Here is a 72,089-nt window from a genome sequence, read left to right on the forward strand (position 1 = left end):
GGCCTTGGAAAAAAGGCTGCATCCTCCAACATTAAAACCAGGATTCATTTTGGCTTTATTTGGAGCCAATCAGAAGTTTACTGACCACACACTTATCCAGTGTTACATATGAACTAATTTGTAAGAAGATACTCAGTTTAGGAAATCAGACACCTACAGTTTCTTGAAATTTTTCTTGTAACCTGCCACATATACACATTTACTAGAGTGGGGCTGTGAACTCAGAAAAATTGGATAGACTAAACCCCTCTGAATAGCAGTCAGCCTGTGAAAGAGGAGGTAGCATTGTGAATCAACTTCCAAAAAATACTGTTTTCCTGCAAGAAGACAGTGTGAAACAACCATTTCAAGAGAGTATCAAGTAATCTCTCTGAGGGACTATTAAGACAATCATAAGTAGGTTTTAAAGTTGAGTGTCAGCTCCAGTGTACCTTCCTGCTAATATACCAGAAGAAAATAAATAATAGTTTAAATAATAGTCCATAAATGTAACTAAAACCAATTGATCTCAGAAGATAGATGCAAGAAGCGTGCATGGCAGGACAATTCACAACTGGCAGCCAACAAATCAGTTCCTGCCTAACGCAACTTTTCTGTTCAACCTGACTTAAAAAAAAACCCAACAAACCCGAAACCCAAATACCAAACCCCAAGAAACCCAAACACCACCTCCCCCACCCCCCACTCCCTCCCCCGGACGCTTATGTCCAGATTACCACCTTCTTGGGTTGTCCTTCCCTCCTGTTCTGATGCTCTGCACCCTCTACAGTACACACAGTTCACTCCTATCATTATTTTACTCTTTACACCTCTTCAGTACACTTTTCTCCTTCCCCTCTTGTGATGTTTTAGGGAAAAAAGGGAAGCAGCCACACACCTTTTGTGGCACCAGAGCACTGCCAGCTCTTAGGCTATCTCCTGTCTCCTCTCATCGGTTCACAAAAAATGGCTTCTACAGATTGGGAAGGCCTTGCTAAACAAAACCACATAAACCCCTAAAACTTAAAACAATATTGTATGCTAACAAAAGGTACTACCATGGTCCAACCGCACACCTTAAATCTGTGATGGGGAAAGCTGAGTAAACAAACTATTTTTGAATGTTCATTAATCCACGTTAGCATGCTTTCAAGGGGGCCATTTTTGTAATGAGGGCATGCCACACAGCTGAAGTCCAGAGCATTCACAAATGTACATATCCCAGCAATAGGACGCTTCTTTTTTCCTTCCTGAAGCTCTTGGGTTATTTGTTTTTAAGTTCTACAGCCTCAGGAGAAGTATATGCAGACAGAGGCAGTACCTCAGACTTCTCCCCAACACTACTTCCTACATAGGAAGTATGTCCAGTACATTAAAAAGAAAGAAAGAAAAAAAAAAATTGCTAGATGCCAGGTTGCTTTGCCTGTCTAGGCACTGCTCTGGCAGTCCTACAGGGCTGTTGCTACAAAATCCTGAGGCCTGCTAAGGTAGCTCCAGGAGACACCAAAGCATCAGAAAGCAACTGGGAAAGTGCAAAACTGCCTTTCCCCACAGTCTTGGTCTCAGATCTCTTCACTCTTACCTTTGGAAGCAGCATCCCAAAGTCTAGCTACTTTTCTGTTAGGCCCCAGAATATGTCAGCACAGAAAAGAAGAGGAAAAACCCCTCAGCAGAGCCAGAACCCCTCAGGCTCAACAGAGCCTTTTCCTTTCTGCCCTCTTGCCTCCCATCACACATGCATGGGCTCAGAAAGCTATACAAAACTTGACTATGCACTAGCAAACAGAAGCACAAGCCTTAGTGACACTTAACTTTAAGAACGTACACCATAAATCAAGAAACATAGAAAAGCAGGATAAAAAAATGAGGTCAGAAGTTTGTTTGGTTTGGGTTTTTTGGGTTTGGTGGGGGTTTTTTTTGGTGGTGTTTTTTTTTTTTTTTTTTTTTTAAAGGAAACCATGTTTTATCCTATTAAGTCTACCTCACTTATGAGGTAGACTATGAGAATGCTCCCTGGAAAGAAAGCCATTTTGTCATAGACTGCTCTTTAACCCACTCTGCTGGATCAGATCTGCTCAGTCTTTATTTTCAGGATGAGGAAAACCAGCATCATTTCATATGACAGACTTAGCAGCAACAGAAACTTCTGGCAACACAATAAAGTAACTGCTAGCAAATGGCTACAGGTAATTTCCTAGGAAAGCATGCAAAAACTCAGTAAGCCCCCTGCTAACTCTCTGGGAACAATTACTTGACAATAAGCGTCAGAAGAAAAGCACTGTCACTTAACCTTGCTGTTCCACGTCCATAGTCTAAGGATACTCCCAGGAGCGCGCTCTTGCCAGAAGGCAGGCAGCCCTTCCAGCAGGTGTTATAAACCACAACCAGGTTTCCCATCAGGGCACGCTGCTTTAAAGGAACAGTGCCAGCAAAACTGGGGGTGGGGAGTAGTGTCAACAGTTTTCTAGGGTCTTTCTGCTGTAAGGTAGCTAATCCAAGATTTAACAAGCTCCTAAACTATCCAGCTGAAGTTTTCTGATAGCGAACATAAAGCAAACCATCCTTTTAAATAACATCAGGCCAACACGTTTTGTGCAGCACCCTGAATTATGAGTATTTGCAATCCAAGGCTCCCCATCCTATAGCTTTTCCTATGTACCAGGACCCCTATGACTCTGCTGAGTTCATTACAGGGTCAGGGCCTAAATGAGATTCTGGATTTTATGAGTTCTTTTTCATACAAAAGAAAACAGAACTGCCTGGCAGTTCCTCTATGAGATGAGGCATCTGCACTTGTTGCTCCTGCTCCCTCCAGCTCCACTTACCAGCAAAGTAAGAGATCCCCAACAGCAAAAATGAAAACAAGTAAGAAGCAAGGTGAGCACAGCATGCCAGTCATAACAACGAACTGTTTTAACAATCCTATGATCACATACAGGACGGTGTTTCTGAAATAAAATAAAAGCTGGTTGCTAAGCGACAATAGCTTATCACTTACAAACTCAAGAACTTAAAACCAAAAGTATTGTTAAAAAGGAATGAAAAAAGACACGTGCACTCCAAACACAGCTCTCACACCTTCAAAACAGAGAAGAATCAGACTGTCTACAATATCTAGAAATTTTTTTTTTTATTGCCAGTATATTCAACGCAGGAAAGGTTCAGATACTCTAGTTATGGACAGCACTGAAATTCTAATACACTGACACACAAAATGCAATTAAGAGTAAAAGTAAAAAAAACCCGAAAAAGAAGCAATTACGTGCAAAAATAATGTTATAGCTGATCAGCTTTAAATGAAATGAATACACAGAAAATAATGTTATAACTGATCAGCTTTAAAGGAAATGAATGCAGAGCATTCAGATGGCAAATCTTTAAATGAATGCTTAAAACCAACTTTTTTCCTTTATCCTCTATTTCTTCTCCGATGCTGGACTCATCATGAAAGCCAACAGTTTTTTTTAACTCCATAGTAACTCACTCTAGCAATCCCTGTCCAAGTTCCTAGGCTTGACAATATGAGAGTTTGTACCTAATGCCATGCTTTAGCAACCAGCAATAAATCAGAAGCCAGCTTTAGGTCCACTGTGTATTTGAAGCACCCTTATTATGAGGAAATATTTCTAGTAATACTTCCTTTTGTTCCTTTGTACTTCTCCCTTACTGGTTTATAGCTTTCCCTATATTCTCTCCCTCATTTGTATGTATTTCAAATGCTTTCATATACTTGAAATACTTCACCATAATGATGCAGAACTTAACTTTGCTGGAACATTGAAATGTCTGGCTTGAACCTGGCTTGCCCTGGCAGTGGATCGCAGCGTGTGGCAGCCCACATGAAACGAGCTGAAGATCTCCGTCTGCTTCCAAGTGAACAAGGACTGCTTTGGAGGGTGCTACCCCAGATAACCCCCAAACTGACAGCCTTGGAGGGAAGTGAATGGACATGGGTGCTCAGCCACTTTTCACTTTCATTGCTGTGAACAGGTAACAAATCCACAGAAGCCAATTTGGATACTCAGCAAGGAAACTTGTATAAGGGTGAAAATACTCCTCGTTCTCTCACGCCTTCCTCTTCCTCCTCCCCGCCATGCAAACAGTTACTGGCGTGGTGGGGACCACACTGGAAACTTGCACTTGTGGAGCCAGGGACAGAGCACTTCCCTTCGCAAGACAGCTAACCAAAACCCTTCAGGAGCCAACGGCGGGTGTGCACTCATCACCCACAGCTGGCGGTGCGTTGAGCCCAATCTGCCAGGGAGCAAGCACCTGGAGGCCAAAGAGACCTCTGAGCCAAGGTTGGAAAAAGTCTGCAGCCTGATGCAAGAAAGGGAAGAATTTGGTTGGGACGAGTGCTATGGCCTTACAGGGAGGCTGTGGCTTGCAGGCAGAGAGCAGGGAAAAAAAGCATGAAGCGCAAATGATGGAGCAGCCCACCCTGTGCGGGCTGAAGCAGAAGGGCTGGAGAAGCAGCGAGGAGCCTGCCTGCCTGCCTGCCTGCCTGAACAAGGGTGGGCTGTCAGCAGCCTCATGCTGGGATGCTACAGGGTGCTTTGTTGGGTGATATCCAGAATGGGTTTGAGTAAAGCGAAATTTAAAAAAACATTGAATTAATACCAGTGGTAAACACTAAGTTCTTCCAGAGTGTGTTCTGGATTTTAAGCAGTTTTGTTGAAATTTAAAGTTTACTTTGCTTCTTTGGTCAAGTTTATTAAAGTAATTTATTACTGCTTCTCCTGGAATTGCTTCAGAGATTCTGTTAATTCTAGAAAATAACAAAAATGAGAAAACTCCTTAGAATTAAGAAAAGGAAATTTATGGAACCCAGTATTTTAATTAGCAATAAAGTTGCTTGTTGCAGGAGACCAAGATCTCTTAAAAACCTAACAGCCTATATTTTAAAATAAAAGCATTTAAAACTGGGTAACAGTATGTTAATTTTCCCCTTTCTGCCCTTTAGGTATATTTGGAACCACATTTGTAAGGATAAAGGAGAAGTATTTTCTTTCAGTACTTTTAACAGTCTGATGTTTTATCTGAATTGGAAATTGCATTTGATTTCTGTCTTCTTTTTTCCCAGTCTTTACTGTGCCTGCATCTGCTGAAACTGGGGGTGTAAGAGAGGGAGAAGTGTGATTTACACTGGTGGAGCTTACTGCTGAACTCTCTGGTGTTACTTGTGTGAGGTAAAGCTAAGCATACATATATGCCTCATGATTGGGATTGAGTATGAGGATATGCCTCAAGACTGGGATTTTTCCATTAGCCATTTAGATCTGCTGAAATTTGGGATTTCTTTTCAGTTTTTTTCAAAACTTAAAGATGCTTTATATATCATTCTGACAAATACAACTTTTCTATCTGATTATCTATATCCCATTTTTCTTTCATCCTTTTGTTTTATGATGCTTCTGTTTCAAGTGTTCGACTGTGTTTTCTCACTTCTGTTCTTCATTTTTGTTCTATTCTGAAATCCTCTCATTTAGGTTTCATTCTAATTCTTCTAACACTAATACCTCACAGATCTTTTCTCTTCCCAGTGCATATTATCTGTCTTTCTCAGTAGATATGTGTTCATATGCTCTCTCTCTCCAGCTTCCAGATATTAGCACTGTTATTCTTGATTTCCAAGTGACAATATAAGTGATTAATTCCATGCAACTACTTGTGATCACAAAGTTGACAAAAAAGAGCTCTTAGGAGGTAGGTTTGTCTGTGAAACCTTAATGCTTAATATAAAATCAATTCTTACCTACTGCAATCCATCAGGCTACTGAAGGATGTTGGGAGGATGGACAAAAGAATTTGGTGATGGCTCTCTTAAAAGCAGAAGACATCTTCCCAACATCAACCATTGGCTTGCTGCTAGTGGCACTGGCTCCTTCATAACCAACCACACCTTATGCAGATCCAAATGCCAGGCCTGGAGCTTTGCGTGATCTGTGAATTTATGCAGCTTTTGTTTTTCCCCCCTGGTAATTCTGATATTACTGAAGAGTGTCCCTACTGAGAAAAAGAGAAGGGTATTTACTTCTTTCAGAGTCTCAAATCAGAGATTCTCCTCCGTGTTTCTCATTTCTCAAATCTATAGGGAAGCCAATAACTCTAGGCTGATAACTTTATGCATTTATATTTTATGGCAATGAATATAGGTTGGAAAGTGATAAAAACAGAGCTCTCAAAATCAGCTTCCTTCTACTATTGAATCAAAGTAATCCCACAAAGACAGAAAACCTCTTTTAGTCCTTTCTGGGACTGTGTCATATTTCCTGAGGAGGTCTTCAGTCACTCTGGAAACTGGACTTCCAAAAATATGCTGAAAATTTTGGCTGCTAGAGTTGTTTAGGAGAACAAGAGATTCTCAGACTTCTGAAATTTTAGATCAGAAGAATCACGTGTATCTCCATGGCTACCAGATCAGTTCATGAGCATCCTGGCAGATTCCTGGTGGCCATTTTGGAAGGTTTCATAGATAAACTGCTTAGTCAAAAGACTACTGTAGCCATGCAGGCTGACTGGTGAGACCAAGGCTGTATATATTTGACCATCAGTCAGAAGGGAGGACATGTTACTGCACCGCCTTGCTGTTTGACCTTGTTAAACTTTCTGGTGTCAGGGCTAGAGATCAACAAAGTGGCCCGTTTAGTGTCTTGGGATCTGGCGATCATGGGCCTGTCTACATCTCTGTGAAATCTGGACTTCTAGCATGCAAATATTTCACTATGGGAAGAGGAGGAGTGGTGGTGCCACTGAAGGGAAGGCTTCGAGGATGTGTCTGCTTCCAGGAGCATGTTTACAGAGGCACACAGGACACAAAAGGAGAACTTTTTTCAAAAGACTCAGCACTTGGGTATGCCATCTGCCCTGGGTTCCACATTCTTCCCACGTGCCTCCCTTCTTGCTGTGCTCTACATTTTCATATTCTACATTTTCTTATTTCTACAAATTAACCTCAGCTTCACCTCTTTAATACTAAATTTTAGTTCTCTTCAATCGTGTATCTTCAACGCGTCTTGGATGCTCCACACTATACCTAAGAGACAAACTACTTGCAAAGGGGATGGGGGAGAGAGGTACAAATACTATCTTAAAGATATCCTTAAATATACAATACTAACACTCAGCCCACATGCAATAGATATATGATACAATATCACCTTTCAGGTAAGGCATTCTGAGCTTTTGGAGGTTTGATCTTAATCCTGTAAGTAAATAACTACAGATGGAAAATCACTTACATGTGTTAGTGTTTGAAAAATGGGGGTTAAAAGATTTATCCAGGGTCACAGCTGAGATCTGGTAACAGAGAAACAACACTTAATAATTTCACTGGCAGATTCTGTCTAGGTTGGCTACAGTGGTTTAAGGTCTTACTGTCCCAGCAGCTGCACTGCTTGAGAAGTGACAAAATGGGATGTGTGATCACTCCCTGGGTCACAGCTCTGTTTATCAATTTAAAGAATTAAATACACTGTGCTGTGTTGAACAGCCAGGGTGAGGTGAAAGGAGGTGGAAGGAGACGTTCTGGGGCATCCACACCCATTGCTATCTGATTCTTCTGTTACAGAGTGGGAGATGCCAGCTGGCAGCAAAAGGTAAGGTCACCAGGAGACAACAGTATTGCCTTAAATCACTGCAGCAAGGTTTGGTCTTCAGGCTTCCAGACCTTCTGGTTTAGTTAAAAACTACCCTCCCTTTTAGACTCTGTGTTTGGTTGAGTTAATCTAAACTGACAGTAACTATAGCTCTCAAGGTGGCGATGATGTATACAGCAATGCCAATTAATACTGCTGTATTATGGAAGTATATATAAAACGGATAAAAGATGTGTTCTGTTTTAATTACATACTTCAATAAGCAATTATAAGAAAATGATCTGTCTCATGTTGTAAGCAATGCCACTTTCAGGTTTATTATATATTTTATTATAGCTATCCAATTCCTGATGGTAAATCATGGTGCCAATGACACAGAACTGGGAAGAGGTTACCTATCTAGGGTTTACTGATCCTCAGTTTCAGATGGATTATGAAACCTGTATTTCCACTTTGTAAAGTTCAGTTAGCCACTTAAAACTCGTGTATATATTAGGTAGTCCATTTTCACTGTCCTGCATAATCTTAGCCGTAACTTCCTTAAGTGAGCAGGTAATTGATCACAGCTTTCCTAATGCTGCAAATCTTTACATGTTGGAGTAATCTTACACACTGATCTGTGTATGATCAGTGTGTCTGATCAGCAGCTGTCTGATCAGCAACTGTGGCTTAAGCAGTTGTTACTCCCTTCGTTATGCTGTGCAAGTATTTATATGGCTGTTCAGCAAATGAGAACTCATCTCGCGGAGAAATAACCCATTAGTACTTTGTTGACTGTTTGTTTTTCCTGGGTTATTTTTCAGGTTGTTTGTCATTTCCCTGCTGTGGTTTATTGCACAGCTTCATAAATGCTTAAGTGATACTGCTCTGAATGTCCAACCCTAAGAGAATTTAAATGGCTTTATCAGGATATTTAAGTGCCTCTTCCTGTTAAGTCGCCTTTATCTGCATCTATCTACAGTATCTATTAGAATCAGTTTAGCATGTTGCAGTTTTCCCCATTCCTTAGGGCTCTGCATGTGTTAACTGCTTGTCCTTCTGTCCAACAAGGCTAATGTCCTTATCATGTCTTCCTTTGCAAACACTCGCCTCTACCTTGCAGGTACCAACTAGCCATTTCACTCCAGTAGTCCAAATGATTTAACATAAAAAAGGTAAATTGGTTTGAAAATGATGGCCACTGTACTCTATTGAAGGGATGCAACTTCTATTTCAGAGCTGAAAAAGGGATCATATGTCCAAAACAAGTCTTTTTTTTTTTTTGCCATCTCTGTCAGCTAGTCTAATAAATAATGCTTCTCTTTTCAAGCCCTGTTTTTGCTTCCTCAGTAGGCCTCCATGTGAACAGAGCATGACTGAAGCTAGTTCAGGACGGCAGACATCTGAGTTGGGAGAAGGCAAGCCAGCGATGGACCAAAAGCCCCTTCCACCCACTGATGGAGGATTGTGCCGAAAGTCTCAGGCTGGTGCTTGGTGGCAGGTCTATGTTTCTTCAGCCCCAGGCAGTTGTTCTTACGCTGTCCCTTCTGCTGCGCTAGCCCAGCTCACAACCTGGCAACCACAACAACAAAAAAAAGAGTATTTTTTAGCTGAATCCGTTTCCTACTCAGATCCTGTCATGGCCTTTCATCCCTGGGGCATGGCAGAGAAGGTGATACAAAAGCAGGTAATGCCTCTGCTTGCCCTCCTGGCACAGTGCCACTGAAAACTCTTGACCAATCCAAAGTATTTATTACCTCTCTCAGCTTGAGTTACTGTGTCTAAATGGCTTGGTAGACAAATGTTTCCTATTTCTAGATTTATGACATATCTAAATAGTTACACTGGCAAAATTTACAAGTGGAGGAGCAATTTTGATGGCTTATTTTTCCTGTTCCCTAGAATGAAGAATACAGCAAAATGTCAACTCTTCCTGGTAAAATTGGCTGAACTTCAGCTTTTGACAGTGTAACAGTCTATTGTACTATGAATATTTTACATTCATAGCCAACACACAAAGTCTCTGAGCACAGATTAGATTTTCATTAATACAGTTATCTATCTTCTGGCCACAGTGCCTCAAAGTCCCTTATCCCTCATGAGAGAATCAAACAGGAGTTCAATTTCTTTCTTATTCTAAAGGTAGAGAAAATATTCCTTGGATGTGTCTTAATTCTATTCCTTTTTTTCCCCTCTTATGCAACAAAGTATGTTTTTATCTCAAAGTGACTTTCATTTTACAATAGTACGTCTAAACAGGAAAGTTTACAAAACATCTTCTGTACAGTATCTCTAGTTAGATAAGAGTTAACATTAATTAAATATGGAAATGAATTTAATATCTGCAAAGTCAAAGCTTATTTTTAAGTAATAAGAAAATGTCATGAACCTGGAAAAACAAGCTATCCATGCAATTAGCGCTTTGAATAAAAAAATCCCTGAGATGAAGGAGCATTGAGATGATGCTTATGCTATAACACTAGTCTTAATCCTGTGCCATTTGTGTCAGTGGAGATAAATAAATTGTGAATCAAATTAAGATCAATCCCACAGACTTTAACCTTATTCCCACTGAAATTCTGAAGTTAACATGAGCAGGTAGTGGGGTCAGACTTGTAAAGTGAAATCCTGAATGCATTAAGTTAATGGGACTTATAGAATAGAATATTATTTTCTCCCTCACTGTCCTACTGTAGATTTAAAAGGATAATGCTACATAAATTCTCCAAACATTATTTTCACAAGCAGATGGTCTAGAATTTTTTTTTTAATAAATGAAAACTTGCATTCTGAAGAAAACAGAAAAATCTTAAGTGCTTAAATTGATGGGTTTTCTTATACCCAGGTCCATTTTGGTTTTGATTATTACTAACCTAGTGAGTGCAGCAATATCTCCATGCCCAAATAATCTTGACAAATGATCTAAAAGAATGTAGTTCTGCTACTCATACTCTAGGAGGGTTTTCCTGAGTCTTAAAAAGTACTATATCATGCCTCATGTAAACTGATTAAGTGCCATATATGATCATTCAGATGTGTAGCCTTAGTTCCTCCTCTCATCCCAAAGCTAACTACCGATGGCTTTGTAAAATGTACTTTGGGCCAATTTACCCACGCTATGGCCTTTATACCCTTAAATTGCATGTTATCATATAACAAACAATGAAATAAGAGCTTTTTTTAAAGGCTTGATTCACAATATTGGTAACATAAACATAATTCCAGTGCTCAATATTCCCATTCAATTGTGGTTGTCCAAATGTCAGTCTGAAACCTATGATTGTGTGGTTTTCTCATATATCTCTTTTTACACAGTTTCTGGATAACTACATTGTTAGAGGGCCTCCCTTAAATATTAAACAATGATGACCAAAGAGTCTTTTGCTTTTTCAAGAACACCAAAACTTCTGGGTCGTATCAAGGAGCATATCTAGGAGCATCCTTTCTCCTAGAGAGGCGTAAAGCAGAAGCTCAGTGGAGAACGAGGCAAATGGATATCTTGAATACTCTCTCTCAGCCTCCCACAAATGGTCTGTGATTCAACGACTTCCTGAGCTAGGGGCATTAAAGAGTATTTCCATGTATTCAGTACCACTTGTGGGTTTTTCTTCTTTCCTTCCTAAGTATGTAAATTCAGTGATTTGATAGTATGTTATTTGGGGATTTTTTGGCATGGTATTGAAACATGTGCAAAGAACTTTTTCAAAAGAAACAGAGAAGGGAAGAATGGAGTTTGCATTCATGTTGCCAACATCATTGCTTTTGTCTCTTGCAAGAGCAGTTCCACTGACGACGTCTTGCTGCTCCAGAAGTCCCTCATTCCTGACTTTCAGGCTGCTGGCTGACACTTTCTAGGCTCCAGAGGAACACAGGTGTCTTGGATATGGAAGCCAAGGTCTTCATTTGAGGAAGCAGGCTTTCTTTACCAGTACGAGGCCCTTGAACTTGGCACAGTGTTCAGTGGCGAGCCCCCGCTGCCTGTGGAGCACGGGGAGAAGTACTCATGGCAACCCGTGTTGCTAGGCAGATGGATGATTGTGTTTTGTTCCTGCCACCGTGTTCTCAGGGATCCTGGCTTCACTTCTAGATATAATTAATGGTAATAAAGTCTGAAGGTTAAAATATGTGGATCTCTAGGGCCATTTCTGTGCCTGGGTGGGATGGGGAACAGCATCCTGGTACTTACATATAAAAGCGAGAGCTTGTTTCTGCTGCAGCTCTTTAGGCATAGTCCCAGAGGCTAAAGCACTGCCAGTAGCTCCTTGACATTGAGGAATATTGCTGAGGGAAAGAAATGCTTCCTTTTTCCTAGTAACTCATTTTTAATGCAGGTTCAGCCACTTTTTCTCAAATGCAGCTTTGCTGAAGCTGGACAGGAGCAGCTAAAGATCCATAGGATCAGAGCTGTATATGAGCAGCAAGAGATATTTGCCAGGACAGCTCCAATGCCATCCTGTGGACCAAGAAGGGTTTGAGATGCTGCTATTATAAGTGGCCTTCGAAACTATTCTTTTTCTCTTCCTTCCCTCCTCCGGTGTTTTACTTACAGACTCAGCCAACCCCTGAGCTTTCTCCCTGTAAAAGAACATCTCACCCTTCTTGCCTTCCTCCCTATTTCTCCCTCAGTTCTAATTGCACGGTCCAACTTCCTGGCTGTGCTGATTCAGATGCTTGTCAGACCCTTTACTGAATTTCTTAACATGGCAGAAGACTATTCACTTTTTGATGGATTGTTTTTCTACTAGTTCAGTGACCCATATCTGCTCTCAATGAATGGCGGAGCCAGCGCAAGGTAGGAGGAGGATGTGCAGCCAGCAGTAGAGAAGGAAGGACAAGATTTGAAGAAAGAGCTGGATCCTGCCCTTTTAGCATTGGTGAACTTCCCATGTCTCGTGGAATCATACCCTCTGACATTTTATTTAAGAGATCAGATTTGGGGCTTTTAATTACCTTTATGAAAAATAAAGGAACTCGCTTGCCAATTTATATGCCTTTTGACATTCTGTAGATCGGAGCAGAAAGACTTTTATTTTTCAAAAAGAAAACCAAATGATGACAGATAAGGTTAATATGAAAATACCAGCAGTCTGGAAGAGGTCAATGGTAGAGCCAATAATAGTGGGCATGCCTATTTGTCTGTCTCTACCCACTCTGTTAGGCTTCTCTTCATCTGGTCCAAGCATAGGATCAAAGTCTGCAGTAGCAAAGAGAACAAGGCAGAGGATTAGCTGTCTTCCCTCCCACACATCAAGGAACAAGGTAGCTGCTCTCAGTGTAATTTGCCCAAAATCTGAAGGGAAAGGTACAGCATGGGCAAGGAATGATGGAGTCGTCTTCTCATTTTTATCGGGTTGCTGTGTATCATTTGGGTGAACAGATAATGTTTAGATAATACTCTGTTGCGAACAAGCTGTTTCCGAGTCACTCAAATCAGCTCCTGATCCCAGAGGAAGTGTGGAACGGAGATGCCAAATGCACTTGGGTCATTCATGTTATATTGGTGAAAAAGGGTACTGCGACGTGGAAACACTGTCTGAGTGGCAGGGCTGTACCCATTTAGCTGCAGAGGAGTTATAGGTAGACTCCTGTCACAGAACCGTAGCTATTCATTTACTTTCTCTGTGAAGGGCAAATGAATATGCTTCTTTATGCCTTCAGTTATATGGTTTCCAAGGACCCACAGAGGGAGTTCCATAGTGAAGGTCTTCAGCAAGTGTTTGGAGCAAAGATGTGTCCAAATGCTGCAACCCTGAAGCCACGGGGGGACACTGCTTTGTAGGGCGTTATTATACCTCCTTGAACTGCTTTATCTTTTACATCACTTCACCCATTTTAAAGCTGGTTTTTATTGCTGAACAAAATTTCTGAACATATGCATGGAAAATAGACAAAATGTGTGACAGGACCCTGATAGCTGAGAGGAATGTATGTGATGAAATTAGGTGCAGAGGCAAGGGTACCTTATATCTATTAGACTTCAGTGGATTCAGGCTTTATATCAAGAATGCTGGTTTCTTCCATTTTTTCTCAGAGATATTTTCTGACATTTTTTAAATGAAAAATTACAAGTTTAAAAGGGTATGTTCTCTTCAGAGGAGCTCTTTAAAGATCTTGCATGCAGCAGCTGATATTTCAAGCTGTTGAATTAGTAGTTCTGGGTTTCCTTTTGTACTTGTCTGTGCCAAAATGCGATTAGTTTTTTCAGCCCACTCATACCCTTGGTTTGAGATGTCTGTGCATTAAGTTAGAAGGGAAACAGTCATGTGGTTCAGGTCCAATATTTGATCTGCATTGTAATTGTTAACATTTTTTTCCTACATAGATTTTTCAAGATATGTTGCCAGGAAATTTTAAAGCAGCGAGTTCTCATTTTGAAGTGCTTTCTCATTCCATATTTTGTTCTGCTCCTGGAGACAGGCAAGACACCAAAGCCCTGTGTGTCAGGAATTGGGGGAAGAACGGGAAACAGGTGCTGACACTTGGCTGCAAGCTATTGAAAGCAAAAGGAAACTCCAGGCTGGAGCAGATGATGCAAACGAAGCACTTTGACTTACAGTAATTGTCCTGAGTGGAATCTCAACAACATGGGCAGGACAGTGCAAAATAGTGTTTGCTGAAATCAGTATTAGCTGTAAGTCACAAAGGATTCTGCAGCTAGGCTAAAGGTATCAAACTTCACAAGTATAAACATCCAGGATTTGACCAATACTTTTATATATCCAGAAGAATGATCTCCCCGAGGAGCTATTGTAGCAGCTCATGAGGGCCGGAGTCAGCGGCTACAACAGGACGTAGACATTGTGGCATACACAACGTGTCATAGCTGTTGCGTACTTCACAATTTCCCCTTTCTTGATGGGCTTTTACATGCTGCTTTCTTACCATCCCTCTTGAAGGAAACAAAGACAAGCGTGTGTCAAATAGGAAAGCCAAGTGCAAGCCCTGGTGAAATTGGTGGGAAGATGTTAAAGGTAGTGGCCTGAGTGGAGTTACTATCTCGTCACGTCACATTTGCAGTGACTCACTTCGATTCAAAGGCTACTGTAAAAACACAAGAATCTCAATAAATTCGCACAATAGGCAATATTTGTATCTATTTTAAAGCTGAATGTTGTTCATATTTTGGGTATGGATTTGGCATGAAAACCTGAATGACTAGAACAGGATTTTTTAAAGCTTTTATTAGGGAAATGTGGTAAACAATTTGAATTAGTGTAGTATTTGTAGAAGAGCTGTAAATGTCCTATAATGAATGAGGTGATCTGGAAAATGACATAAGAAATCTAATGCTGGGAACAATATTCAAGCACCTGAAATTCCATGTTTGGGGTAGGAGAGGGAAGAGATAAGAAAGCTCCGCCCTTGCCAAAACAACGTATTTCGTACTTTTCTTCAGTTTCAAACATGTGGCTGATCCACCACCATAGGTCTACAACCAGGAAAGACGAAGGTTTTCTGTGTGGAGGGGTTGAGGGAATAAGAAATGGGACCCCTGTAAGACTGAAAGAGGGCCTTTCCTCCTCCTGCTGCTGCTGCATCCTCTAACTTTGGCTGCCATGCTGTTCTCACCAGAACTTCTGTTATCAATTTGTGAGGAAACAAATCAGTGCTAGTCCTGTAGTCAAACATGTAATTTGAAATATTTAGTTACTTTAACAAACTGTTCAAGTCTGTAGATAACCTTTCAGAGGGATCAGCTTTGTTAGAGAGCATAATCAGCTGTCTTCCCAACAGAGTAATGGTGTGTTCTCTTGGGTATCTATTATACCCTCTTTACTCTGAGCCATGTTCAATAAAAACGCAGAAATAAGTGGCTGAAAGGCAAATAGCAAATGTTGTAAATGTTATAAAAAAAGTAAGTGGTTTTTTTAAAGCAAAGAAGCCCTATTCACCTTCAATGTGTTTTTTGAAATTTCAGGCTTCCATGAATACTGAGCACATCGTAACTGTTTGTTTGAGAGGTGGAGGTGAGCGTGTGAGGAGTCATCATCCACACAGGCTTTGCAAAAATTTAACATCTGACAAACAAGCACCTGCTGTGGTGAGGACAAGGTTTTAGTTCTAGGAATTTCATAAATATTTATTTTCTATGAATATGCGGTTGCATCTTGCTGGAATATTAATATTTATGTTTTTCCTACTTTCACAGTTCTTTTAGAGTCAGAAGAACCAGGCATCACAAGCGTGTCTGCTAAAACACGCAGCTAAATTTAAACTGCACAGTTTTATTTAATATCGCTAAGACAGAATATTTTAGCTGTTTCGGAGCGATGGTATTTAGAATAAAATGTTCTTTCACTTTCTAAAGCTCAGATACACGGAAATCTCTGCAATTGCTGGGAAAACTCTCTTTGTAAGAGAAACGGAGTACTGTGAAGTGGCAGGTTTAAGGGGCCCGCTCGGCGCCTGGCTGCAAGGCCAGCGATGTGCAGTGCTGTGCAGCACCGGCCCCACCTCACAGCCAGGCGTGGGTTGCAATCGTGGTTTTCCTCTCTTTAGCACCAGTGGGAATGACATCCTAAACTCCCGCGTGGCCGCGTGGGGTGGCGCGGGGCCCCGGGGCCTGGGGAGCAGGCCGGGGTTGGGCCTCTGCACTGGGATCCAAATTTTGGGCTTGATCAATGCTTTGGGGCGACTGTGGCCGTGGCTCCCTGCCCAGTGCCGTACTCGAGACCGACACGCAGAGCCTCCACCGAACTACTTCCATCACCTTTCACTCGCTGTGTATGTTAGCAGGCCGCGAAGGCCGCAAGTGAAGAGCCTTGCAGGGCGGAGGGAAGGTGGCTGCGTCTGTAAGCCCGGCCCGGCCCGGCCCGGCCCGCTGGGCAGGCCGCCGGCAGCCGGGGGAGCCGCGGCGGCTGCGAGGAGCGGCGGCGGCAGCGGCGGCGGGAGGAGAGGGCCCGGCCGGGCCCGGCCAGGCCCGCGTCGCCATGGCGACGGCGCGGGGCTGCTGCCATGGCGGAGAAGGAGGGGAGCGGCGAGGGTAAGGCCGGGCTGGGGCCGGGGCCTCCAGCCCCGCGGGGTGTGCGGCAGGGCTGGCGGCGGGGACGGGCCGTCGCCGGGCGCCGGCCCAGTGGGGCCCGCCCCGCCACGGCCTCCAGCCGCCGGCGGCGGGAGATACGGCGGCCGGCGGGGTCTGCCCTTCCTGGGGCTGGTGCCAGGGTGGCACAGGGACTCGCACTGAGAGACACAGACATATATGTATGTTTGCGTGTGTGCGTGCATGTACGCGCATATATATATATATATATATATATATGAATGCATGCACACTTACATATTTATACACACATACAGATACACCCCCTGGCCCTCCACCCCATGCAGGGTGGCCACACCGCTGCCTCCACCTCAGGCCTGCCCCCGCCTCAGGGCGACTCTTCTCCACAGCACTCCCTGTCACGGGGGATGCCACCAGCCGCCCGCTGCCATGCCACCCGCGATCAATGCCACTCGTGGGCAATGGCCACGTGTGCTGGCAGCCTTATGGCTGTGTTACTGCCGCGCAGGGGGCACCCGGAGTTGATGGCAGTGGGCCCGACCACCCCGTCATAGCGTGGGGTGGCTTCCAGGGCAGCAGGACAGCTGAACCAGCTGCTGGAGCCAGTTGGTCATCACCCCTTGCAGTCATTTCTGGGCGCATCGGGCTCTCTCTGCCAGGAAAAAGTAATCTGTGCTGCTGATAGCACCATGGCTTATTTTTAGAGGCAAGCATGTTCTACTTTAGGGACCGTTGCCAGAAATTATATTTTACAGGCTAAAGGTAATTCCTCCTGCGAGGATATTCAAGTATTGTTTCAAGGAAAATATACTTTCTGTAAAACTCACAATATTGTGGCTTCTAAAATTCATCCTTTCCATAAGTAAATTTGTGTGTGTTGTAATAGTTTGCAAATTCTGAACATTGTATTTGAAATAATCTAAATAAAGGATTATTTCATATTATTTAGGAAAAAACCAATATATTCCATAGAAAAGTCCTGTATAAATAGTTGCTGTGGATGGTGCTGAATGAGTAATTTGATTTTGGTAGAAGTATTTCTAGCATGCATTTGCAGCATAGATATGTTGCAGAAATTAAGAAATAAGACCGATGTAGCTTCAGTGAGGACTCTTCTAAAAGTATTATTTCTTTTCTATTGTTTTTCATTTTTGTTAGGTCTTGTGAATTCATATTTTTTGCATCTTTCCAGTTTTGCAAATGAAGCTGAGGCACAGTGCTGGCAGAGGTGTATAGAGATGATAGCATAACAGCCTAGAAGTCTGCCGAGCCATCTGAGAAGAGGGAATCTGGTGTTCTGGCAGGATAACAGTAATATTGGGAAGTTCTGGCTCCATATATTTTGGGCACCCATATGTACGATATTGAGATTTTGCACCATTTTGTCAATCCACAGGCAGAAACTCTTGGAGAAGGAAGGTCATGGGTTTTTGATTGCTTGATTAATGGCTTTTAATGCCATTTTTGTAGTTTCAAAGTGACAATACTTTGTAAGAAGTTTAGTTACTGTATTACTGAAGACAGACTCTCTTGGTTTTTGGGGCTTTTTTTACACTTAGTGTTTTTTAACATCCTGTAAAACACTATTCCCAATAGAGTATCAGAGATCATCTTCTAGAGGAGAATTGTGCTGTCATCCTAAATGACCTTGACTCCATTCCTGCCCCTACCAGATTTCCTGATGGATCGTAGAAAGTGACATACGGGGCTTTGGTTTCCTATCTGTAGAATGAGGACAATAATCTGTATCACACGGACAATGCATCTGACTTACCTTCCGTCACTTATGAGAATCATAGTCTGTTATTAGGCAGACCAGTTGCTTATCGCCCTATAAAGGTGTCTCACTATTATAAACACGGTTGAGATAAGCTAACAGTCACCGTCTCATTAAACTGCAGAAGCAATCCCATAAGAATAAGTAAGTCGCTTACACCCATTTCAGAGTTGCTATTAAACTTCTTGCAGATAGCAGTTAGAGGGTTAATTAGGATTACCCAATTCCGGATTCACGCATCAATCATGCTTTCTTCTGACAAGCATTCCACATCTATGCAAACTGCAACTTTTACTTTATTATACTTCAAACAGAACAATAACATTAGTTGTATTGTCAAGTAATTAGTCTTTAGGGTATTCCTCTTGGTTCTTTGTAGAACTGCAGTTCCACCAGCTTTCATGGTAAAAGTTTCCCTTAGGTCCTATTATTTTCAAGTTCTGTGTTCTTCAAAGTTAAAATGCCTGCTTAAATGTTTTACAGATGTACATGATGTACACAAGGAAAAATGGTGAAAGGCCAAATCCTGCAACCTCTTGTACATCATGTTGCTCACATGAGTATTACCCTCTAACTAACGCAATTCTTGTGAACAAAATCTTGTATATGCATAAGTGTTAATGGGATCATGCCCATACTATCTGTAGCTACATGTTTTATGTATGAATTTATATCCCTACATTTGTGCTTTCAACATTGTTTAATGTTTTTTCTTCATACCCATCTGATCACACTAGACTGTTTGCTTAATCTTTCTCTTCTGTGTATTTGTCTGTACCTTCCCTCCTATCATTCTGTTTCTTTCCCTTTTTCTGCTACTTAATTCAGTCTGTCTGTTCTTCCATTTGTTCTCAGATACTTCCTCTGTAATTTGACATAACATGTCAGATTTTCTAAGTTTTAATATCTCTGATCTCAGTACTGATGTTACTAGAACCTGAAAGCAAAATGTCAGACCGGTAGTGCTTGAAGTAGAGCTAGACAGAAGACAAGACATATTTTTCTCCAGCTGGGATTTAAGAAATCACATGAAAGTACATAAAGGAGAGAACGCTCATTGTTCCTATATCATTATGGTAATGTTATGTAATTGGTCAGTATTAGAGTTTTTCTAAAACCATATTCTTTGTGCCAGTTAGCGCATATTTAAAATGCAATTAATAAGTCATTAATTTTAATCCAAAAGGAAGTATATTAAACAGTCTGAGCTCCTGTTTCACCCACTTACGCCCATATGAAACTGAATAATGAGTTCTGGGTAACAGATGTCCTCCAGAAAGATACCTGATTCTGATGCAAAGACCTACAGAGATGGAGAATAACCGTTCTGCGATGGTGGTTTTCTCTGGTAAATGATTAGTAGTTGTTCTGGGTAGTTTCAGTTACAGCTGCAATATGTAATCAGGCCTCGCAGATCCTCTTTCCCACTTATGAAACAGTCATGTGGAGGTTGTTAGTGGAGATGGGAAAGAGTTTTCACCCCAATTTTAGTGCCTTATGTAAATACAGTAACAGTGTGTTCAATCTTACATATATATCTGCTCTTTAACTGCCCAAGTTTGCTGCCTGGCACGCTGGTGAAATCAGAGATTTACTGCAGTTTACATTTGGTAAGAACTAGCTACATGTCCCATTCAACTACTACCTTCTTGCAAAGAAGCAGAGTTGCTCCTACTTCACCTGCCCTGCCGAATCCTCCCGTGTCTGGAGGTAGGATCTAAAGCTTTCCTCTCCGTGTCACCTGGCTCTGCCTGGATTCTGTATCGCTAGAGATACTGAGAATGTGCTATCACTGCTCATTCTGTTTTAATAAAGTTGGAAGTCCAAGCTTAGAGAGCCTAGTAGCTGCCACGAGCACTGTAGGCAGCAGTAACCATTAATTCTGCTCAGACCACACTTAATTAACCTGAGAGTTTCAAACCTGACACAGAAAAGCGCTTAAGCTGTGTACGGCTTTGGGGAATCCCACTGGATGGGATAATATGATGCACATGACGCTTAAGCACATGAGTACATTTAAGGGTCTTGCTTTATTGAGGATTTTAAAATGTGTTTTTGAGGGTTTCACAAATAAGCATCAGCATTTGAAAGGTACAAAAACTATGGGTTAAACACTCACAATAAACCTTCAGGCTAAAGTAGTCCATCGGACAAATTATCTCTAATTTAAAAAGTGGCAATGTTTCATTTATGGAAAAAAATACAAAATTAGTATGAGTGTTAAAAAGAAGTAGCTTTTCATAGGGCTCAAGCAAGCAATATTTCAGCTCTAGAAGAAAATCTGAATATGTGAGATCACTTAGGAAATCATTGTGCAGTTTTATCACAGTGGAATTTACAGATGAACATTATGAATATTTTTATATCCTCTTGTTGACATTGCTGTGAAAAATTACATGAGGAGAAAAGTTTATAGCTTTTATTAGACTGTAATGCAGTTTAACATGGACCTTGACATCAATCTGAGTTATGTTTTAATATTTGTGCTTATTTGAAAGAGAAACAAAAAATAAATTATGTCCACCTCCTGTGGACAAACACAGGCTGTAGATCTGATCCTTTTGGCTATACTCTTGCAGTAAGAGTTGATCTCAAATGGATGTAGAATAGGTAATTGCAGATTGACAGGTTTCTTGTTTCCATGGTGCAAAAAATGGCAGAAGTTTTTCAGTTTGGCTCTACTTCTAGCTGACTTATTGAATAAAAAATTGGCTGGTGTGCAGAAAGGCTTTAAACTTTTTTGTCTTTTAAACAATGCCAACCAGCAGATACGCAGTGCTGACAGGGAGCTTGAGAACTCCCACAAATTATCTTTCCAACAATAGTTAACATGTTATTAAGAATTTCCATGTCTACATACTAATTATTCTGAGATCTGAGGGGTTGGGGTTTTTTTTGCAATTTAGGAGTGCCTTTATTTTGTGTGAACAGATACCACTTCGCTGCTCTGGGCAATAGAATGTGGTGGGCTAAAGGTTGTGGAAGGGAAATGGTCTTTCTGGTAACAGAGGTCTGACATGGACCTGTTGTCAAACATGCTCAGTGCTTAGCCCCTAGGTGGGAGGTGGCCATGCAGACAGGGGAGCTGGCCACACCACTGCTCTGCCCCGGCCAAATCCTCCCACAGGGTCCGGCTGCCGCCGCTGCTGTTTCTGCCATGGGGGTCTGGTTGGGGTGGGGGGCAAAAGCTGGAAATAGCTCCTACACATCCTGTGAGGTATCCCGAGGGGAGAATTAGCTGTGGCAGCGGTGTCCCAGCCCAGCCTGTGCGGAGGTGGGCCTCGTGCCTGGCATGGCAGAGATGGCAGGATGGGTACGGGACAGTCGGAGATGGGGCTGGGGATGCTGCAGAAGGTGGCCAGAGAAGCAGGGAGCTCCCTGCATGGAGCTTGCAGGTACATGGTGCAGGGGTAAAAGCTATAGGCATGGTAAGGGGCAGGAGGTCCCAAAATCTACTTCTGGCCCCCATGGCTTTTGAGGTTGGATTACGTGCTACCTGACAGGTCTTGGGAGATATTTTTATAAATGGTCTTTAACTGTAAATGTCCATCTTTAAGAAAATACAGACTCCCAACTTTTTGGAAATGTGACATCCTGACTGTTCAGTGTTACAAAGGCGTGGGTACTATGTGAAAGCCCCATGAATGTAAGATTGGAAGCGATTTCCTTGAGTCCAGCCTGGGGCTGTATACAACCATAACTTTCAAAAGCTTACCAAGTTCCATCTTAAAAATGGTAAGGATTATTGTGTCGCTGGTGTAAGTTCACAGGAGGTTCTGGACCATTACTGCTGATGGTCAGGTTGAAAATTAGACATGAATTCTGAAATTTGTCCGTGAACAGCTTGTATCCTTTTTTTCCCCATTTGCCAACTTTCTTCTTTAGCTTAGTCTGCCTCAAATGGTTATAGAAGTAAGTCTTATTCCCCGTTGGTGATAAGTGTAAATGTCTTAAATTTGTCAGTTGAAATGCTGTTCAAATTCAGAATGTTACTCTTAGGCAAACAAAAAGAAAATTGGAGGTTCGTATTCATTCACGATATGTAAAGAAAGTGATTTAGCACTGTAAGTGATACTTTCAATGCAGCTCCTTAAAAAACAAGCAGCTGCAGCAAACCCGTGTAATCCCTTGCCATTTTGTTTCACTGTAACAGTCTTCCTTTGCTTGGCCAAAGCCCTCACTCCAGAGTAGTGCAGATAGAATTGCAACCAGTCTAGAAACTGTTTGGTTTTTTAGCCCATTTGAGACCATTTAACCCATTTCTTAACCCATTTGCCTGGTCAGGCAAACTGAAGGGCTTGCAATATGTTACATAATGACAGCATGCATTAAGAAGCATACTTAAAAACCCTCATTCTCCCATTATATTGTAGACAATTACAGTTCTTTCAAAAGAAGAAAGTTTACAAACTGCTGCATTCTAGCAGCGCTACTGTGGTGCTGTTAAACTTTATAATGGCTTATGTTTAAAATAAATTAATTCTCAGAGCACTCATATCCACTTGATTCTGGTCCCTGGTTCCTGACCACTTGAGCAATCAGTGTGCAGAGGCAGCTTAGTAGGTGTATTCAATATATGACATGTTTGGTGCTGCCACACATGCAATCAGATGTACATGCACGCCGTTAGTGACAAGTTATAGAGTGCCCTGTTGGGGCCATCCCACATCATTGGCAGAGTGAGCTGCCCCGACTCCTCTCCCTCCACACTAACCGCCTTCACCGACGCTCTTATTTTCAGCCGGGTCGAGCTTTTTTGGGTTTTGGTTTTGTTGTGGGGCACACAGCAGCATGTGCACTACTGCATTTCGGTGGAGCTTGGTGTGGTGCGTATGTGTTCTAGGCTGTGGTGTGTCGGAGTTGCGCTTTGTGGCTCTGCCATCTGCTTCTGGGCCAGCACTGTGGAGGGCCCAGGAAAAATGGAGACAAACGCCTTCTGCGACCACACAGCATAGCAGCATGGGTTGTGTTCTGCTGGTGTCGCAGCCTATGTAAGCTCTTTCTTTTCAGCAGCAGCTGAAGGTATAGCAAGACTCTCAGCATCACCAGGAGAGCTATATATCCTTGCAGGGCAGTTTGCTGTTGGTGATGAAAGAGAATGTAAGTATGGGCTAGACATAACTCTTTCATTATATCCCAGGTGTGGCTGAGATGAAAGATACGGAACAAATTGCAACAGTGGAGATTACTGTTTTTGCCAGCTCTGAGCTGCAACAGGAGTGCTAACTGGTACAACTGCCAGAGTTGGGATTTCAGGCATGTGCAAAACATCCCTAATGGAGATTTATGCTGAGCTTATCTCTGCCTTATGAAAAGGGAGACTGCATGCAGCCGGTATTGACTTTAAAAAAAGTGTCACAATTATTTTTTGCAGGCTAACAAATGTCAAGCTCTGGCATTTCTTTCACTTCACTGTAGGAAGGACAACATCATGACTTTCCTCAAGAGAAGTATAAGATATTAATTGTATATTATCCGTGAATCACAGGCGTACAGGAGGCAATCCAGTTCTATGCATAGATGGGGCTTCCTTACCTTCTTTGGATGACTGGAGGCATATCTCCACGTCCTCTGCTCATAAGAGATCTTTATATCAAAAGGAAAGGATTTCCCCCATCATTCTGCACGTTAGTGTGAGAAAGCACGTTGTTTTACTGCCCTCACTGTTGGTTGCATGCAATGGCAGGTATTTGGCAGCTTATCTGTGGATACCAGCTAGCATAAGGAGAACTTTGCCATCAGAGCTGGACCTGTGCAAGTGATTAGGGTGAATGACATTACTCAGAGCTTGCTGCTTTAGCTCATGAAACTCTAGGCTTCGTGAAGTCAGGCTCAGCCACCACTTGAGTAGCTGCAAAATGGTGATGTGCTTGGCTGCCTGAAATCTAGGTCATAATTGAGACCTGTTAGGTCCAATTTGGGTACATGTTTCTTCCTGCACGCTGCTTCCAAAGTAATAATCTGCAACAATTGTGAGGCCTGTGGAACTAAAGCAGCATGGCTATGGCCAACTGCTTGGGAAGATACGCAGGGCCAACTCCTGAGAACAGCAGCTGAACATTTCATGCTGTGTCCTGATTGTTGCTCTAAAAAATGTTACAGCTACTCCTGACATAAAGTGTTTAACAGCTTATCAAATGAAAATGTGTGTCCCTATGATCCAGGACTCAATAGCTTTTTCTGTCCTGTAAGGTCACTGTAACTGTCCCATCCTGGAGTCTTGAGGCTCGTCTCATCCAACCCTTCCCTCCAAGAAGTGCAAAAAGGCAAAACAGGTTTGAGGAAGAAAAAAATACATTTCAACACATGACCAAATATTAAGAAAAAATATTAAAATATTAAAAAAAAACCCTGGCTTTTCTGCAAGGACTCTGCAACAACAAATGCACAAAGTGTGGGCAAACAGACTTGTGTCAAAGCTGGGAAGAGAGAAACCCACTATGGTCAGGGTAGGTGCTGTTGTAATTTGAAAGATGCTTGGTAGGAAAGATGCCAAGCATTTCTGCTGCAAGTAATGATGACTCCAGATTCTTTCAAGCTCTAAGAGATTATCCCTTTTTATCTGAAGTTTGGGCATACACAGGACATACCCCATATGCATTCCTTCTGGTTCTCAGTGCTGTGTATTTTCCAGAGGATATAGGCAATAAGCTGTACGTTACTGTTCACAAGCGTGACCCTGCACTATTTAATACAGGGGTGACAGTGGGTTAGGATACAAGGAGTAAGGCGCTTAAGAAGGTCGGGTCAGGGCATTAGCTCTCACTGTTGACTGTTTCAGAGCTCAGAGAGACTTTGTACTCAGAGTGATAAAAATCTGTAAGCTGTAGCTGTAGGGAAAGGTGCAAGACAGAGCTGTGACCTCACACAACAAGGTGCTTATCGCTGGGCGCTAACTGCAGTACCCCCAGCAGCCAGGGGGACAGTGGGAGATGGCAGGAGGAGCTGTGGCTAGGTGGAGTTGCACGCAGTCCTTAGAGCAGCAGCAGAACAGTAAGTTGGAGCTGGAGGATGGCTGGGTGCCAAATACTTGCTTGTGCACTTCCTTGCTACTTACAGGTAGTAATCCTCCCGCACAGTATCCTCCTGGCTGGTCAAAACAGAGAGCAGAAAACCTGCCTGTGATGCTGCATATGTGGGAATCCAACTCGCGCTGCCATTTTCTGATGGAAGAACTTCTGCCTGCTATCATGAGCGAGGCAGGGGATGACGGCCTCCACTGGACCATTTTCCTTGCAGATATAAAAGGAATGCTGTAACATGGCTTACAAATTACTCACTAGAAAGTGTCAGAATGTCTTGCAATTTTAACCTGAATTAGGCCAACTTGTGGTTTTCTTTTCTGACTTTTTTTTTGGGGGCGTGCTGCTAGGTCCAGAACGCTTCATCAGCAGGAGGATATAGTGCTGTAGCCAAGTCCTGGCCCCAGCCTGCACACCTGCATTTCCAAGGCCTGGACTAGCCCATCTCGGCTAGATGCTGCTATGGGCCACTGCCTGGGCTTGTGGCGGATCCGGAATCTCTGCCAGAGTCTGTCTTGTCTTAATTGCTTTGACCTGGAACATGATGCATGCTACATCCCAGATGTGTGGTCATACCAACCAGCCAGCCACTGCACCTCCATTTCTCCTTTTTGGCAGATGCAGACGAAATCACAAATTCGTTTTGTGCAGTTAAAGTATGAAGGACTCCTTCCATACCATACCACCAAAAAAAAATTGAAAAATTGATCACTCATCAAACCTCAGCTAGTGGAGGTTTGAGAAAATTGAACTCTAACTGAGTATAGCTAGGTAGTATTCCTTGATCATTTCCCAGGATTGTAGGCTTCTCTGCTGATGCTTATGAAGACTGGTGCTTCAGTATATATAGATATATATGTAGATATAGCATATCTGCACAAATTGTGTCCAGTAAAAACATCAGGGCGTATTTTGTTGAGCCTTTCCTGAGATGCATGAAGTGCTGTCACTGACATGGATTGATATGTACCTGTGTTGCATCACTCAGACTAACTGCCTACAGGGAATGGAGTTTTCCCTAGCAAACCATATGATTGTAGCATCCTTCTCCTGTATATCCCAGGATTGTGTATACTTAGCTTGCTCTCACTAACAAGCTGCTCAGGAACTCTTTGAACAGCAAGGAGGAAGGATTTTCTTGCCTATAGGGCAGGGAAGAGACTAATCACCTCCTCCCTTTTCCTGAAAAATAAGTCTCATCACCTGGAGCTGGATCTAGACCGCCAAGGACACAGTCACACGCGGCACCTGAAGACATGTGAAGATTATGATGACAAAAGCGCAAAGCTGGGAAAGGAGATTCAGCAGACCAAAGGGGTACTATCCCGGGGGGAACAGTGCTCCAGGGCAACGCGAGCAGAGTGGGCTGGTGGTGTCAGCAACCTCTGCCTGTGTGCATTTTTGTGTAAGGAGCTCAGTGAGGTAATAGGAAAGGCAGAGTCGTATCCCTTACCACATCCTCAGCATGTGCTGCTGCTTTTTTTTCAATGGCACCAAACTTCCATATGCCTTCCCCACCAGCAAACCTGCCCCATGTGCAGCCCTGAAGAGCACTTAGTGGAGTTTTGCAGACTGTAAGAAGGACTGTGCGACATTAGCAGGATTCCTGCTGGGACCCAGTCCTACTCAGCCACTCCTAATATTTAACATTCCCTGGTCCTCTTCCCTTCACTTGCAAATTCTGCTTGGTTATAAATAGTTTCAGTAAGTTTAGAGTAAGTTTGCTGTGCATTTTATATGTAGGAAGTCCTTATGCCTTTTATTTCTTTGACAAACAAATTGCAATCCTCCTTTCTGGGGATCTCCAGAAAGAATTGGGTGGAACCAGGGAAATTAATGTCTTTGTTCCAGCAGCCTGGGCACAGGGAGACTGTCAGGGTTGTAGTAGAGGAAGTGATGCAGAAAATAGTGGTTTATTGGTCTCCTCCAACATATGGACAATTTTGTGTTACAGCAAGCATCTGTCAAGGGTTTTGCAGAGGTAGCAAGGGTATCCCTCGTAATTTGCCCTTCTCCGTTCCCATAGGCAAATGCATTACTTGTAGCAAGCCCAGGCAGTGGTTGTAGTTCCACTGGGGCTTCATGCTGACATACTTTGCCATCTGCATCCCCTGGCTTTAAGAAATACAGTACAAGCTCTGGACAGAGAAAGCAAACAGGATCCTGGTAAGGATGTGGGAGTCAAGTTTAATGCAGCAGCTGTTCGGGCTGTTATATCATTATGAATCAGGGCAGATAGGTATGAGTTATCAAGTACTGAGCATACAGACTGATCACTGTGGACTGGTGTGGGAGCTGTTTGCCCAGCACAGACAAGGCAAAATAATGGCATCTTGCAAGAGCAACCAGAAGTGACAGCATTAAAATGGGTTTGATGTCCTATAGGAATGTGTACCACGAGGGAGAGGAATGTTTTTTCCATTGATGAAGAACCATATTTGATCCAGAAGGGAGGGCAGTAGACAAGATTGACCATGACTCCCAACACCTATGGGGAGAGATAAGTGGGATAAGAACTTTGTAAATGGTGGATATTCCCTTTCAAATCAATGACACTTTAATATGAGCTGTGTTTTGGAGGCAGTGTGAACTATGGGTTTAAACACCTTTGGATATACTAGGTGATGAAAGGCATTGACTATTTATGGCTTCTTTTCCAGGCATGGCATCCTCCATGGCCTGTTTTGTTCTATATTATAGTGACAGTTAGATGAAGAATTTTATGAGCAGCTAGAAGCTTGACTGCTTATCAAGGCAGCAATAGTTCAATACTTACTTTGTTTCTCAACAGTTGAATTAGTTTGTTAATTGCCCCATTAGTTTTGTTAGTTTTGGTTCCCACATGTATTAAAACATCTGAATCTATGGTAGCTTAGAATGCCATGGCATTTAAAATACCACCTACTGAACAATCAAAACCTAGGATAATATTCAGGATATCTTGTTTCATCAGATAAAGTTACTGGCAACTTGTAGCTCCATTAGTTGCTGCCAACTGACTATCACACACTGGATATATTTTGCATATTGGTATGTTGTTGCATTTTTCAACTTTGAGGTTGAAATGCACAGTTGTTGTATCATTTTTTTGAAGTCTTTAGAGGATTTGTCAACTTCTAACTGAAATAACCAAAATATTTCCATTGGGGTTGATCTGAACTCTTTTTATTTTTTTTATTACTAGCATCAATCTATAAAATAATCTCATTTCCACAGCCAAAGCTGGAGTCAAGATAGTGCTTAATTTTTTACATCATTTTATTATATATTTTGCCCATGTTACAATTGTCTTCTGTAAAGAAGACAAAAAGGAAAAATTGTGTTTAATATTTTTGTGTCAGAATTTGAAGTAGTTTTTGCAGTTAACTTTGCCACAGCCTTTGTCAAACTGACAGCCTGTATTTTATTATCAGACATCAAATTAATTACCTGATTTTTCTAAAACCCTATTTGCTGCTGGTGGCTTTGTTCTCATGTTATTCATACCACGTGCCATGGGGCTGTGCAAAAATTGTTCTGATTGCTCCACTCTGAAAGCTCCATTCTGTGTATTTATTTTTAAATATAGTCCCTTTATTTTCATTCTCTATTAGTTTTCCATAAGGCAGTTACTGTGATGGAAACAACCAGGTAATTTTTCAGCTCTCACATGTACTACCATTAGGAAAAGAGGTATCACAATAGGGTGAGGTTATGCTCTTAGCCCAAGGTTGATTGCATACATGATGATGAGTGTAGGGTTTTGGTTTTGTTGATTCACTCTGATGATGGGGTTTGCTTGTTTATCTAGATACTACATGGTGTATGCTGTGACAAACATAAACAATAGGGAGCAATGATACAGCTCGTTCTCAACAATTCTGAAAAGACAAAAGAAAAAGCTTTTGCCATTCTTGAGACTTCATTTTTGCTTCTTTAAGAATGCTTGAAAGTGACCTCTGCAGAAACCATTAAACTTTTTTGTTCTTTTGCAGGAAATAGACTAAAATTCAGATTGCCTAAGTATCAACTGTGATAACATGGGATGCTTCTCATCCAGGAGAGAAAGCATTATCCCTTTTCTGAGTCTGCAGGCCATATCTTGGATCCCCAAATTGGACTAGGTACCACTGTCAGTGAAGAACTCAGCCTGGTCATTTCTTGGGAACTGGCGTATACCAAATTTCATGAATCTTTTACCTCTTCATTCAATCTGAATGGCTAAACTCAGGTAACACGTTTCCCATTGGTGCCATCAATACTTTGTGTCAACCTGTTTTCTTCAGATTGCAGTTCAGGAACGGGTTTATCCCTTTTTGAAGGAATCAAGCTGCTTCAGAAACCTCTTGTTTTTCTTCAAAATCTGCCTGATTTGTCTTTCCAGAATGAAGACTCTTCAATGAGCACGTATTTTAAATTATTTCATTATGTATCACAAGACACAAAGAAATAACATTGCATATTCTGCAAGCTTACAGCTTAATCATGTTGTTCCTTTCTTTTCTGGTATCTAATATGTTAATATCATACATGCTATAGGAGGTACAGAGTAGAGAAGAAAATGTTTCTCTTGCCTCAATATTTTTAGAGCATGGCATACAATTACTGTTTCAGCATATTAGGCTTACTGTACATTAAGCTTCCGCTGGAATTAAGAAGGTCACTAGAAGAAAATCTAATGTATGCCTTTTCTTCTACAGAGCAGAAAGGTCTTGCCAATAAGTCAGACTCAAATGGCCACAAGATTGTTTTCTCCCTGTGTTCCTTTTCCTCAGTAATTTCCTTAAAATGGAATTAGTTACATGCTGTAAGGTTTTCTTCTTCAGGGTGGGGCAAGGTTTCTGAATTATTTTTAAGTCAGTCAAGCTCTCCACACTTAACATGAAGGCAATGCAAACATTTGTGGCAGAATAATTTCGGGAGTTATATACTTTGCTTTGGAGTTAGGAAAGAGAAGCAGTAGCATGGGAACACCTTATGCTGATATCATCACCAAGAATTCATCTTATGACACCACACCGGCTTTCCCTTTTTGTTCTGGAGACGCAATGTCTTGATAAAACTGATGAGCTTATTTGAGAGTGTTTGAGATTTCACCTGTGCTGGTGATGCTGAGTATTGTGACTGCTTTTTAATAGCTTGACCCAGGTGATGGTCCATTTAACACTTGCTTAAAAGCGTCATTAGATCTCATAAGAGCTAATTGATAATCTCCTCAGAGTTGCAATTGTGAAGTCTCTTACTGTTTTTTTGCTTCGTATTTAAGCAAATATACATTATGCATTTCTTCTCATTAGAACAAAGTCAGATTTGTTTTTTTTTTTTTTCCAATTCTTATGCCCTTATTTCCATTAGCGGTTTTCTGAAGGATTTTGGAAGAGGTCAGATGAAACAGTGGCTACAAACATCCAAGACAAATCTCTTTTGCTTTTTAGTTAATCCCTTTCATCCTTTTGCCCTGTACACCTAGATAATAACTTGGGAATTGCCCTTAAAGGGAACATGGTACTGGTTTCGCATCTTCAGGAATAGCACCAGTCTCCCTTCTTACTGGGAAACTGTTCCTGCATCTTGACACGTTTCTAGGGTTTTACCTCCATATGAAAGCTGTAAGGAGTAAGATCTGTTTAGCTGTTTCTGCTTGTTGGCCAAACCTTTTTTTGCAGTAGGCTCGGTTTTTCAGCAGGAACTTCACATTTACTTTTTTGTACCTTTTCCACCTCTGGCTGGCTCAGATATTCCCCATAACTCAACCACCTTCTCATCTCTCCTTTTTGATTGGCATTGTATGGCAAGACAGAGAGTGTTACTTGTTATTTTGGGGATGATGGGAAGAGCTAGGATTTGCAAAGGATGGTCATAGGGGCTTTATGGAAGAGTGTTGGAGCGGTGTAGGGAGGGTGGTTAAATACTGTAGCTTGGATCTGTGAGCAGAAAGAGAAGGTTCACTGAAGTTAAGTGGAGATTGCAGGGGGCTTTAAGACTCAGATTTTCTCATGTGGCTGCCTGCACAGTCATGTCCCCTCTCGTGTCCATTGCCTTCTTAAAAATGTTCTTTTTTCTTCATGGCAGTCTTTGCATCCTGTTGCCAGTTTTTCAACTGACAGGACCAAGGTTGCTGCCTACTTTTTTGGTTGAAATAACGGCTAGTGGGAAAGAGAAGAAACGGTGCTGGAGTATGTAGCCACTGGTACGATTCTGTACTTCCTGCTGATAAGCCCTGGTTAGTGATGGGGAGATCTACAAAAGAGCTGTTGATAACAACACTTTTAAATAAAACCAGAACAACAACATGTAAACGACTCTAAAACTGTCTGTCACTGAGTTGGGGTTACCCAGTTGTGTCCCTTGTCCTTTCAGACTGACTAGTTCAGCAAGGCAGCCCCGTGTGAGAAAGTGTTCCTGTCACCAGAGACCTCAGGGGTTTCTTCACACCTGCTTGTAACCATAACATAGTATCATGAAGACAAGGTGGAGTAACTAATGAGGTGTCCACATGCATATAGGAGTTTCAATAAAAAATTGACTATATTTATTAAAATATACCTAGATTCATGTTTATAAAGATTAATGTTTCAGGTGTGTTGAGCAGTAACACTAAGTAATAAAATCAAGTCCACTGGTGCTTCTACAAGTCAGCCCTTAATTTACTCTTTACGTAACACGAAAAGAATTTCAGAGTATCACATTGTATAAGTAGGTTCATCAGGCTGCATGGGGACTAAATCTTTTCCTGTGCGCAGCAGACAGAGGCTGCTCCCCAGCATTTTAGGTGGTTGTTTAATGTTGGCCTACCTGTTCTTTTGATACCGCTTTTTTCTGCACATCATTTCTCTTCAGTGAAATGAAGGGTTGGCTTTTTGAACCATCAGATCAACGGGCCTCAAGGAGGAAAAGAAAGCAAGCTCATAGAGTTAAATGAATGGTAGAATATATCAAATTGTATCAACTGGAAATCACTTTTTAAAATGGTCATTACTCAAGAGTCTGGCAGAGCCACATCTATTTAATTGCTTCTGTTCCCTAAAAAGACTGAAGCTGTGGTCTTTGAAGAAGAAATGTCACAACTGAGGCAGGCGTGCTGCTTACGGGCTGGCTTCAAATGGGCCTCGGGGTGCTGGAGAACAGTCTGGACAAGCTGAAGAGGAACAATTCAGTCTGAAAGAACCAACAGAATTAATCTGGGAGTCCCAGCTCCATGCCAGTGTTACTTAACTGTAGCGTCTAGAGCTTTATCTAGTTCATGCTAAACAAACTGGGAAAATAGCAAAGGATAGTATAGGAAAGGAAACTGGTAGTGAATAAACTTTTCAGTTAATGTGTCTGAGGAATGAATTTTAAGACATTTTGTCTTCTTATTGCATATGTGGTAGGAAAATAAGTGAGAACGAGAAAATGAGAAAAAAACGACAAGTATCTGGAGCATTTTAGCAGCATAAAAATGGAAATAGTATATAATGCCTACAGGACGCATTTAAGGGAATAAGTAGTTGTAGGTATTGGAGTCTTTTTTTGGCATGGTGTGTTTCAATATTTATTTATTTAAGCCATCAGAAGTAATCAGATAATTTTATCTTTGTTATTATGTATTGGTTTTCTAGTTAGTAGAATAAGTGAGTGAAATCTTTTATTCGATCAGAGCATAGGTATTTCTGTCCTGAAAACTACTAAAGAATTGCTCTACAGGCCAACATGAAACTTTCATTGATCTACCCATGGAGCTGAGTCTCCTTGTACAGAAAGATTTCAGTACATTAGAGCATCACATATGCTGAGTTAACTGCGTCTGATGTCTTGATGCCCTTCTTGAAGGTATAATTTTAAACCTTTATCCATTGCTTATCCTAGAGCTGGAATCCATCTTTTTTCACTCCCAAAGAGAGGTTTAGAGTGAATCATAGAAGTCTTCAGATAACTAGCTTTGCCATCCTGAACTATGTTGAACATCTTTGGCTTTCGTTCCTAGAGAGAGGACAAGAAATTTAGGCAATAGCTTATTAGGTGTTCACTCATCTCACAGAGAGTCTTTGAGAGGACTACAGTATATTGTATTTTCTTCCATGGATATGACTCCTAATCACAACTTCCTCTCAGTTCTTGGAAGAAATATAGATTATCTGGTACCTAGATTAAATCATCAAGTTCATTTCTTTTCAGGACTTTTCTTTGTCAGGCCTCTTGAAACAGGTAAGGTTAATGTATACTGTTTTCACGGAAGGCAAAGCTTGAAAAGGCTGGATGGCTACATAGTTCCAGTACTGGAATTCTCTCCCTGTCTCCCCCTGGTTAATTTTTATTTCTGCAGAAGGCTCACTCATCAAGCCAAGAATATACAGCTATAAAAATTCCTTCAGCATTTCTCTACTGCAAGACGTAGTGTACAATTGAAGTTCCTGATCTCAGGAACTAAACTCCAACAGTCTACATTGGAGACTGGATCCAGGACTCTTTGAAGTCACTGAAAAAACTCCCATCAAATTTAGTAGTTTGCGAATCTTTAGGGCCTCTTCTACAAGGAATCAGATCCACTTAGATTTAGCTGTGTTTTTTGGAAAGGAATTAAATGTGGATTTTAGTGCTTAGGCACATAAAAGGTAGGCATTATTGTCAAGCTATGAAAAGAATACAGCTTGTCCTGTACCTGGGGACTGAACAGGGCTCTTCTTCCTCAGTGAGCTCCAGTCTCCGATCCATCGTACATGTACCTGCCCATGCTTCCATTAGGAGAATAAAGTCAGAGAGAGGAATACAGGATATATTCCTACCTCTCTTCTCTTCATGTATCCTCTGGGGGAGTTCGGTACCAAACACAGATGGAAAGCAGCAGGCACCTGTACCTTTTTAAGGGGATGCATCTCTCTTTATAAGAAAAAGAGCTTCCTTATATCTGGGTCAATCCACTACTATATTGAAGTGCTTGCAGCCTATGGTGGGTTGACCGTGGCCAGATGCCAGGCACCCACCCAGCCGCTCTCTGCCCTCCTTAACAACACTGGTGGAGAAAACACGATGAAAAAGCTCATGGGTCGAGATAAAGACAGGGAGATCACAGAGCCAATGTATTGTTTAGCTATGCTCAGTTCTGATACCCTTTGCCAAGCAAACAGACATTTCTGTCATGAGGGTAAGAGAGCAAATGAAAAAAATGGTTGTAGACTGCAGCCCCAGAGATTCCCAAACTATCAGGATTGTAGAAAACTAGGTATGAAATTGTTATGCCTGTGGAAACAAGGACCAGTGGTTTAGTGCTGGTCAGAGTGGCTCAACAACACTTAACACCAGATGAGCCTAAAGAAGAAAATAAATCAGTTCTAATAAAGGAGAGCTATGTTTTAATTATTATGTTGAAAATACAGAAGAGAAGTGTGCAAATGAGAAAACAAGTGTACCTGATACCAATCTCATGTTCTGTCTGTCACTCAAATTTTCCCTGTGGCGTCTCTGTGGAGGCCGTGGGGCTAGCTCACAAAATGCTGCCTCCTGAGAGCTGGCTTGCCAGCTGGAGTTTGGGGCTGTATTTAGCCACAGGAACCAAAAGGTCAAGTCCATATCACTTTGCTTCCTATATTCTGATTTTGGAATCAAACTACGACATTAATAAATGCGCTAACAAGTTCACTCTGTATCTACCCTGGCTTACTGGCCAGAGGGCTTTTTTTTGAGATGGACTCCTTCCTCTCTTTACATTTTTCTTTTCAGAATTTATTTCCTGGTACTTCCCTTACCCCCAGAATGCAATTTCTGGCTTTAGACGAGATATAACTGTGATAACTTGTGGTTCTTCTTTTCCCATTCTTTGAGATTGAGATATAAAAAGGAAACGGAGCAAATTACTCCTTCCCCTTTGCTGAGATTGTCTTCCTTTCCAAACTGTTACAATAAATAACTTACCATGAGACGTACTCACTGTGCACATATCTTAGCCATCTCTTTATTCCTGGTTCTCAGCTTTTCCTACATTATGGCGAACTTAGTGGACGTGAGAGCACGGATGTTTCCTTGGATGCAGGGTGAAGAGACTCAGCCCCATCTCAGGGCAAGCCTGGGCCCACGTTCGCCTGGCTCGTACCGCTGGCATCATGGTGTCCAGGAAAGGCTCAGGCTCATGGTCCAGAAGGAGCTGTGGCACACTCTGGGCAGGGTTCAGACCTGGACAGCTAGGTGATCGTGCAGCTGAGACACACCATTACCACCAGACTTGATGCAGTTGCAGAGCCATAGCAAGTCCATATTACTAATATAAATGACAGATTTTGCATTTAGAGTGGTTTTTTTTTCAGAATAACTTCTGCTTTTTTTAAAGTACCTTTCCTGTCTGCCCCTTTATCAATTTTGGTGCTTCTGCTGTCACAATTCTCAAATTGGAAATAAATCAGTTGCAACAGCTCAGTGAATCTTTCTTTTTCTTTTCTTATGTTTCTTTTTGCAGATCGCACAGTAGCTGAAATTGAGAAAAAGATTATAGAAGCTTTTGAGGTGTTTGACCATGAATGCAATAGAACCGTGGATGTCAGGTTTGTAAATATCTTCACACAGAAATATTACAGGATCAAGTATAGAGATAAATAACTCCCTAAACCTGCATCTGCTTTATCAGAAAATGTAATTGAAAGAGTCCTTTTGGCCCTGATCGGACAAGTATGTCTTTGCTTATTTAATAGACATTTTGCATTGTTCAGTGGTTGAAGACTGAGACTGGCTTGAGAGCGGGATGCTGGGACTGGTGGAGTCAAGAGGCAAGAGGAAACTGCCGCTAGACAAGAAGTCTAAGGTTACAATTGTAGCTAGCAAATCTCTGCTCTGATAGCTCATTTTGCACTATAGGTCCTGGATCCTGTATGGATCCTCTTGCTTTCAGGTTAGTCCCAGCACATCAAGGAGCGTCCCTGCCTGCTCTCAGTAGGTGTCCCCAACTACAATGCATCCTGCTCATCTCTCTTCCTCTGGGGTAATGTGGGAGGTGGATGTTGCTCTGAGAGGGAGGTGGTTTTAGGAGACTTGGAAGAAAATTACATATAATTTGATTATACAATAATAACAATAATAACAATAACAACAACAACAACAACAACAACAACAACAATAATAATAATAATAATAATAATAATAGAAGAACATAAAGATGATCATACTTGATTGCACCAAAAGTCCATTTAGCCCAGTACCCTCATCTGAGCTACTAGAGTTACTCGGGCGAGGAATATAAGGAATTGAGCAAATACGCAGTATTTCTTGTTGGGTTTTGTGCATCTGCCACATTATGATTTGAGTGGTGCCTGGGGTTTTTTTGTCTTGTGATAAATAGCGAACAATTGTTCTCTATTAATATTCTCGACACCATTAATGATTGCATAGCTATCTGTCACATCCCTCCTCCATCACAGTAGTTTAAGGCTGAAGAGTCCGGACGTGTTTCATCTCTTAGGAGATGCCGTTCCATAGCTCTGGCCATTCTTTTTTGTGCTCCTTCTTGTTCAGCTATCTCCTTTTTGAAATGAGATGACCAGAACTGGGCGAATGGGATGCACAGATTGGAGTCAGGAGAGAGAGCTGCATGTTCTATACCTTTAGCATGCAATGTTGTGGAAATACAAACAAAATATATGTCTGAGGGAGTAAGCAAAAGTTCAGTGGAAGAAAAAAACATGGACTGTTAGACTGATCAGGGCATAACTGGCTACAAGATACAGAGCTAAAGGAAGTAAAGTTTAAAAATTGCCAAATAATCTTAATTCTGGTGTTTTTTAATTCTGGTATTTTTTAAGTTCGACTATTTGACAGTGCTATTTTAACTTCATTTTAACATAAACATCCGTACATATAACAATATGTTTTTTGTTACAACATACAGAAAACACATGTTTATGTCTCACTGAGCAGGTTCTGAAGTTGTTACAAGCTGTTGTCATTAAAGTTTACTGAAGTAATTTTTCATATCTCCAATTAGTATTTTCATAACAATATCACCAGAGCTTTTAGTTTTAAATCAATTATTGAGTATAAATACTACAAAGGAGTGTGAGAACTGGTGAAATTGCTGTCATTAGACATGCCTCACAAAGCCAAATTGGCAAACATCTTTAAATGTTCCAAACATTTTTTCTACATTAAACAACAGAGGCTACAAAATATTTATGTGATGGTTTTAGCAATGCATGCTTACTAGTGCCTCTAAATTTAAGAAATTACGGGTACTTCATAGAAGTGAAATGATTTTTCAGTTATACTAGGTAGGGAGAATTTCAGGGTACATCTCCACACTCAGTACCATTGCTGTTCCCTCGCCCATAGGGCTCTTTGGGAAGAGTGCTCACTTAAATCTCCCGGCCCATCCCCAGGGAGGTGCCTGATGCTGGGGGCTGGGGCTGTCCCGGTGCCCCCCGGCTGCCCTGCTCCTGGCTGGGCGGTGGGACGGGCCCTGGCTGCCCAGCCCTGCCTTGCTACCCGCCATGGGGAGCCCCTGCCACTACCAGCCCCCCAGCCCTGGGGAGCCCCTAGCCCTCACTGCACCATGACATACTAGTTGCTTACTTGTTTGTCATTGACATCTGCAGTCCTGGCTAAATAGCTGTAAAATTTGCTACACTCCTCATTCTATTATATAATGGGTATAGCGCTTGATAAAATGTTACAACAATGAAATGATACAGATAGACTTTTTAAAAAATTTGTTAATTCAGACAGTAAGTCATAACATGTGAGAGGGGACATTTGAAAGTCTATTTAACACAGTAAATGCACAATTTCACATTAATTTTTTATCATAGTACAGTTACTGACAATGAACAGTGATTTATTGTCTAATTATTCCTAGCTTCATATTGCAGGGAAGTAGCACAATAATGGGATTATTAATGGCTGATTATCTTGTATCAGAAGGTGGCAGTACAGCACAATTTTTAACCACAATTGTAGACGTATGAATATTATTGCCTGAAATATCAGATACCTGTGAAGAATATGGAAAATTACCCTGGCTTGACAGGCCAACACCAGTATTGCATGACTCCTAATGCAAATGCAAGTTACTAAGAAATTAAGTGTGAGGAAGACAGTATTGTTTCATGCTGTTTACAACACCCCCTGAGTCAAGAGCTTTCATGATTTTGCAAATTTTGTCATTGTTACATCTAGGGTGAAAACCATGACCCAAAATTTTATTGCATCTGTGTTACAAAACCTGTACGGACAGAAACTCGTTTTAACCATCCTTTTTATATGCTAGAAACTACACAGCAGAAACTGCAGCTGCTGAGCTAAGTGAGAGGAAGTGGCTGGGAGGAAAATGCAATTTCCTATCTGGGTCCTTTAAACTCCATGTTACTGCCAAATGTGACATGACTTTTTTGACCACAGACACTTCAAACAATATCCTCGTGCTGGCACACGGACAGACTGCCAGAAACAGCAGCCAGCAATGCCAGATTTTGCAAACTCTTTCAGGGCCTGGCTTACCTTAGTCACATCGCGGTTTTGCAGATGTGAGAGGTGAGGCAGGAGGTTGATGGCAGCCTTCCCATCTCTGGCAGTCTGTGAGAGTAGAAATAGTGTGGGACAGCAGGGAGGCATGTTTTGGGTTGGGTGCTTTACTGGGGGAGGCAGAGAATATTTACAAGTATCTTCTAGCTGGAAAAGATGAGGGAGTGCAGGAGTGAGAGCATCAAATACAGTATACCCAGACTAGAAATAGGATGCATGGACAAGGATTATAAAAATACGACTAAATGTCTGACCTCCAGAGGCCAATGGCCAAACTTCCACTCACATCCACAGGAGGCAAGGTTTCACTGAGCCATTTGAGCAGATGGCTTCTTTTCATAACAACTGTATATGTGGGACTGTGTTTTGGTTTTTAACTATTTTTGTGCAGCCAGCCTTTTCCTCTCTTTTGTCTATTCTAGTGCTTCTCGCATGTTTTCAATCAGAATTGGAGCTCCTTGGGACCTGTCTGAGGAGGCCAAAGACTGACCTGTATAATTTTACGTGTGCTTGGTGTGCCACTTTGAGGCCTTACTGTTGTAAGATGATTTTACAAAGGTCGTTGCTTCTTGTATCTACCATTTTTATTAGGCAATCTATTTTCTCCACCAAATGTACTGGTGAAGATGAGGAAACCACAGAGGTTTAAATCATGGGAACCACCAGCGCTGTGGATACTTACTCAAATGTGCTTGAATTTCTGTGTTGTAGAATTAGACTTAAAATCACAAGCAATATTGATGCTTCTGTTACTTTGTTTTCCATCATACCATAAATCTCATTAGTACTCTTTTTTACAGCTTTTCAGTACTCTTGCATCTAGTTTGTGATGTTGTTCGTCTTTAACTTTTTTGAGGCATTGCCATTTTGGTCAGAATTTTATTTAGAGCCTCGGAACAACTGCACCAGGTTCAGCAGTAAATGCAAGCTATGAATATATTTTGCAGCATAAACAGTGTGGTGATAAGCCAGTGTATTGGTCTGTTTGACTCTTTCAGAGCACAGCAGGGGCATAGCAGGGCTGCCTCCTTCCTGACCTTTTGTAATTGTTCTTTCCAGCAGTTAGAATTTGCATCTTTATAGTATGTAATGTAAACATATAGGTTTCAAAGTGTTTTATTAACTATATAAATGTAGACTTTACTGAAATTAAGCTTAACAATTACAAGACAGCAGTTGAAAAGTAATCTGCACACAGTACACTGCAATGGTAAAGAATTTTTGGGGAAAGTCACAAGGGCAATTATACTCTTCCAAAAAGCTACAGAGTATTTAATGTCTGTAAAAATAGACATTGCTTACTGAGACATCATCTTAAAAGTCCACATACATGTGCTTATGTGCTTGTACATGCACACTCCTGTACGCAAGCTCTGAGCTGGTATCTGGATTCTCCACAGACACTCTTGTATTGCAGATTTACTGACAAAGATGTTCGTTCTTTCTTTCAGAGAGATTGGGTCAATTGTCAGGTCACTGGGTTGCTTCCCTACTGAGGCAGAACTACATGAACTGCTTGCAAAGGTAAATGTTTAGACTTTATGTATTTTTTTCAGTCTTAAACTTGCACAAGTTTGGCCCTTCTGCCTTGCTGTGTGGGAAACCTAACCCCTTTTCCCAGCGGTTGGAAGTGTCATGGAAGTGATTCAGGCAGGCAGGCAGTCTCTCAGGTTGCGCTGAAGCAAGCCTTTAGGCTGGTGAGGTAACAACATTGATGGGTTAAAATGAGGAGTCTTTGACTCTCTTTTACCCCAGAAGGTCACTGTAACATTGTGCCAAGGTGGAGGGGCGTTTACAGAAAATGGAGGAAAAAATTGTTTTGGCTGATGAAAAAGAATGTCCTAAACCTCAGTCGGATTAGGATATCCAAACCCTAACCATCTCACTCTTCTGGACACATCATGGGCACACACTGATGTTTAAGTAATAAAAATTAGTTCTTGAGCAGGTGTTAAAATTATACATCAAATTCCAAAAATACACAGAGGGAAGACCTGCTACGTTTTTTCTGTGGGTCCCGTTATTGCTGTCTTGTAGCTAGACCTCTCAACTTTCTGTCCCTCCTGAGATCTCTCCCAGTCTTGAGATTTCTCAGTTATAGATAAGTAATCTTTTCTTACTTGATTGCTTAAGCCTATAAATCAGAATTCAGACATAAAACCTTGCAAGACCTAGCGAGGGGGAGGAGACCTCCCATTCTCCCAGTGATACGCAGGGGTAAGGAACTTCAGTCACATTTCTCCACAGTTTTTTTCCTACACTAATTTTTGTCTCCTTACCTCATGCTTGTAATAGAAAGGATGGTGTGGTGGTGCCTTGGCAGGGTATGGTTAATAAATGGGACAAAAAAGTGGGAAAAAGACTTGACGTTCTTTTAGCAAATGTATATGCTGCCTTAAGGAATGGAAGATGTTGGGACTGAGAGGTGAGGGAAGGATTTTTCTCATTTTCATGTATAGGTCAGGATACTGGGAATTGATCTCTCACTCTTTTCTTCCTGTCCCCAACAAAAATTTGGATGGTTGCAGTAGTAGTCTCTCCTCAGTAGCCTCGTCTGGTCTCTTGTAGATCAGAATTTAGCATAAGAAATCTTGTGCTACGTCTTGTGAAAATGACGCAGCTGCTTCAGATGAGGAAGTGCAAAGAACCATCAGAGGAGAAAGATCTTTTAACATGATACTGCAATCTGTCTGCACTGTTTCTGTACTCTCAGTACCAGATTGTCCCAGCTCCCACTGACAAACAAGACAAAATGGAAAAAGAAATTATGGTGCTTAATATAGATGATATTTTTAGTGGCCCACAGAGATTTTTGTTTGCAGCAAATGAACAGTGCAACTGACTCAAGATACAGAATTGAGAAAAGGAAGGGGATGCTTCGACCCCCCCTCCCGGAGTCCAGGGGAACCAGGAGAGTTTAAGGCCTGCCTCCCCCTCCCAAAGAGATTGAACTTACTTTTTTTTTTCCCCCCAATTTTCAGCATTACTGAAAATTTGAGATAAGTAATACATAACAAAGCACAATGCAATGCAGCTATGAGGCGGAAGATTCTTGAGATACAACAGTATAACATGTATGCAATTGTTGATTATAAGAATATTAAATTAAAGTACAAATACTGCAAGAAGAAAAAATACATTCAAGAGTAATGGTTAACCTTAAAGAACACTGAACTGGAAGTTAGATCTCAAAGAAGGTTTCATGGTGTCTGTAAATGAAACCTCGGCATAGGTTTAGTACCAGAAGAACACTATCTTCTTGCAGAACCGTTAATGTATTACATTAATCACTAATATATCTTAATTTGTATAAGATACCATTACCATTGACTGTGATAATACCATTTTATCTTAATCTAGATAAAGTAAAATTGTCTCTGTTGGCTGGTTTGTAACCAAGCTATTTCCCCAGTATTTTTGCCCATTGTAAGCTGTGGTTCATTTCTGTTTCTCACTACTTGTGTCTCTCAGTCATCTGTCTTCCTATTAGCCTTATTGTATCTAAACTAGCATATGTTGCGTTCAAATAATTCCTCTCTGCCAAATTAGCATTCATATAATTATTTTATCCCTAAAAATTATCATATACTGTTTCCTATATTGCCTTATGCTAAATGCTGTACTTAGTATCATATCTTTAGGCCTACTTACAAAGTTGAGATTAAATGATAAGCCTAGAGATGGTGAAAGCTAATCTGAGGGCTACTACAATGCCTGGAGTTTGAAATCCCAGGTTCAGTGCACTGCTCTGCTACAGATCGCCTGGATAACTCTGGAAGGTGTTTTTGTTTCTTTGTGACTCAAGTGCCCAAATGTTACATGGACAGTAATAGTATGGCTGTGAGAGTAGAGATATGAAACATAACGAATGCTACAGTACAGTTGTTATGGGAGCTGTGGATGTACCCAAAGGAAAGAGACATACAAAACTCACAGAGTTTGAACAAGCAAATACTGTTATTGTCACAGCCACTGTGAAAAGGGGAGGAATTACAGAAAAAAGAAAACATCAATGGGAAATGAGGTATAGAGTAGGAGTGAGCATGAGGAAGAGTAAGAGGATACATATACCTACAAATCTGAATACTTAGGGACTTAGGCGAGGTTAATATATTCAATTTACTCACATATCTACCCGATGTTAGAAATAGGATTAATTTTAACAGTTCAAGATATTGCTGGGCCTGCAGAGCCACTGAAGTGGAAGCTGTTCTTTCCAGGTCAGAGGAAACTGAGGTTGCTCATCACCTCCCAGGACTAGGTCCATTGTCAGGAAGGTCACACAGTTTCTTCCACAGACTGCTTTCTGAAGGCAAAATACAAATAGCACACCAACAAAAAGAGGCAAATCTGGATGATATTTGTCAGTGAGGGCTGACAATTTCACAGGTATTTGTTACATTGAGCTCTGAAGTGGTCATTGCTGGTAAGTTCCAATATGAAAATTAGGATGACCTTCAACTGTTTGGATGAGGAGATCAAATGTTTTTTGGCTCTTAAACATGGTTTATATAACTTATCATCCTCATGGATGTTTTGGGTCCTTGCTTTTGGTTGTTCTGCTTAATATAAGACACATCTATCTATTTCTGATAAACAGCTACCATATTTCTTTTTCTGTCTCTGTGGACTTCTGACCTAATACTAGTTGAAGCACAGATGTTCCCTAAAACATCCTGTGTACTTATACATCCCAGTATTTGTGATGCATGGAATAGTTCAGTGTATTGGCTAACTGTTATGTCACTGGAAAGAAGTTAAGTTTTGCCAGGTATTTTGTTACATCTTTTCAATCAAGCAAGCAGTAAAGCAAATGATTCTGTAATCGTAAAAGGTACCATTTGATTTACTATGAAGCATGCCACAGCTTCATTTCCTTGCTAAAGATCTCTTCCACTAGGCTTACCAAACAGAAGGGAAAAAGTGCTTTTTCAAGCCAATTTCCACTCTAAAGCAGCAAGAGGTGGTGGCTGCGTGCTTTTAGCAACCAAAACCTTTCAAGAGCTCCGGAAAAGAGTATGCAGCAGCAGTTGCATTTAAGCAACTGGATGTATCAGGCATCACCCCAGCTCTGACCCAGCTCCCAACAGGAAGATTTCTTATTTCATCTTTTCCTGGCTCAGTTAGGAAATTTCAGATCAGTGCCTATTTGAGTATTCTTTCAATCTGAGCTGTGTCTTGGAGAGCCTGGCAAGGTGTCGCTGCTGCCATGTGAGACCACAAGGCATGCATCCAGTTTCAACACAGACAGGAACAGGCTAGCTCCATTAAGAGGCCTCCTTTTGGGAGTAAAACTTGAAATTTTCAGGGAAGGGATGCTCCCTGATGATAGGGAGCAGTTTTTACCATGCTGCTCATCTCCTGTGGAAGTATAGGAATGCAGTGAGAATGCGGCTAGAAGTCCCGGATGTTTTGGGACTAATCTGTTAATTTGTTTGGGAGGCAAAGGGAAGCTTTTCTTTGTGTAGCATTTTATGGGCTGCCTTATGACTGTTTCAGACTGCCCTGACTCAGTCTGCCTGCCTCTCTGGTCCTTCCCCGGACAACTCTCTCTGGCTCTGAAACATGTGGAGGCAACAAGTTCCATCCTTGAGGTGTCCTAGACTGGGGCTATGTCCAAACTAGCACATTAAATATGCCCAGAAACATCCTTGGGTGTTGAAGCCAGCTGGCACAGAGCAGCTCATGTCTACCCTGGTAAATGTTTTATGCGGAGTGGCTGCACAAAGCAGCCTGCTGGAGAACGGTCCCTAAGGTCCGATCCAGGCCTGGTGACTGCGGGGGGGAGCATTAGGTGGCACAGGCCAAAATCATGCCAGGGAACATGCTAAAGGTTTGCTGTTACAGGTGGTCACATTACACTGCTTGGGGATGCTCCAGGTCCTGCTAGACTTTACTAGTATGAATGCAGTCTGAATGTTTAAACCTCTGCTGAGTTATTGTGGAAGATAAGATCAGTTACTAGGCGTCCGGTTCCTTTGCAGAAATGGTTTCTAAGCACAAGAGGGCAATATTGAGTTGTTGAAAGTGTCTATAATAGCAGGCCTGTATTTTGCCTGGGGTATTATTTCTTCCTCTAATTTCTTTCTATTTGATCACAAGCATTTCACTCACATGTTATGGTGCCATGTGATACTAAAAACCTGATATAAACATTCAAAGTCTAACTCTGTAATTTTAATGCAGGAACCACCCCAATTTTCTGGTTTTCATATTAGTTTGCTAATGAGTCCTATAACCTGCCATACTTAAGTTTTATTTTTAGGTAGAAGAAGAAGAACCGACTGGATACATTCATCTGGAAAAATTTCTTCCAGTCATGACAAAAGTACTACTCGACAGAAGGTAATGGAAAGTGGATTTTTTGTGTCTGTAGTTTATTCCAGATTGACAGGGTTGATTCTGAATAAATATATCTACAGTAATTTAGTGTAACTGGAAGAAGTACAGATTTTTTTTGTTATTTAAACTCAGTTTACATTAGCTTGATAGGTTTTGTTTGAAAATTACTTGTCTACATAAAATTATGTTGTACGGATGATATAAATAATAACAGCTTATAATAATGAATTGTGATAATGTGTAGCTTTTGTATTTTTAATGTGAATCAGAATTAACTTGCTATTCAACATGTTTTGTGCATCTCTGAAATATTTTATATGCAAATTAAGGTCATAACCATTACTTTCTCTGAACATGTGAGTTACACTTACTGAGAAGCACAGTCTGTTACAGTGTATTTTTAACAAGTTGTATAAATCAGCTTCATGTTAATGTCTCAAAATGACTGCCAGGTACAGTTGAATGTACACAATTAGCACTCTAAAAGACTGCAGATCTAAAAGTCTAGAACAAAAACGCTGTTCATTATTCAAAGGTACATAGAAATTTTTACATGTACACAGGAACTTGTGCTATTTTGATATTTTGCACTAAAAGCAAGAATATTTATAGGGAATTTATCTTTCTTTTTAAAGATGGTAGCCAAGGGGAGACTCAGTCTTGTCCAATACTGGGAAGTTATTTTACACGCAGAGGGCCTTTGGTAGGAGAGTGTTCTACACATGAAATAGCTATAGGATTTCCCAAAACAGTCTCGCAGCATCCAGAGACAGCGGGGTCCACCTTGGAGCTGTGTTTGAGAGTCTTTGCGCCTGTGCCCGGACACGGACCAGCCATCAGTGTTTGGGTCCCGGTGTGCCGGCATAGGTGCATTGCCTTCCCAGGTTCCTGCACCTTTGCCTTCTCTGGCCTTCATGGCACATTTCTGGTTCCACACTGATGTTCACCCTTTAACAAAATGAGACCTTGCTGCTCTGGGCTCTCTTCTCCTCCGCCACACCCCCTCCACACAAACATACACACACACACACACACGCACACACGCAAAAACTCCACACACTTTCCCCAGGCTAGTGCAGCCTTGTCAAGACCCACTTTATCTTTTGGGGCACTATGTCCATAGTTCACTTATCCAAGGGCACATGAGATTTGGATCACAAAAAACAAGGCCTCTTCTTAGCACATTTGATTTTTAGATAGTAAAAGAGCAAGGTGGGTCTGGACGAAACAATCAAGCAGTTAGAACCTCCCTGGCTTCAATGTCTTCTCTTTAGTATTCTTGGGGGTTGGTGAGAGTCTGCTGGGATATGGAAGGACTCCATTGCTGCACAGGGCTTCCTTTCCTGCTCTGAAATCAGGCATCCATATGCATGCACACACGTGCCCAGTTCTCCTGTCTCTCTGAAATTGTTAGTGACAGACCTTTTCTTCTATAGCTACCAGCCTCCTTTGCTCATCATCAGCTCATTAGAGTTGATTGTCTGGGACTGTCAAAGTCCCACGAGGTGATCTGTTGCCTAGCTACCAGCGTACCTGGACAAAACTTTGTTTTCTTGGTTTGGCCATCTTCTGTTCCGTGCATTGGCTACGTGGAATGATTCAGCTATTATTGATTCCTACTAACCCACTCAGCCAGCCCAGACATGCAGAAGCCATTCATCTGGCTCCTTAGCCCAAGGAAAATTAAACAGGAGTACAATAAAAGACATAAGAGGTAAAGATATGGACAGTTCCAAAAAGTAAAGCTGGTATTAAATGTTTGATAGGCAAACTTCATAAATTCTCATAGAAAATACGTTTTCCCTTTCCTTTAGTACTCATATTTTATTCTTTCAGATTAATACAGCAGCCTGGCGAACAGTGACTTAATTTTTCTTATTCAATGGTTTCAGCTACCAGCCTATTCCAGAAGATGTTCTTCTACATGCATTTGAGGTCTGTAACTAAATATTGAAGTACCTAATTGTTGGAAAGAAGTTGCTGATTCTTGATTCAATATGGTGAAACCCACAAGTTTTATTCTTTTTCTTTAAAGGCTTTGGATGAGAATAAACGTGGATATATTACTAAAGAGGAGCTGGTCAAATATTTGACTGAAGAAGGTAACATGACTCTTGTAATATCAGTATTTAAGTAAATAAACATTACATGTGTATATGGCACCTTGAGGTCCTCATTCCGCATGCCAGAACTTGTGGGAGTAGATACATTGTCTTCAAACGATACTATTGCCAAGATGAGTGGCTGCAGACTAGAACATTTCACTGGTGAATAATGCAGGGAAAGAACATTTATCTGCCTGCTTGCAGACATTATGAGAGAGAGATTATTATTATTAAGAGTCATAATTCACTCTTGTGTGAATATTTTATGATTCTGTTCACAACTCCGTGCTTCCTAAGGATGTGCCTCTTTTTCTGTCCTCCTGTAAAATTGTAGTTTAGATTTCCAGATGTTTCAGGTAGTTTCAGTGCTCATTCATTCCTATATTATCTTGATCTTAATTCTAGTGCCATATGCAAACAAAGAGATTGAAAGACCAGATTTAAGTTGTATATCATGTAATCCTCAATATCCCTTGAAGAGCCTGCTTTTCTTGCATGGCTGACTCATGCCAGCCTGCCTCAAGTACAAAGCGATGTGCAGGCTTTGCACAAGACCTATCCTCCCCCCCTATGGGGACCTTGTTCTCAAAGAGGGATGCAGTAGGCCATCAGCAGCTTTGAAGCTCCTAAAAGAGAAAAACCAGAAGCCTTTCACGATGTAAATACAAGTGAAAGGATAGCCAAATGAGAGATAGTAATTCTAATGTACACGTTAGAAGAATTCACTCTGACAAAAACGGTTGTTTCGAAATCCACCTGGCAGAGAGGAACAGGCTGTTTTGGAGTCTGTGAACTAAAAGAAGATCAGAAGATCCAGGGCCTCTGTCTCCTTTCCAGCTTGCTTAGACCGGCTTGCTTGGTGTGCAGGACTTACATTGGCAAAAGTGAAGGAATTGGATGCTTAGTATTGCCCCTTTTCTCCTCTGTGTGAGGACTGAAAGGAGATTCTTGCAAGGGAAAAGCAGGGTAATTTACCAGCCCTGAAAAGAATATTTATCAAGACAAAGTGTTATTCTCTACTGTCTTTCAGGTGAGCCCTTTACTCAGGAAGAAATGGAGGATATGCTCTCCATGGCTCTAGATCCAGAAACAAATACTGTTCGCTACAGAGACTACATTTCAATGATGATAGTAGATGAAAGTTAAGATCTTCCCCTATAGTGTTTGAGATGCCTTTTGGTAACAGCAGTGTAGCTTGGCAGTTAGTTGAAATACGTATTTTAAAGTATAACAAAGCTCGGCTTGCGACCTTGTGCTTATAATTAAAATAAAACCTGTGTAGCTATATTTCCTTGGGTTCTGTATACATACTGAAATATATTCACACCTGGAAAAAGAGCTCTTGACAGAAATACTATGTAAGGTCTGGAAAAGAAATCATGGAATTTGGTTTGAAAAATAACAGGAAAAATAATGTTAATGGAGTCAAGAAATGACTTTACAATTGCTCCTGAAAAACTAATGGAAAATGAGACCTGTGAAAGCAGGTAATAAGTAGGTAAGTGAGTACCTTAAGATGACTAAAATTGTGAAGGCATGCTACTAAGGTAAAGCTTTTATATTTAAATGTAATCCCTGTTTGTGTTTAAATAATAAGGCACCAGGTAGGTTACTACTTTTGAAATAATATAATAGATCAAATAAACTTCCTACGATTTCTAGTTTTTGTCAAATATTTGTGCTTTGTTTACTGTAGGCAAATAAACTGGACCAGTTAGTTCCATTTTATGTTACTCAGCCGTTGGCACATGGTATTTTGCTTCCATTTTAAACATACAGGTAACGCTCAAACCATTGCCATAGTCAAATTTACAAACAAAGTAATCCTTGAGAACATTTCTGTTACCATAGGCTGTTCCCCTTTCATAACCAGTTTGAAAGTCAGGAGCTAAAACTGTTCAAAACTTAAGATCATGGAACTGGAATTTGACTTTCATAAACTGATGAAGCACCATTTTTTGAAAGATGTTAGTGTAGAATATGTGTCTCAACTACTCCTGTTTATAAGACCACCACAGACTTCACTGCTCTTCTCATTTCTAGCTTAATTATTTTATTGATTGTTACTGTATTGTTGTCCTTTAACTTGAGTTTGAGCTCTTTCCCCTTGAATTCTTGCCTTGTACATCATCTTCTAACAAGCGACCAGCGGTTGCCCTCAACTGAGGAGGTCTCAGCTCGTAGGAGAAGATTCTGTGGTCTGGTACCCAAGGGCACCGACGTGCACTTTGTGCTCCACACCTTCGACCTCATTTCTGTTTTTCTACTCCCTGTCAAGTTTGGCTTCCTCCTGTACAGTGTCCTACCACTCCTCTGTCTTAACTGCATATCCCAGCTCTGTGTCATCAGCAGACTTCATCAGCTGATGAAATCTGGGGAAGACTGACACACAGAGGCATTGAATGCCTTACCTCCTCCTGTCATGCCCTTCCAGTGGCAGAGCTGAAAGCAGAGCACAGGGCTCCTCACGTCAGGTCTTTTGCTCTACCCATTTGTTTCACTTGAGCTCCAAACTCAGAGGACCTGTGTTCATACACAGCTGCAAGGGAGCTGCTGTGCTTCACAAAGAAGAGATTAGCATGATCTAAATGTGGTGATGGAAGCAATCTAAAAAAGATCATTTTTTAATTCTCTTTTTACTTCTCTAGCCCAAGTTGTCTTTCACTGATATTTTCTTAAACAGTAAGGCAACAAAGAGTTAATGCAGGTAAACAACATTTGCCTAATTCTAAGCTGGGTTTCCATCTGGAAACCATTGTTGCACTGGTCCTAAGACTGCAGTGCACTCTTGTTAACACATTTGCTGTGTATTTCATTTCTTTGTCAGTAAGAATGAAAAACAAAGGTAATCATTAGTGTTATAATGTGTGAAAATACAGGTTTTTGAAGATTAAAGCAAGAACAACAAAGGCTCATTAAGAAAATATATTTTTATTAGCCTTCTTTAGTCTCTCTTTGGAAGCTGAAATTATTTTCCCTAGATGAATCCTTCTTCCGTTTGATATACAGAGTGTTGTACTGGATCTCTAACACAGCTGGCATGAATACAAGTTTCATTCATATTCTGCAGTCTGGGAGCCACTGTCAGCCTCCTCTTGGATGTCAGCAGGAAGATGCTTATTTCAGGAAATCATTTCACAGCTCGCAGTGCTCCAGAGAGAGCACAATTTCTTTCTAGTGGTGCTACCCCAGAGGCCGCCTCAGTGACTGCTGTATCAAACCAGGATGCCCATGTACAACACAGTTACAATTCGTAGTGCAAGATAGGATCTTAACATATATCCTTTGATAATATATATAATTTTTTATCCTACAGTCCTCAAATGCAAGGAAAGAGGGTATTCTGGCAAGTAAGAAGTGTGATTGTTTCTGAATTTATCACACAGTGACTCCTCCAGCCCCGTCTTCTTATACCTGTCCCCAAGAAAGATACGTGCAAATAGGATAGATAAAAGCAAGTTGCAGTCTTCACTTTGGGCATAAGCAACCAAATCCCATTGCCTAGAGAGTTTCCAAACTGGGGGTGGAGGAAGTGTCAAGAACCAATCTCAGACGCTGTAGGATCCTAAAAGCTGAGTGCTCCCTGCCAGCTAGGATCACGTGGCAGTGATCCGACCGGCTTGTGAAGGAGCTGTCCCATGGGTCGCCCCAGAAGCGGCTGAGCAGTACCACACATGACTGTTCCCTTGCCCTTGTCTTTCATGACTCGCCAGCCCCTGCCGTGCCCACCCATCTCCCCGTGGTGGTGGTGGGCTGCATAGGGGACTCTTCGAAGCTCCCTGGGACGGGCTCTCTGAGTGCCCGGCATCTCTGTGCTCTGTGGGGATGAGTAGGGTCCCACACCCTAGCGGGAGGAGAGGAGACTTAGGGAACCATTTTGCCATAACTAAAAAAACCTCTTCGTTTCTAAATTTGAAGGGAGAAATACGTTACTTTGTCCTCGTCTTTGAGGTGGACAAATTGAACTGCTGAGTGGTCTTGAGCTGTCTCTCGCTACATGCCTCTCCTTGCTGGCTGTTTTGCCTCTTCCCTCAAGATCAGGAACCAAGATAAGGGAGTGGATCGCACTGGGAAGCCTCTAGGGAGGAACCAGCCTAGCACCTGGACTAAGTCCACACAGGGAAGCAGAGCCAAGGCTTTGAAGAAACTGGGTTTTTGACCTAGTTGAAGGAGGGAGAGGGAAGAGAACTCATTATCCAGACGTAAAAAAGAAAAGAAAAAGAAGAAATCAAAGAAGCAAACCCTGGAAACCATACAAATACAACTGAATCAGCAGGCTGTTTACATCACTGCTGCAAGTTGTAGGCTGGACAAGACTTCACTTGTTTAAAACTTTAAGTAGGTTCAGCTGTGTCAGGGCATATCTGGTATATAATGGAGACCTTCTCCTCAGTCTTATTGATACTGTGGAGAAATTATTCCAGCTGCTGAACTTGTGTTTGGAAGTCCCGTTGCTCGTATTCCAGGTAATATCCTGTTTTTTATGTTTCCCTCATCAGCTTTGGAGTTGCTTTTCCAAAACACTTTTCTGTCTGCTAGTGACGGTCCCATATATATTCACACCTGAAGGCTTCAACGTTTTCCCATTGCAATGCAAACCAACATGGTATTTACAGTTCTTTTCAACTCTCCACTGACTCTGGGCAGAAACAGAAGTTGCAGGACTTCCTCCACCAAAACGCTAACGGGCCAGCATCAGACCTGGGACTCCAGGAAAGGAACTAGGCTGTTCACCTGTGCACGTCCACCCATGTTCTCACAGAGGTAAGAGCCTGCAAAATGTTCAGGCTCTTACCTCTGTTCAGGCAGCAAGAATTTGCAATATTTTTCCTTCTTTCTCTTGTTTCAGTCTATCTTTTCTCTTGGTTCTCGTATACCTCATTTCATTAATCCAGTGGCACGACAACCTGTGAAGGATGAAAATGCAAGAGAGTTTTGCTCTGCCCCATACGGGTGATGCCCTGCTGCTTGCTCTGACAGCTGTCCATATCAGGGTGTCATTTATCACTGGATCTAGACTTGCTGCCACTGAAATCAGCACTGGCAAAACTCTCATCACAGGTAACAGGAAGAACCTAGGCCTTCGGCTTCAGGGAGGGAGGTGGCTGGGGATGCTGGAGTACAGCCAAGGCTGGAACGGGGACGGGAAGCTATGATTTTTTAAGTCCTGTAATATACTGTTATCTTTGTGTAAAAGGGGGAGTGTAGTCTCGACAGCGAGGCACCAGGTTGGCAGTCAGGTTTCATTCTAGACTTTGTGAGAGGTATTGGGTAAGTCATATAGTCTCTCCCTAGCTGAACTTTCCATCTATAAAGTCAGAGTAATTGGGAGTCAGGAGACAGGGAGTATCTGTCTTGCCTACCCGGACTGTCGACTTTTTGTATCACTAACTCTGATGTTTGCACTGTGTCTGGTACTATGATGTTCTGATCGAAATCAGTCCCTACAGACCTCCCTGTCACATAATTAATGAAGTTCTCAGCCTTCAGGTCTTTTGTTCCAGACTGTACGTTCAGCTCGCCACTTCTAAACAGGTCAGTCTACAGCAAGTGTGTTTGTTTTTCATTGAACACAACTCTGTTTCATAGTGTCTCATGCCATGATAGGTTTGATTGTAAAACTAACGATTCAAACACCTGGTCTTATTGTTGGAGGGTTTTTCGGGCAGGTCAGTACTAGGCATGGGGACTATGCTGATTTAAAAGCTAAATAAAGATGTAGGTTGAAACAAAGCAGATTCTCCTGTTTAACCCATTTTGTATCCCTGGGGCTACCATTTGGCTTAGTATAGTTTTGAAAGCCAAGAAAATGTTATTCATTCTGCTCAAAAGATTGATCACAGCATTTATATCCTGAGGCCCAAATCCTGAAGTCCTTATTCAGACAGAGCTCCCATTGACTTCAAAGGGAGTTCTGTCTGCAGAAGAGCTTCAGAAATAGTGATGTACTGGCTCACAAGGCACGTAAAAACCTTTTAGTCTCTTTAAATGAAGCCTCATCTGTGGAAGATCTAACAGAGATGTACAACCAGCACGCAAGTTGTGTCATTGAAATGACCAAAAGCCTAAAACCATGGGAGTAGGTAGTTAATTCTTGACTACAGTAATGCAAGCAAGCAAGATTCAGCAAGGGTCAGCAGACAGAACTTTTCCATATTGTTCAGAGTACAAAAAGTAAAATCTAGGGATGCTACTACATGGAGGCTTAAAATTACCTCTTCCTGCTGTTATTCTGGAAACACTGCAGCCTTAAAGACACACACATGTTGCTTCTGTGATTTCATAGACTAAAACAATTCCTTTTATCCTGGACTCCAACTATTCCTTTTGGAAGCCCTTTTAGAACAGGCTTCCCTGTTGCAAATACCTGCCTAAATGATAGCATAAAAGGAAACAGTTTGAAATAAGATGTTTCAGGTAGAATAAAGCCTTTGAATATTTGCTGCCAACAGCAGTCTCTTTCCTGCCAAGATAACAGAATCCTTCAGTACAGAACAGGTCCTAAGCTTTGCGTTATGGTATGCAGCCATGTGTTTCTCTAGACACCAGCCTAGTGATTAGAATAATAAAGTGGAGTTCTCAGGATTTCCAGAGGTGTGATTTTGGAGCTGATAATGCAAGAATTTGAAGCTATCTGAGGTCTTCCACATGTGCAAGTTGTCCAAGTTTTATGCATTATAATAGTTTAGGTTTTACAGTGATGGAATACTAAGGATGTGGTGGAGTCCAGACGGAAACTAGTAGCAAAGGCTGAAATTTAGCTTCATTTTAATTTATAGTAACACGGCCAAGAAAATATCAGTAGTTCAACTTTAAGCACATCTTTGTTGAAATATCTATTTGCATAGTGAACTTGCACTCAATAATGCAGAGACAAAACGAACCCCTCCCCAGTAGCCAGTTTTCATATGGTATTAAGTTGTTGCCTTGAGAAGCAATGCCATTCTTCAGAGCAACCTCAAACACAGAGGTGCATTCAAATTTAACTCAAATTTGATGGAAAACTGAGAACCTGTCTCTAGTTCTTTGGGCTTCATCAAAATTGCAGAGGCAGTTTGTTAAGCTAAATATGATGCTTTATCATCAGCTGTTGAGATTAGTAGGGGAGAACTTCCTGAAGAAGTTGTATAACTAGGAGTGGGAGGAAGACCACTCTAAATACAGGGCCTTTGACTCAACCCATTCCTAGAAAGAAAGAAAGAGAAAAAGAAAGAAGAGCTCTGTTGCGCCACCAGAGCCAGAGTTTGTTGACCTTCAGGATACATTATAAGACATGTCTGTTTGCTCAAGATAGCTATTATTCAGTTTACAGAGGCTGGCTTGACTCTGAGGTTTAGCTGTTTGAATGTAGTTTGTTTTTATCGGTAGTTTCCTCTGGCACTTCTCATCGGGAGGCACAATGCGGTGCTGCTGTCATTCACCTTTTTATTACAGTAGCCCTACGACGCTCAAATCGGGAACAGTGTGTGCTCTAAAAAAACCCAACTATCTAATCTAAAACCATCTATGATGAAAAGCAGGACACACACACAATAAAAGCAGTTACATACTCTTTTTATAGTTTTTTAATTAATTATTATGTTTTACAATTTATATAAACAAGCTACGAGTTTCCTCTGTTGCTCCTTTGCCAAGACAGGTTTCTTTTTGATGTCACACCAAAGTACATATCCTGAAAGCATCTGTAAAAATGCACTGGAAACAGAGGTAAAAGGAACTGTTGAAAGCATGTAACCATTGATTTTACACCGATATGAAGAAAGAGGTTCTTCCTCTTCATTTCCTATTGGCAATGTGCTGTTGCGTTTTCAGGATGTTCTCACAGAAATCTTGTGACTCCGTGGGGTAGAACTGAGAGGCCATGAAGAAAGGGGGCATGTGGAAATGTGTCCTTTGGATTTTCTCGTATAAATGACTGAAACTTTTTTTTTTTCATTTTCCAAACCATGAAGGGATGCAATGTCTTTTGGCAAAATAGTATAACACAAGATGCGCTTGTTGGTGAGATCTCTGCTTTCCTCTTCGAAAATGTACCACCTCTCTAGCATAACACAGTGGATTAGTTGGGGTAGGGGATCTTTCTCAGGAACTTACTCTTTAAAACAGGTAAATGAACACCAGGGAGAGTAGCTAAAAAAAAAGAGTAAGAGATAAATCTCTTCATATGGACTTTTCTAATTGCCAAGGGCACATCCTGTCTGGCAGAGATGATTTAGCAATACCCACTGAGACGATGAGCTCCAGCAGGCAGAGGGGAATAATGCTAACTCTTCTTTTGGATCGGATGGAAGGATTTTAACAAGGGATTCTCACAAGCCCCATAAGCTTTCTCTGTAGCATCCTTATTTCAGAACCTGGCCACTTGGTGTTGGGAGGGAAGGACCATTTAAATGTTCTGAGAGTGGTCTATACCCACAGACATTAGTCCCACTTTGGAAGCCATGCTAGCAAGCCTTTGACGGCCAGAAACCATCGCTCCCATAGGAGGCAACATCAGCTGCAAGCATACAGCTATGAAAAGAAGAGAAAGACTCTTCTGTTTTCTCAGGATAATGCAGAAGTTGAACATCTTTGCTCACTGGGGAAGCAAAGGCTTTACAGTGATACAGTCACAAGGGGAAATGATGAATGATAAAATGCAGACATTTGGGACAAACATAGGATTAGAAAAAGTGATCTACAGGTAAATGTGTTTTTTGCCTCACCTTTTACATGCAAAGTTCACACGCAAGATAGCTAATGTCAATCATGCTCTGTACTACTACATGCTTACAAAAAGGTGAGCTCAGAAAAAACATTTAAATTCAGAGAACAAATTCTTCATGCACAAATCAAGATGGGCAGTGAAGTCAAACTAAGTGACAAGGACTTGCCAAGTAGGGTCCCTACAAAATGAGAAGAACCAACACCTGCATTCAAAGACTGAGACACACAGAGGAACAGTGGCTGCCTGGGCTTATATGACAACTTCAAGAGATCAATAACCATGGAAACCTCAGTAAAAGGAATGCATCTTCAAGGAAATTCAGAAGACAGAGGAAGAAATGGTAACTGGAGAACCCTTCAGAGGCAAAAATACAGGTATTCCCCCCTCCAGAGATGCTTGTGGTACAAACAGTTTTTATTTTTAAACAAAATACGTTCTCACTGGCATCTATGAGAAACTATTTGGCACAAAGGTTTTGTAATACCTCTTTTATAAGTTGTCACATTTCTGAATTTGTGAAGGCCCTGGTTTTAGAAGCTTACGGTCAAACTCACTCTCAGTTTTCATTTAAACAAGAAATAGGAAATAATCTGCCTTCCTCACTTCTGGCAATAGCTTCAAAAATAATAAAACCAATCTGAAATTAAGTAGCTCTGGAAGACTATAGCATGCCTTTCTAACTGTATTTAATGTGTGTTGTACTGTTCTTTGTCAGAAGCCAAATTCTGATTAGTGCTGTTCAAATATGATTCTTTTTTCTATAATCAGTGAGGCCCACGAGGTACACCAGCAGAACTACAGGTAAATAGTGGTGGGAAAAACCAAGAGCGTTCTCATGCACCCGCAGAAAGCTTGCCTGGCCTTTCAAACAGCTGGCTGAGGACCAGATCTATGCATCAGCTAATGAATGCATCTCAAGAAGCAAGAGAAGAAACAATGCATTCATCACTGCTAAAATTTAACTTTGTAACTTACCTTTTGGCAATGAAAATTCATAACAAGGATAATAAAAAGGGCAACAGAGGAACATTCTTTCCCTTTCTCTATTGGAATTACCTGCTGTTTGTCCAGCACTCATGTGCACCCAGTCGAGACCAGCAAGTTCACTTTCCTTTTGTAATGCTCTGAACCAGATATAAACCATAAGGTAAAACTCCTGCACTAAACTTCTGCTCTGCCGATGAAGTCTTTAAGCCTTGCAATATTTGTTTAAGAACAACAGATAAGATTCTGTTTGCAGGGCATTTTTTGGATAATAGGTGGAATAAATAAATTTGTTCAGAAATGGCTGTCTTCAGTCCCTGCTGATCAATGAGTGTTTCTCTGAGTGGCATTTACAGATCATCACTGTTCCCCACCTGGGGAGAAAGCCTTGCTGTGTCCCCTTACAGCCCCACCACAGCTGCCCCAGCAGACTCCCATTGGTGAAAGCAGCCCCCAGCTTTCATACTGCCACTGCTGCTTCACTGACAACAGAAACATGAACTATATCAAAGAAATTACATTCATGACAGGCCAGGTTGCAGAAAGTCACTCAGGATTGTAAAAATAAGAGAAGCTCTCCACATTCATTACTACCTTCATGTTACCAATAATGTCATTAATCTACTACAATACTCCATAAGGGACCAGCTGTACTGTCCATTAAGTGTCCATCTTACGGTACAGTGGTTTTCATCATCCTTGACCCTCCTGGAAGTATTTAAAAGACGTGTAGATGAGGCGCTTAGGGACATGGTGTAGTGGGCATGGTGGTGTTGGGTTGACAGTTGGACTCGATGATCTTAGAGGTCTTTTCCAACCTTAGTGATTCTATGATTCTATCTGTCCTCACACTGCTGCAGCCAATCATTATTTCCTGCACTGAAAGTTCAGGGGGCAAGCTGTGCCTTCTTCAGCGGTACTTGGATGGGTCAAAAGTTCATATGCAAGAGCATACTTTGACTGCCATCTTCCTCCTCCTGGAGAGAATGCCTCATTCTGCAGGGGTTCTGGTGGCGTCAACAGCATATTTTGGATGCCTGCTAATTACAGAAATCTGTAGATCCGCCACGCACTGCTACATTCACAGATTAGAAATGGTTTCCATTTTTGCAGAACAGTCCTTCAATTACTCATTAATTGGGGTTCCACGTTCCACTTTCCTCCATGGTCTGTGCTTGCCAATCTAGTCCATGGGTCAAAGGAAGTTATTTCCTTGTAAGCAGAGTTCGTTAAGACAGATTCTTCATATTTATTGCTCTTACTGACATCTTCAAGACCCTAAAAAGAAGTTGGGCCTGAGAAGGAAGAGAGGTAGCCTGGGTCCTTTCTTGCAACAGGTGTGATGTCAAAGTGCACCAGCAAACGAGTCTCATTGAGATGCCACGTCCTGGCGCCAACCACTTGGCAGATATTGTGAACAAGAAAATGCAGACCCTGTTTAAAAGTAAGGAACTTCTTACCTGCTTGAAGAAGGCATGCAGAAGAATTTCAGGATTAGTCTTGTGCTGCATGAAAAAAGAAGTCTGTGTGCTTGTGATGTATGCAAATTATCCTCATTTATGAAGACAAGAGCTGAAGGTTCTTGAGTTTTAAGGATTGCTGTTATCAGTATTCCATGTGGCTAAAGCTTGGAGAGCAATCTTGAATATACAGGATATTGGGTTTAGTTAGCAAACTACCTTCATTTATGTAATCCATTAAAACACCTCCTTGGCCTGTTTGCTCAAAGGAATGTGAATTGACCATTATTCAAGACTGGTTTACAGAACCATTATTAGTAATGCTTATAACTAAGAGACGTGTAAAATAACTACTGTTAAGTATCTATAATGATTTCTTGATGCATTTCTTAAAGTTTTAATACCTCCTTAGTAAGTCTGAATACAACTCTAATGCCTAATTAATCCCAGTTTGATTTCATTAGTATGCTATAAACAAAAAGAGCAACAGGTGTCTAGGCAGGTAGGCAGCCTTTATAGTATATAGTTCATCTTAGGAGGAGACATACGTGTTTTTCTTTCAGCACAGAAAATGGTAAACACAGAGATGCACAAAGAAACACGCACACCCACCCTTTGCCAGACTCCTGAATGTCGTCAGGACCTTCCCCTGAAGAAGCCTACAAGCTTGCAGCCTTCATTTTATTGTAATTATTTGTACGTTGTTATTTGCATGGCAATTAGTAATTCTGAAGTTGCCATATGGGACAGAAATTTTGGCAATACTCCTTCTGGTCCCTCTGGAGCTTTCTCCAAACTTTTTAGCAATGAAAATGTTTTCTCTATGATAAATACATCAGCTTGAAGCCCAGATAAGATGAAGATTCTCTGAATGATACAACCTTACATACATTCCTCTCCAGAGGGTGATCCTTACATCAACTCTTACCACCACCCTGAGGCAGAGTGCAGCTTTTCCTAGAAAAAAAAGTCAGAATCACTACATTCTTCCTTTTCTGTTTTAAGTAGGCCTAGCATGCTACAGAAACACTCCATTTCTCTTGAGATGTTCCACTCACTGGTACTGGTTTGTTTATTTATTTGTGTGTAAACAACCTTTATAGAACATGCCTCCCAGGCTTGCAGTATCTCCTCCACCTAGCAAAGACACCATCGTCCTAGAAAGTGTAAATAACATGGGAGCAAACACCAGCCTCCCACTGCCAACAGGAACACAGATCAATACAAAATCACCTGAGCCTTCGGGATCCAAAGGCATCCTCTCCTCAGGCCGCCTCCTCCCCAGCCCCACTCTGTGCCTGTTAGTGAATAATGAAGCCCCAGCTGCTCCCAGCAGTGCGGGATGGCATCCCATACACGTTCACAAACACAGAGATTTGCCAGCTCCAGGGCACAGATTCTAGCTCTTGTGGACAAAAGGCCTGTTTCAGTTTGCAGTCTCATTAGAGAAGTAATTGTGAACATACTGGCACTCAAGGCTTCTCAGTAAACACTCAAATTATTAACAAGTGCCCTCACCTAGCAATGTTCATCCCAGAATATTGGTCTGTACTTTCAGACGGGACCAGCCTCAACTGTGACTGCAGCACACCGCATTTTCATACTGAATACCTGGCTACTGTCCAAAACTCCTTGGTCACAGAATGGCAGTGTGACTCTCCTGCAGCATCAGCCACTTTCCAGGTTCTCACCCTGCCGGTGCTAGGAGATTTGGACCAAATTAGTGACTGTAAATTGATGTCGTTGCATACTGCAGATCAGACATCACGCAATGAATTCAGTGGTGAGGTTCGCACTGGTTACAATGCTCAATAAGGCTAATATTGAACATTTCTTTAATATGGACAAGGCTAAACAACCAAATAAAAATGTAGGCCATTATAAATACTCTGAAGCCTTGTCTATGCATAAAAAGACATACGATGGGTCTGAAGAGAGGGAAGACTCTGGGAAAGATGCTGCGAGGAGCAGTGGGGACAGACTAAGAGTGCTAACCTCCTCCTCCACCGGCACAGTTGTTTGCAAAGTATTCATCTTTCTACAGTGCAGTTACAGCTGCTATGTTAAATTGGCTTTGTCAGACTGATGAAGCTTTATGTCTGAGCATTGCTACCAGCTTAAAGCTGGCGCTTTCCAGTTCAACTTGCACCTGCTCACAAGGGTATAAGCTAAATGGGTGTAACCAGTAAAAGGAGCTTTAAATCCAAGCAAATAACCATCTAAGAAGGTCACGCTGATTTCATTAAGGCAATTTAAACTTCCATTTATGTTAAATTGCTAAAACTTTCACAAGCAGACAAGCCCTCTCTAAAGAATAGAAGAACCCAGTTCTGCCGGACTTCTTAACATGGGGTAATGCATTCCACTCTGCCAAAACTTTCCAGCAGTAGGAAGAGATGCCCTTCAATTGCTGCCAGCCCACCTCTGAAACTGTGTTTCTGTTGCTAGCTGCCAAGGTATGGGATTGTTTTCCCTCTGTCATGGTGTTTGACAGAACAGTTATGGTTCAGAAAAGAGCCACATGATTAAGGCAGTGGGTGGGGACATGCTGCTGAGCACAGCTGTCCCTTGCTTGTGTTGCTTCCAGGGACAGAGCACAGCTTGAGGGGACAGACGGAGACTTTCCTAAAGCTGTGAGTATGCCTGCCCTGAAACCGTGCAGCAATACTTTACCCAAGCCTGCCTGGGCACACAGACAGGCTGCTGGAGTCATCTCCCCCACGCTGACTTCTGTGCTCAGTGACAAGACTCACTGTGCTCATTTGTTTAAACCTGAAAGAAGTTCCCGTGCGCAGCAAACCATGCTCACCTGGAGCACGGGCCTCACAGCGTGCCTCTGAGGAACAGGTATGCCTTACCCATCCCCTGCTCTGAGCACTCCAGAGCCGTGCTGCCAAGTCTGAACATCCCTTGACAGGCAGACACAAAAACTGCAGTCATCTGGGTCCAGTCGTGAATCCTCCTGGCTGCCCTCTGTGGGTTATTCATGTAGTCAGAGCAGGAGAGCATGAATAAGCTGGAGAAAAACTCATTGTGGTGGACAGGGAAGGACAAAGAGAGCAGCTCTGTACCTTTTTGGCCACTGACCTGCATCCACAGGAGGTGCCAGGTCAAGCCATGGCTCTGCCTCCCCAGCTGCCAGCAAGCTGATGAAGAGAAGCGTACAGGGACCAAACTGTGACTTTCAAGGCAATGACAAATTAGAGGCAGGTAACAAAGAGGTATGAGGGAAATGGCAAGCAGATAAGCCAGTCATCAGCCCTCTGCAGTTGCTTCATAAAGAATACAATCAGCATGGAACGATGTATAGCAAAGAGAAAAACGGAACATTCAAAATTTTGGAAATCTGCATGCTGTAAGGTTCACTTTTAACCTTAAACTTGGTGATAAAAGGAATGTATGAAATGTTTGAAAAGGAGTTGAAAAAGAGTTTCAGATGAAACAGATGCTCACAGATCTGGAGCGCCTACTGTTACAAAAATCTCAGGAACATACTGGGGTGAGACCTCCGACTTAGCTTATCATGAATGTAATTCTCTGTTGTTTGAATTAGTTCACTTCAGGTGAGCGGAGGGACAGAAAAGAAATGCCTGCTGCCTTTTATAGAGTGCATTTATATTAAGGCATTTACACATTCAAGACTATGATAGACTAGTGCCCGTGATGCCAGCTCTGCTGTTGATCTCTACTGCTATAAATTACTCCTGCAACAAGAAAGGATGCAGCATAAAAATGTGATGATACAATCGTAGGATCATAGAATACCAGCTTGGAAGGGACCTCAGGGATCATCTGGTCCAACCTTTCTTGGCAAAAGCATAGTCTAGACAAGATGGCCCAACAGCCTGTCCAGCTGAATCTTAAAAGTGTCCAATGTCAGGGAATCCACCACTTCCCTGGGGAGATTATTCCAATGGCTGATTGTTCTCATTGTGAAAAATTTTCCTCTTGTGTCCCATCGGAATGTCCGCAGGACTACTTGTACCCATTATCCCTCATCTTTTCCATGTGGCTCCTTGTAAAAAGGGAGTCTCCATCTTCTTTGTAGCCACCCTTTAATACTGGAACATGGCGATAGTGTCTCCCCTAAGCCTTCTTTTCTCAAGGCTGAACAAACGCAGTTCTCTCAGCCTTTCCTCATATGGCAGGCTTCCCGGTCCTTTGATCATCTTTGTGGCCCTTCTCTGGACCCTCTCCAGCCTGTCCACAATTTTTTTGCATAGTGGGGACCAAAACTGAACACAGTATTCCAGGTGTGGCCTGTCAAGCGCTGAGTAGAGGGGATAATGACTTCTTTATCTCTGCTGGTGATGCCCTTGTTGATGCAACCCAGCATCCTGTGGACTTGGTTTGCTGCAGCAGCACACTGTTCACTCATACTGAGCTTGCTGTCCACCAGAACCCCCAGGTCCCTTTCGACAGAGCTGCTCCCCAGCCGGGTAGGTCCCAGCCTGTGCTGCACTCCTGGATTATGTTTTCCCAGGTGCAAGACCTTACACTTGTCCTTGTTGAACTTCATAACGTTCTCGTTAGCCCACTCTTCCAGCCTATTCAGGTCTTCCTGCAGGGTGGCTCTCCCTTCCAAAGTGTCCACTTCCCCACTCAGTTTGGTATCATTGGCAAACTTCATCAGGGTACACTTGGTCCCATCATCCAGATCACGTATGAGGATATTTTTCAAGCATGATTTGCCCTTGGTGAATCCGAGCTGGCTTTTCCCAATCACGTCCTTCATTTGACTTGTGATAGCCCCCAGGAGGATTCATTCCATAACTTTCCCGAGGCCTATAATTTCCTCCTTTAAGGATCCTCCTTTAAGCCCTTCTTGTAGATGGGGGTGACATTAGCCTTCTTCCAGTCTTCTGGGACATCCCCCGATCTCTACGACTTCGCAAAGATTATGGAGAGTGGCCTCTCAATGACAGCAGTGAGCTCTCTTAACACCCTCGGGTGGATATTGTCAGGGCCCATCAATTTGTAGGAGTCAAGTTCCTGTAATACTTCACATACCAACTCTTCCTTCACTGATGGTGGGTCTGTGTTTGCATCAACCTGGATTTTTGTTCCCAAGGCCTGGGGCTCAACAGTGCTAGTAAAGACAGAGGTGAAGAAAGTGTTGAGAACCTCTGCCTTTTCAGCGTTGTTGGTGACTAACCCACCTCTCCTGTTTAACAGTGGGCCAATATCTTCCTTCTGTTTCTGCTTGTTGGTTACGTACCTGAAGAACCCTTTCTTGTAGTTTTTGACATTTCTGGCCAATTTCAATTCAAGCTGAGCTTTTGCTTTTCTAACTGTATCTCTGCACACCCTGCAATGCCCTTGTAGTTCTCAATGGGTATTCGTCCGCTTTTCCATCTCTGGTACGCTTCTTTTTTGGTTTTGAGCAGACTCAGAAGCCCACAGTTAAGCCAAGAGGATCTCTTGCTCCACCTGCTTCCCTTACCTTTAAAGGGGATGAACTGGTTTTGTGCTTCCAGGAGAGTGTTCTTGAAAAAATCCCAGTACTCGTGAGCTCCTTTATCCTCCATGGAATCTCTCCCAACTGAGCTCTGAGAAAGCTGCAGTTTGCTTTTCTAAAATCTAAAACCTTTGTCTTAGTACTTCAGTGTGCTCAGCAGGATCCCAAACTCCACAATATTGTGATCACTGCAGCCAAGGCTATCACTAACCGAGATATCACAACGCAGGTTTCCTTGGTTTGTAAGTAGCAAGCCCAGCAGTGCCTCATTCCTGGTTGGCACATCTGACATTTGTATGAGGAAGCAGTCCTCTACGCATTCCAGGAACTTGATGGATGACATGTGAGCTGCTGTATTGTTCTTCCAACAAATGTCTGGGTAGTTGAAGTCACCCATAAGAACCAGGTTCTGTTGGTCACTGTTGCTTAAGTGACCCAAGTACTGCTTCGTTGGCATGCTGGTTTTGGCTGGCATAAGTTAATTTTCTTCGTAGTAGCTGGTGTGGGGCTATGTTTTGGATTTGTGCTGAAAACAGTGTTGATAACACAGGGATGTTTTCATTACTGCTGAGCAGCGCTTACACAGAGTCAAGGCCTCTTCTGCTTCTCACACCACCCCACCAGCGAGTGGGCTGGGGGTGCACAAGAAGCTGGGAGGGGACACAGCTGGGACAGCTGACCCCAACGGACCAAAGGGATATTCCATACCATATGACGCCATGCTCAGCATATAAAGCTGGGGGAAGAAGAAGGAAGGGGGGATGTTAGAGTGATGGTGTTTTCTCTTCCCAAGTGACTGCTACGTGTGATGGAGCCCTGCTTTCCTGGAGATGACTGAACACCTGCCTGCCGATGGGAAGCAGTGAATGAATTCCTTGTTTTGCTTTGCTTGCGTGCGCGGCTTTTGCTTTACGTGTTAAACTGTCTTTAAATCAACCCACGAGTTTTCTCACTTTTACTCTTCTGATTCTCTCCCCCATCCCACCAGGGGGGAGTGAGTGAGTGGCTGTGTGGTGCTCAGTTGCTGGCTGGGGTTAAACCACGACAGTTGGCCTTATTGTCTTGGTTTGGAGGTCAGTAGCAGATGCCCCTTGGAGATGACCCCCTGATCTTGACCCAGAGGCATTCGACAGGGCTTCCACGATCGCCATAGTTGACTTCTGTATATTCAAGGTCCTCCTTAACATAGAGCACAACTCCTCCCCCTCTTCTTCCCTGCCTGTCTTTAGCCATCCATCACGATCCTCCAGTCGTGTGAGTTGTCCCACCATGTTTCAGTTGTTCCTATGATATCATAACTTTCTGTCTGGGGACAGAGCTCCAGTTCCTCCTGTTTGTTCCCCAGGCTGTGTGCATTGGTATACATACACTTGAGGTGGTTGGTCTTCTGGTTCTCACCTTGGGAGGCAGCTAAGGAATATTTGTCACTGTTCTGGTTGGCCTGGCTTATTCCCCAGCTGGTTGCAATGGCATGAGAGTTGCCACTTTGGACCTCACCCCCCAAGTCTTTCAATTTAAAGCCTGCCTCACCAAGTTGGCCAGCCTGCTGCCAAAGATTCCCTTGCCTCTTCTAGACAGGTGGATCCCATCCCTCCCTAACAGGCTATAGTTATCAAAGAATGTCCCATTGTCATAAAAGCCAAAACCCTCACGACGGCACCAGCCACGAAGCCAGAAGTTGATTTGCGTTACACATCTATTTCTGGTGCACCCTTTCCTCTAACTGGTAAAATGAAGAAAAGATAAACGCTTCACTGTTTGTTTCTCAGGACTGCCTGTTCACTTCGCTATGTTATTTCCCTGCTTACCCCCTTCCATGCCACCTGCACTGTTTGCCTGTGCCCCTGGCTCCGAGGGTGAAGCAGGCACGCACACTGGCTTTGTGCTTGCTACCCTCCAGCAGCCGCTTTGCCCGTTTTCTAACTTTAGCACGTGCTGGCCTATATTTCTCCTATTAATGCCATTATTTGTTAATACCATTAATACCATCTTCTCCACTCTTCTATCTAAAGAAGATTACTGAGAATAATTCTTTCGGAAAATACATTTTTCCTCGGCCTCTGAGGTAGTTAGGAGAGTCTTTGAAGAATGTTTAAAAGGAATCCTTTGCCCTCTAGTATCTCCAGCCAGTGTCTCTGCGCTTGGGGAGAGTCGCTAGCAGTGTGCCAGGGCCAGGTCCTAGCCGTTCAGGCTGCCATGGGCCCCCTCAGCATGGCTCCGCTGGCCAAGGCAGCCCACAGATGCTTTCACTGGGGGCTTCCGTCACAACCCCACAGGTGCATTACCCTGGAGGTGGCTCCACCAAGCTGGGCACAGCAAGGAGTCAATGGCTTTTCCACGTGCTCACAGAGGCAAGCAGGGCTTCTAGACAAGAAGCAGTTCACATCTTTCTCCTTCAGAGCCTGCCACTCCAGCTGTTGTTGCTCCAATATTTTCTTGCTCTGTTGCTGTTCCGTGTAAAATCTGCATTGCTAGGGCTTGGCACTTTGGGATTCACAGGTACTTGTTCCATTTTTCAGGCTTGCCTTTAGCTCTGGAGTTGCAATGAATGCTTATTGTGCCTGAGTAACAGAAAATGGGATTCTGTCAAATTTCAGCATTTGAATTTATGAACTTAACCGAAATTGGCTGCGGACTTGTCATTGCAATGCATCCCACTGCATAAAATGACTGTAAACTTCTCCATGCAACCCTGCTCTGTGAGTATATGTATGTGCATGACACCGCATCCTTTATTACTTATGAAACACATATCAATATTGTATTAATAAGTAGGCATTGATTTTTACTGAGAACATAAAGATTTATGAAAGTAGGCAGTGCTGTGTGGCCGAAACGATGAAAGCAGTTTCTAGAAAATCTATGAAATATTTTACATTTGAGATCGAAAAATTTTCCTTTCAAAATAAATCCAAATAAACAGCCCTTCATGGAAAATAGATTGCTTTACAGTATCAGGCAAGGGTGAGATTTAAAGGCAACGAGACCCTTTGTCCAAATTTGAACACAAATGGCTTCCTCTTATATTATGGAGAGATTCAAGGAGGTTCTCAGTGAAGCAAGGAAAGTACAGGCTAAACACCTGTGCAATGGCCCTGAGGCAAAAGGGCTACGCTAAGCAAACAAGGAGACATACCCCTGCCAAGCCGACAGTAAAACTCTGCTGTTGCTTGGAGTAGGGAAAGGTGTATTTAAAGTGTAATGATGCAGATCTGCTGGTAACAGCAAGAAGTAGAAGCTGTAATAAGGACCACTTAGAGAGTTCCCTTGTCCATGTCACACCTCCCAGAACCAGGGACTGTAGCAGTGCATGAGAAGTACATGTTTTCAAGCATCAGTCTTTTTTTTAACCTGATACACAAGGTATCTTGGGACTGATTTAGAAATTGTGGTACAGCAAATACTTCAGAAGCCAGCTCATACAGAGGAAATTCCCAGTCTTAATTCTCCATTATATCATACTCAACAATTGTCAAGAGCAAGTACAAAAACACACTCCAGAAGCATAATATATTCCAGGTACTGTAAAAGGAGCATTACCTACAATATCAGAAGTACAAACATGGTCTATACAGCTGATTTCCTCCTGTACTGCATGAATTCCTAAATCCTGCAGAATACTCAGGCTGTGGATACGTGCGTTTCTGCTGATGTGTGTGGTATACAAAAGAATAAGGAACTTAATGTGCTCTTAACAGAGGTTTTTGCTGAAATGATCCTATACTTTGGCAAGGGGATGAGAACAAGAACTGGAAGGGTTTTAGAGAAGAAATATATCAAACTGGAAAAGATCTGGTGATTTTATTTGTGGGTCTTAATAATCAGCTGTTTCTATCTTTACAATTAATTCTTTATTATTATTACTACAAATGCCCTCGATTTCCTCCCTGTCCCCCAATGGACTCCAGCTCATTAATATGCTGCTTTAAGCAAGTATTGGAGCTGTCATGCATTTCAAATCTCCCCAAGGAAGCTTTTTAAAATTGTAAGTAAGACCCGATACTGAGACTTATTAGCACCAAACTTGGAAACAAAGCTTCTGTGCAGGCAGTGATGACTTTTCCAAGTTACAGTTGCTGTCACCTTTTTTATCCTGAGATTTATTATAAATGTGAATACCTCAAAGGATTTCTTTGATGCAACCAACATTTCCAGCTCTCATAAACTGCTGTTTATTGATAGAATTGGGCTTGTGCCAGCATCTCAGATTTGAGTGATGAAGCTGAACTTCTAGGTCAGATTTAATTGCACCCACACTGAGATATACTCAGAAGAAATCCACTGAAAGCAGCAGAGTGACAGTACACCGCCGCAAACACGCTGTGGTGTGATAGAGAAACTGGAAGTTTGTATACTAGCTAAAAGACAGGTCACAACAGTCCATAGAGATGCAATATGTAGCTTGAGATCAAAGTCCATCTTCAGTGCTTTGAGACCAGCTTTTGCTCAAACCTCTGTCTGATGCTTATGCCTGCATCCAAGGCTTTGGCTCCTGTCCACTTACCTACAAATGTCTGAACAGCCCCATTTTTTAAGCTCTGTCTGGAATTAAGAACAACAATCAGTCTAACTTCTGAACTGCTAGCATAAATGATTTGCCTTTGACTAAGGTTAAGGCAGATTCCCATGAGTACCAGTTATGATAACAGAAGAAACGTGTAAACTTGAAATCGAGAGGTAGCTGTGGAGCTGCCTGTCATTGGTGTGTTGGTGATTCTGCTAATTGTCTTTCCTTAGTGACACAGGGAGCAGGAGGGGTTGTGGGAGGAAACCTTATCAACTTCCACACAAGGGAGCCTAAAGAGAGGGAGAAAGCTATACATCAATGCTTCTCAGAGAGGAAGGTGTTAACCCAGAGAAAGGATTCCCAGCAGAGCTTCTTGCTGGAGCGATACCATAGTGTCCTATACTTTGGCCGGCACAAAATAACAAGAATTAGAAAGAGTTTAGCAGCAAAATACCTCCAACTGGAGAATTTGGAATCTCAGATTCCAAAAATTCTCACAATTCAATAAAGCTTTTCTTGAATGACCCAAAATGTCAGTAAATACTGACACCTGTCAGGAGGGAGAGCTGATCCAAGAGCAACAGAGCCATCACCCAGGCTTGCCCAATAAAGTCATGCAAGACTGCAAGTTGCAAAAGGAGCTCTCTCAACGCCACCTTCTTAACAGTTCCCCCAAACCTGAGAGATAAGAAAATGGAAATTTGCTACTGAGAGTCTTCAGGCTCAAACGACAATTTCACCATGTCCTGAGGTCCTAATTTCCTAACTGGAGGTGTTCTTCCTCTTCACCACTCATGACCTTGCTTCTCCATGTCAAACCAAACTTAGCCGTCAGCTGAGGACTAGGAAAGCTGTGGACATCCTCCTCAAGATCCTGCCATGTGGATGGGATCTGTTCTTTCCCGCTGGGTTACTCCATCTGCTCCACTGCCCCTTTGCCAGAGATCACCTCCCCCTCGGCCACGCTGCTGGCAGGCACCCAGGCTGCCGGTGCCTCCCGAAGCCCTGGGTCTGAACCCAGCTCTTTTGGGCTACTACTGGAGCTCTCACCCAGCCGGGCAGCAGGCAGGAACGAAAGGAAGAGATGCCGTGTGGGAGCTGGCTGAGAGCAGGCACCCCACCACAGGCCCAGCTCTCTGGGGGAGCACAGCACAGATTGGCACACCTGTAGGATCTGACCCCCCCCGGGAGCAGTGGGGCAGAGGAACCGTATTACCGTGCCTTGCCAGGAAGGCAACATCTATCCAAAAAACCCAAGGAAGAGTCCAGCCCTGGAAAAAGGCTTTGACAGCCCTTTGCAGCCGTGCCCGGAAGAGCCCGATCCCCCCGTCCCAGGGACGGTAGGCATTTCTCTGAAGGAGGGACAGCGCTGCTCGCCGCCGAACCCCGGCACCCCGTTACGGATCCCCCGCCCCGGCGGAGACGGCTGCTCGCCCGCTGCACCCGAGCGGGGCCGGGGGGGCGGTGGCCGCCTCCTTTCCCGCACGGCACGGCCGCGCCCCCCCAACCGCCGGGCACCAACGGCCGCCGCCGCCCAACCGTCCCCGCGGCAGGCGCCGCGCGCCGCCGGCAGAGGGCGCCCGCCGCCCGCCAACGCCGCGGGGCCGCGCGCCCCGCCCCGCCCGGCCGCGCCCACCGCCGCCCCTCAGCGCCGGCGGCGCCGCTCGCCTGCGGGTTGCACGGACTTACCCCCCGCCCCGCCCAGGTGGGCCGGCAAATTGGCCGTTTAACGGTCAGCCCTGCCGCTCGCCACACGGCGGGGACTGGCTTGCGGCGCGGCGGTGGCTCTGGGGACTGGGCGGGCAGCACCCGCCCCGAACCTGCCGCTGGAGCTGGGGAGGAGCGCGGTCACTCACTGCCCGCCTCACCTCCCGCGGGCTGGTTCCTTCTCGTTACCAGGCTGCTGGGAACCATGCAGCCGCTAAACGCCGTTTTGTTCCCCATGCTCCACCAGCCTGCTGCAAGGTGCTGCCTCGCTGACCCTGCCTGAGCCGCCGCGGGGTCCGTGCACTGCCTCGGGCCCCAGGATCTGTGGAGAAAGCAGGGGCCGGGGTGCTAGCAGAGCTCGGCCTCCCGGTCCCAGCCAGGCCCTGGTCTGCGGTTTGGAAGTTGTCAGCACACTCGTCAGGCTGCTGCCCCTTGCCCACAGGATAGCCATCGTCTCCTGAGGTAGGCATGCCGTTGCGCACAGGATGATGATCACTGACAGAGCAGATGTGGTTAGGCAGGCATAGCTAGCAGCTTGGTAATTAAAGGTCTGCTGAAAAACAAAGCAAATCTGCCAGTTCACCACCAGAATCGCTGAGCCCAGAAAATGAGAAGTTACACACCGTGGTGTAAATGGCACGTGGCTGCCTACAGTCAGTGTCTGGGGGTCTGCAGAGTATTACCTGCTCTGTACTGCTGTAGACTTGCACTGCATTTTCCTGCATTACCTTGTCATCCCCATCACGTCCGTCTACAGAACAAAACACGGGACTTCTGCGTGCAAATTTATGTGAATCCCGTTAGCATGCAGTAGGAGCTAAGGTGCATCTCCTTTGTTTGCCCGTTTTGTCAGCTTTTTGGAGGCACCAATGTAAATGCAGAAGGCACAACTGGTGCAGCCTGCCTACCTTGGGCAGCATCGCTTGTGTCAGCTTTACATTAAAGCTTTCTTAGTCGGATCAGGAATGGCTGCTGCGCTCTAAGTGTGATAACCTAGTCAAGTTAAGACACAGCAGAGCATCTCACACACCTTTATTACTGGCAGAGTATCTGTGACAACAGAAAGGCACGGGGAGATTCCTTGCTCAGTGATCCAGTGGGCTGGTTTGTTTCCTCACGGCTGTTACAGTCCAGGTACATTGGGGATGCTGAAAGGATGCATTTATATGGAAGTAACAATAGGAGGGTGGAAAGGTGGATGCAAGTCCCCTGTGTGTTCTGCCCTCTCAATTGCATCAACCCATCCATGTTATGACCCTATCGGGGGATATGGCATCTAGTTCTTTATTGCACCCATTTCTGAGAAAATCAGCAACTTGTTTTGAGGAGGAAGATTTATTAGAGATGATTGGCTCTCTGCAGGATTTGAAATAAAAACCAGCTACACATAACCTGCAAAAAGAAATCAAAATTAGAGGGGAAAGATTAATAGGGACACAAGTCTAGAATTTCTTTGTTAAGAGATCAATTTATTGTGCCCTTGACTGCAAGTTAAATTAATACACGTAAAATTACAACACGTAAAAGAGATGCCAGTGACTGTCATAAATACAGCTTGCTTTTCTTTCCTAGTTATTTAGGGAGGATTGGGAACACTTGTGAAATCATGTTTATTAAAGCCCTGAATAGAGGCAACTAACCAATAACTGCGGTGGAAGCAACAAGGTTCCCCCCCGCCTGCCCGCCCGCCCTTTTCAAGCAGAGGGGGGAAATCACAGACGTCAATCAAGAAATACTGCAAAATAAAATGGACCCTCCTGGCAGCCGAGGCACCGCGCAGACCTGCGGTGGGGCTCCGGCAGCCTGCTCTCAGCCGCCGGCCCTGCAGCTCCGCCGCTGACCGGGGAGCGCACGGGGCTCCGCAGCCCGGGTCTTCCCTTCCCTTGCAAAACCGTCAGGCACAAATGGGCAGGAGGATATTGGCTGCAAGGGACGCGGAGGCTCCTCCCAGAGCCTGGATCCCGATATTTTTGGAGGATTTCTTTTAACTCAGTTACAAACCTTG

At 42.7% G+C, this 72,089-nt stretch overlaps 1 protein-coding gene across 1 annotated transcript; it reads left to right on the top strand.

Moving 5' to 3' along the window:
• The first annotated feature begins 16,129 nt into the window (after positions 1–16,129).
• Positions 16,130–48,934, top strand: DRC8 (dynein regulatory complex subunit 8). Its single transcript, XM_075146578.1, has 7 exons — positions 16,130–16,539; positions 35,765–35,849; positions 40,266–40,338; positions 45,080–45,159; positions 47,049–47,091; positions 47,192–47,258; positions 48,292–48,934. The coding sequence occupies exons 1-7, from the start codon at positions 16,512–16,514 to the stop codon at positions 48,405–48,407; spliced, it is 492 nt and encodes a 163-aa protein (XP_075002679.1). The 5' UTR covers positions 16,130–16,511; the 3' UTR covers positions 48,408–48,934.
• The last annotated feature ends 23,155 nt before the right edge of the window (positions 48,935–72,089 follow it).

The sequence above is a fragment of the Calonectris borealis genome, chromosome 3, assembly GCF_964195595.1.
Source record: "Calonectris borealis chromosome 3, bCalBor7.hap1.2, whole genome shotgun sequence".
NCBI classification, from domain to species: domain Eukaryota; kingdom Metazoa; phylum Chordata; class Aves; order Procellariiformes; family Procellariidae; genus Calonectris; species Calonectris borealis.

Bases quoted from the DNA above. Each gene is read 5' to 3' on its own strand.
- DRC8 (XM_075146578.1), top strand. From the start codon at position 16,512: ATGGCGGAGAAGGAGGGGAGCGGCGAGG. The intron at 16,540-35,764 runs GTAAGGCCGGGC...TTCTTTTTGCAG, and splicing joins GAAGGAGGGGAGCGGCGAGG to ATCGCACAGTAGCTGAAATT. The intron at 40,339-45,079 runs GTAAATGTTTAG...TTTTATTTTTAG, and splicing joins TACATGAACTGCTTGCAAAG to GTAGAAGAAGAAGAACCGAC.